This window comes from Pseudochaenichthys georgianus, chromosome 19 (assembly GCF_902827115.2).
Source record: "Pseudochaenichthys georgianus chromosome 19, fPseGeo1.2, whole genome shotgun sequence".
Taxonomy (NCBI): Eukaryota; Metazoa; Chordata; class Actinopteri; order Perciformes; family Channichthyidae; genus Pseudochaenichthys; species Pseudochaenichthys georgianus.
In genome coordinates, this window is record NC_047521.1 from 17,584,221 (window position 1) to 17,645,168 (window position 60,948).

The 60,948-nt window shown below is 43.8% G+C and overlaps 2 protein-coding genes across 2 annotated transcripts in view; both read left to right on the forward strand.

The window, feature by feature from the left end:
* LOC117465006 (transcription factor 7-like 2) overlaps positions 1-24,270 on the forward strand; it is an 84,464-nt gene extending 60,194 nt beyond the window's left edge. The window contains 15 exon segments of the mRNA XM_071206776.1: positions 9,882-10,014; positions 12,347-12,449; positions 13,366-13,452; positions 17,273-17,395; positions 17,477-17,516; positions 17,519-17,543; positions 17,546-17,613; positions 17,616-17,639; positions 17,879-17,899; positions 17,901-17,960; positions 17,962-17,988; positions 18,581-18,629; positions 19,408-19,458; positions 20,497-20,569; positions 23,663-24,270. Coding sequence (XP_071062877.1) covers positions 9,882-10,014; positions 12,347-12,449; positions 13,366-13,452; positions 17,273-17,395; positions 17,477-17,516; positions 17,519-17,543; positions 17,546-17,613; positions 17,616-17,639; positions 17,879-17,899; positions 17,901-17,960; positions 17,962-17,988; positions 18,581-18,629; positions 19,408-19,458; positions 20,497-20,569; positions 23,663-24,119 — 1,341 coding nt within the window. The 3' untranslated portion in view covers positions 24,120-24,270.
* Positions 24,271-26,991: 2,721 nt separating this feature from the next.
* Positions 26,992-43,156, forward strand: LOC117465007 (transcription factor 7-like 2). The gene is made up of 11 exons (XM_071206734.1): positions 26,992-27,033; positions 27,142-27,274; positions 29,606-29,708; positions 30,625-30,711; positions 34,531-34,650; positions 34,737-34,899; positions 35,139-35,246; positions 35,838-35,886; positions 36,627-36,677; positions 37,718-37,790; positions 40,884-43,156. The coding sequence occupies exons 1-11, from the start codon at positions 26,992-26,994 to the stop codon at positions 41,338-41,340; spliced, it is 1,386 nt and encodes a 461-aa protein (XP_071062835.1). The 3' UTR covers positions 41,341-43,156.
* Positions 43,157-60,948: the final 17,792 nt, after the last annotated feature.

Sequence of the window (60,948 nt, forward strand, 5' to 3'; positions counted from 1 at the left end):
AGTTAAAGATGTAAAAGCTGCACGACGATGACAGGCTCTTTCGGTGAGAAATGTTAGTTTTTTTATGCCTTTCGTGTGGCGGATTTTTTCCCGGGGCTTCTTACATCAAAAATTGGGGCTAGCGACGGCATGACTGAGGGGTAACGTGGACGCTACACCACAGACCCTTTTGCCCCGGATCGGAATGCTTTTTCTAGCCCTTTTTCTCCTGACACTTTTTTCTGCCTAGCGTTTTTGATTTTGTATTTAATTTAGTGTGACTTGCGGTGAATGGAGCGTGGCTAGTTTTGGGGATTAATGACATGACGAGAGACACCCCGCTGCTTGAGTTTAGCCAAGTTAGGGCAACTCCTATAGACGGCACTCCACTACCTTTATGTCTGCCAAGCCGCTGAATGAAAGCCTCTCTCTTTCTCTCCCTCTTTTTGTTGTTCTTTCAACTTATCAAAGAAAGAGAGATGGACACAAAAGAGCTTATTAGGGGGGATATGAAGATGGGCGAGGGGGAAAGAGGGAGTCTCGGTAAGACGCGGGGAAGAGCAGCGGAGCCTGAGTGTGCGTTTGAATGCATGAGGGGGCTGAGAGTGAACATCCAGCTCTGGCCACCACGCTTTTTTCTCCGCTCTGGGACCTAAGAGCTGCCGTCCTAAGTTGCTCCAGCGTACCTTGGCTTTAGCCCGGTTCTCCGGACGCTGTCTTATCGGCTTAACCCATCAGGCTTTAGCGAGGGGCTGCCGTAGATGAGGTGCTGCCCCCCAGTGGATTAGTGGCTGACATGGTTGTGGGAGTCTGCTTGGAGTCTGTGCACTACCACGAGTGCCAGCATGCTTGTTTTAACCAGGAACCGAGCAGCATCCCAAATACAGCTCTTTTAAATGGTAAGACTTTTCAACATTTTAATTACAGCTCTGCTTTATTTTATACTGCTTGTTTGGCTTTATATATAATGTTTTGATTGGATTTATTCATGGTTATTTTTCTGGGTTCCGTTTGGCCATTTATAACACTTATGTTGCTAAGTGACAGATTGACAATTTGGATAATGAAAGGCACTGTTTGATTGCTTTGTCTTGACAACCTGACAGCGGTGTATTATTCTAAGACATCAAGATAAATATGATTATTGTTTATTTTATTGTACACCACAATTATACTGAATGTAATTCTTACCTTTATTTATATTGGAGCAATTTATATTTTGTATTGACATTGAGATATGAGGAATTGTTATCATATCTTTTACTTCTGTGCTTTTGCTAACATTAATAATAGGGGTTGATCAGTCTTTAATGGTAAATGTCTAAAATCTGTCATTTCAAATAAAATCAGATTTTTGCACATTACAATAATTAAAACACTTAATGCTTAGAGAAGAGAACGAGGGGCCACTTTTATATTCGACATGTTTGTTAAACATATGATCTCTTTGCGGTTTTATCTGCATTGTTTAAATGTATCTAAGGAGAAATGCATTTGTAAAGGTCAGAGGCCGTTCCGTTTCCCTGTTTTCCAAAAGTTTTTGTTCTTTTTTTCCCTCTTGTATTGCACACTTTATGGTCTCGTGCGAACATCTCAGACAGTGGAGTGGAATAGAGTATTTTTGTGTCCCCCCTGTGCTCTCTTGTGTTGTGGTCGTTGATGCCATTGTGGCTGGGTGATTGGGAGCTGTCCATCACTTGCTGGTGAACTGGCAGTTTACTTAAGAAAGTGCACGTGGGACAAAAGGAGATGGCAGGAGTGTGGCAGGGCGGCTGAATAGAGGGAGGGCAGGCAATTAGCCACCGCCTTGTCGGGGCTCTTTTACTTGTCAAGCTGGAGCCCCGGCGCTATTGTCCAAGCTGTGTAAAGGACATTCCCAGGGCTTTGTTTTGGCTTTAAGGGCCTCAGGACTGCCTGCTGCAGGCCAGGGAAGAGCCCGGTCCCAACAGCGCCAGAGAGGCTGAGCGAGTGCAGGGGGGGAAAAGAAAAGAAACAGCGCATTAAGATTAAAGTCTTTGTTGGTTTGTAGTTGTTTCTGTAGCTAACTTTTTCAAATGCCCTAATACAGCTTAAAAAAACATGATTATTTCATTTTATTTGCCTTGTGTATAAAGTATATCTAAATAACCTGTTCATATTTTCTTCATTATTTTCTTCTATAACAACATTAATCAGGTCGTATTATACATGTATTAAGTGTTACTGAGCCCAGATGGAAAACATTTTTTCTATAAATATTTAATTTGTCATGGTCATTAGTCAGATTCAGGTTGTTAGATGTTATAAAAGGTAATAAACGGATGACACGGCTTGTTAATTATAGAATGTAAAAACGCAAATTATCTTTACATTAAGAAACTGATTATTCTGTTGACAGAATTTTGATTTGTAATCATTTAAATGTACTATAAAAGAAAATGCATTTATCTGATTCTAAAATAGAGTTGGATAATATGTCCCTAATTGTAAATGTTTAATGTGGGAACCAACCTTTTCTCTTAGCCTTCTTGCAATATAAATAAATGATAATATTTTTGAGGCACTCACATTACTTAGTTATTACTCATATTATAACATTATTATTTTAGCCAAATAACAAATCCAAAGTCATGTTGTTGATGTAATTCCCTTTGATGCACCGTGTCTGCGTGCTCTGATGGCCAACACATCTCTTGAATTTCTTTGCGCTTGTTGAAAGAAGGTCTCGACCATGCAAAGCTCATCATTTGACTTAAGTAGTGAGACTAATAATGGATTTGAAGGTGAAATAGTTGCTTAGGAAAGAGGATGTGAAGAAGAGGGCACTGAAGAGGGGCTCAAGGCCCTGTGCACAAGAACCTTGAATGGAGCCACAGTTGAGGGAGGGAGTTAAGAGAAGAACTGTCCTCCACTCTTAGCTATTGTTTAGAAAGGGGGGAGAGGGGGTTGGAATAAAAAGGATTGTGAGGAAAGGTGCCACGTCCGTGTCAGAGTGAAGACCCCTGGATAGTGGGTATGAAGAAAGGACTGTCAGCATCACACAGATAAAGTGACTGTTGACCACACTTTCCTGAGCCTGCCCTCCCTTTGTGGATGTTGTTGTGTCTTGTTTCTTTTCTCCCTTTCTATTCCCCCCCCCCTTTGTCTCCATCTCTCGCCTTGCCCATTTTTACCTTCTGCTGCCAGTTGTCTCTGGTTCCTCAGATGTTCTGCATGTGTTGAAAGAAAGCCTCCATCGTGGGGAGCTCATCATTTCACCTAAGTATGATGTGGAATATTGGATTTGAAGGTGAAATAGTTGCAAAGAAATTAAAAGAAGAGGGCACTGAGGAGGGACTCAAGGCCTTGTACACATGAAACCTTGAATGGGGCCATAGTAAAGGGTGGGAGTTAAGTGAAGAACTCTAAGGTATTATTGAGAAAAGGGCAAAAAGGGATTGTGACGAAAGGTGCCACGTTCATGTCAGAGTGAAGACTTCCCCTTCCTGTTTCCCCCCTGGATAGTGTGTGTGAAAAGGGACTGTCAGCATCACACGGATAAAGTGACTGTTGGCCACACTTTGCTGAGCCTGCCCTCCCTTTGTGGATGTTGTTGTGTCTTGTTCCTTTTCTCCCTTTCTATCTCTCTCCCTCTGCTGCTCTCTCCTCTTTGTCTCCATCTCTCGCCTTGCTCGCTTTACCTTGTAGCCAAAGCTTTTCAAGCTGCCAGTTGGTCTCTGGGCATCCTGGAGGCACAGCAGAGCCCACACACACACACACACACACACACACACACACACACACACACACACACACACACACACACACACACACACACACACAGACACACACACACACACACACACACACCTACTCCTAAGAAACACACACACAGACCCAACGTACTGCAGGGATTTGGGTAATAACTGCATTTTTTTTTCTCCGTTTGAGTATTTTTCTTTCTGGAGTATTGCTGGTGGGGAGACTGCTGCGTTGCTGAGAAGCTGCTCACAGTATCCTTTCCTTCTCTCTGTCCACATTCTGGTTCTCACGTCTTGTACTTCTGTCACCGGCGTCAAAACTTTCACTGGGAGATTGCGGGCCGCTAAGAGCGAGAGCTTCTCTGGGTAGAAAGAGGGGTGGGGGGTTCTTGGTGACTGTGTGTTTATGGGGAAGCAAGGCCTAAGAACCTGAACCTGCTCTCAAGAGATACTCACACACTCTACTTTCAAAACCTGAGGGAACATTGGTCAGCCAGCAAAGAGAGGGGGGACGATAAACACACATGCACACATGCCCGGCAACACACTCGCAAACAGTGAAGGAAGGAGCCAAGGCAGAAACAGACAAAGAAGGAGAAGTGGAGGAGAGAAGCGGCCAAGAGAAGCAAAAGGGCTTCTCCCCGGCGTAGAGAGGGAAGGAGGAGCTGGGGGGGCCAGGTGGAAGGAGGAGGAGACGAGGGCGGGGGTGGGACCGAGGGGGTCATGTACCCGCGGGATGGAGCTTCAGCCGGGTCGGAGGAGACGGGAGCCAAGGCAGGAGTCCTGGGCCCCGGGCTCTCTCTCCTCCAGCAGGTGGGCTGCTGGCACCTCAATCTGAACAGCTGGGTGAGTAACGCAGTCCTGCTCCCCTGCTTTTCACTCTTTTACCCGCTGTTATTCTGATAGGTTGTTGCTGTTGTTGTTGTTGTTGTGGTGCAGTTAGCAAGTGGTATTGAGGCGAGAAGTTGTTGTCCCCCTGATCTTTGATGTGCTTCTTCCTGGAAAACTTTGGTGTGTGCTCACATCGTGATTTAATGAAATGAAATGCTCAAACCATGGCTTCCTGCTCCGTAGACTTACTCACCACCTTGATGTTACTGATGCTTTTAAATTGAGGCCTAAATGCAACAAATAATTGTCAAGAGTGTTACGTTGATTAAAAAAAGTGCATTTTCAGAAACACGGTTCTCTCAAGAGGAATATTATTTACTTGACAAAACATTTGATCGAGCTCATGTCTTAACCATGAAATGTAAAATAAGATTTCAATAACCTCACAGATTAACATATTCCTTTGTCAATGTTGCCATCCCATTGAAATTCTTAATTGCCTGGCTTTCAACTGAAATTCTGAGGGGCTGATTGCATTTCAAAAGGCAGGATTCAGTGTGGCTCTCACCTCTTAGCAAGCCCTTTAACTCAGGTATGGGAGCTCAAGAGGCTGTTTACATTGAAAAGAACGCACATGTGTCTAAGAGGTGATTTGTCTTCACAGAATACAACTGTTCTAGCAAATACCACTTCATATTTAAGCTATTTGTGCGCAGTTTTATTTGTCTGTGACATATCAGAACATGTCCTTTCTGCGATTCTATTTGAAGTGCCGACTATCAAAGATGGGAAGCAAAAATAAATGGTGACGAACGACTTGAGTGCTAGCGAAGAGAGCAGGAGGAAGGGGAGCAAAGGCTCTGGCCCACATAATATTTTTGTTCAGCGCTCTGATCAAGCAGTCGGCATGTCACTGCAGCAAAGTGAATAGATTAACTTTTAAATATACTGTGGTCTCCGGAGCCCCTTGCCCTCAGAGACGCATCTTCTCTGCACGAGGAAACTGATCAACACCTCCACATCTGCTTTTTAAATCCCTTTGCTCCCCTTCTACAATTCCCAGGTTCTTAATATTGTGAAAAAAAATGTCTCTCAAGTGATTAACCAAGAAATCTAATTTCTGAAATGTAGCAGGGTTTTTTAATCAGCATGGCGTGCTGGGGGATCGGGGCTCTGATAAGCATTTCAGATTCCATTGCCGTTCGTCTCCAAGTATTCCTTTTAGATTGTCTGCTCGAATCTGAGGACTGAGTGCTAGCAGGGATAGTGTGTGAACGTTGCTCGGTATGATATGTGGTTAGCAAGGAGATGAAGATCTGTTGCCTGGAGGGGGCACTCTATACCTCCCAACGGAAACCACAGCAATCATGTGTGTAAACAGATTTCAACAGGACGACATCGAATGATACCAGATGATACAATAGATATGTGGCAGCACAGTTTGTACTTTTTGTTTTTTGCTCAAATCAAATAGTGCGCACACACTTCCAAATGACTTCTCTGACACTCCCCCCCAGCACCCCTGTGTTGTGTGTTTGCTTCTGTGTGGTGTCACTCAAAGTGCCTTGGACATAGGCCATGTGCACGCTCAGGCAGAGGCTCAGGCAGCTTTTTCTGCTTGCTTTGGAATTTGGAGGCCTGAGAGGACCCCAATCCATCACAGCTCTGTCATCCCCTGTCTGTCCTCTCCTCCCGTCCCGGCCTCCCTCTCCTGCACCGGCCTCACTACAGCTCATTAGCGCCCCGCAAGCTGTTGTGACAACTCATCATATCATGACAAAAAGCAGAGAGGCAGAGTCTGTAGCGCCCCCCCCCCCACCCCCCGGGCCCACAAGGTCGCCACCTTCACATTTAGGGCTCAAATTGGCCCTGCGAGGTGCCACCAGGCGGAAATGCAAGGCCAACAGCTTTTTCCTGTCCGGCCTCCACCTCGCTGTCTCCCTCCCTTTGTCTCACTCTGTCCCGCTGTCATATTCTCACCCCCTCTGCCTTCTCCTGTACTCTCCCCAGAGGTCCGACTTGAAGCCGCTCATTCATTTGTCAACTTCCAAAAGGCTCAGCATTAGTCACCATTTAGCATAGGACACATTAGACACTTGATATGGTATTCAGGTCCTATCTGCAATGCAGCTTTGGAAATGAGTTTAACACTTGCAGAATTAAAGTTTAAAAATCCTGGTGTTTGTTAGTATTGTAGATAATCACCACTGTAAAACGAGGCTGTTGGAATGACACAGAAACCCAAATATATTCAGGCATATAAGCATCTTCCCCTTTGAGCATTTGAGCCTTGCAGCTGGAAAAGAAGAATAGAATAAATAGAGCCAAGGCGATATCAATAACATAACCAGAGGCGGCAACTACTGCTTCTGTTTGTGTCTGCTGTACTTAAGTGTGCTGCCTGCACTTCACAGCACTGGCCTTCCTCAGCAGCAGGCGCTGTATGAGTCCTGGACGGGGAAAGAGTCAATGTGCTCATTGATGTTCGTGCTCTTAAATTTGACTGCAGGGTCTTTTCGAATGCCAACTCTCTTTTTGATGCTCGAGAACCTGGTCTTTATGACTACAGAGCAGTGCGTTTTTTAGTTTTGTCTTCTGCTATATTTGTTTATTGTAATGACGGAGGTGGTGCGAAAGGATGCAAGTCAGCGGGGGTGTAGGAGCAGGAAGCGTTCTTTCTTTTCCCCTGGCTTTTGTTGAGCAGGGAGAGTAAAGCCTCCCACGTTGCCTGCTTTTGTTTCACTGCGCCCTTTGAGCTCTGCGCGGCTGAAGCACCCAACAGCCTGCCAGACGAGTCCCTGGGCTTGTTTTGTCCCACAGTGGCCACAGGGCAGGTGCTGGGCCTCCGTTCCTCGGGGACCACCGGGTGCTGCCTTGGCGTCAGCGGGAGACAAAGTGGATGCTACTGCGTGTGTGATGTCCACATGGCATGTAGAGAGTGAGTAGTTTGAAGACATCGGACCACAGGAAGTCAGCTGACTGCCCATATGTGTGTTTGGGGATCAATCAACGATGTGGGGGCGAGTTTGACTGATGGCACTAGCAGCTTTCACCCAAGATCTCTAAAGGAATGTTATACGATGGAAAAAGAGATTTAATGCAACGTACTCACTAACAAAACTTTATGTTGCCATGTTCTCGCCTTCACGCCAAGCTCTGGAAGCAGTCGGTCCAGCTCGTTGCTATTTGCCTTGCTCTGGGCTTTTCAGGAAAGAAAATAAAAGCACACTCTCCGACCGCAAGTGACTGATGTAAATCGGCTGGCTTCTAGTTCTCTCCGTCTCTCACACACCCTCTTTAACACCCTCTGTCTAAATGTGGACTCAGTGGATGGGCATTTTGAACTGTCTTCTCAATGGCCGGGGCCCCTGGACAAAAGAGCTCATTTAAATGGCCACTAAAGCTTTTCAGCACCAAGAGATGAAGAATTGACAACATTCTTTCACATCATTACCCGAGGGAGGAGCAGGGAGTCGCGAAGGAGGAGGTTAGGAGGTGAGAGATATGGAAGGGGGGGCGAGAGGAAAAAAGAGGGGGCAAGAGAGAGGGAGACACAGGCCATCTTCGAGCAGCTGTCATAACCCCCATCCTGGGTGTTTCTCTACCAGTTTATTCTTTTTCATCCCACTATTCCAGATGATCAGATCAGCAGCCTGTACGCAGCCCTCGGTTTGTGTTCTTTTTAACGAATCCCATTCCGCCTACCGCCCCCCCCCCCCAACGACACACAAACACACACAGCCCCCCCTCTCTGCTTCTCTCTTCCATAGCCTTTTCAGCTCAGGGCTGTGAATGAGTCCCAGGAGTCTCTCTGCCTCCCTGGAGTTCTGCTGGGGTTCATTAATCTTTCATTGGGACCATGGCAATAGGGAATGCCCCCCCCCTCCTCTCTCCCATTCTCCACTCCCCCACCACTGCCACTACAGAATAGAGGTCTATATGGCCCGGCTTGTACGGACAGCTTTTTACTACCCAGAGAAAATGTAGTACGGGCCTCTGAATGGACTGTTGCTGTATTAAGCTCTCGCACGGGCCCAATATGAACTTCCGCCTCACACAGATGATTACTTTGCAGCATTAAGTTCTGCCCACATTGGTCTCGCCCTGAGCCCACCGCTTTGCATTTGTATTGTCAATGAGCATGGGGCAACTGAGCATCATTTGAATGTATGCCCCCCTGCCAATATCTAGTCCCATTAATGTTTTTCAAAGTCTTCTGGAAATGTGCCACAGTGGAGCGCTTCTTTCTTTTCCTCTTCTTTCTTGCATGGGTTAAAGTCGCTAATGAGGGTGTGTGGCCTGTGAGAGAGCAGATTCACACACACACACACACACACACACACACACACACACACACACACACACACACACACACACACACACACACACACACACACACACACACACACACACACACACACACACACACACACACACACACACACACACAAGCGGCTTGGTGTCTTACTCCTCTCCCCCCCTGAACATATCATCCATGTTATGATAAGCCTGATTAGTGCTGCTTCTTTGACTGCTGAGGGCAGGATAAGGATGTGTGGGTAAAGAGGCGAGAGCAGCCTCTTACACCAGCCTAATCTACAGCAGAGCTCTAATCTGGTTATCTAGTGGTTTGGGGGGACTGTGTGTATTAGTGAATGTCTCGGCCTGGCCTGATGAGAGGGGCTGAGCTCCGGTTAGCGCAGGGGCCCACGGCAGCACACCCCTAAAGCTCCACTGTAATCTTTGGGTAATTGAAAAAAGGGGGCCTGCGCCACTTAGGAGCACAAAGAGAAGATTACATAGCTAAAACTAATTTGGCAAAAATGCAGAAATGGATTTTCAGCCCCACCTCCTCTCTCCTAACCCTTTTATTACAATACACCCCTACCCTCCGTGAACCGAGCCCTGGGGGGATATATGTGGGAAGGGGAGAGCAGGGAGGAGGAGAGCGCTGACTGGAGCTGCTAATGACTGGATGTACACGTGCTGCCTTGATTTCGTGGTTTACAGATGATCGATTACTTGACTGCAACCGTGGTTAAAAGTGCCTCATCACACAGCAGACCCAAATGTGAACTGGCAGCCCCCCAAGCCTCTAAGATTGTGTTACTGAATTCCAGGGTGACACCACAGAAGTGTGTTTAATTACAAACCACACTATTTTCACTGTGGCTTGGTGGTTTGGCGCCTCGAGAGCGCCATGAATTGGATCGCTCTTCTTTCAGGGCCTTCAGACCACGTTGTAATTCTGTGGCAGGAGCACTGCAATCTCTGACCCCTTACCTACATATTAACGTTCTGCTTGTTTTTCTCTTTCTCCCCTCCTGTCTCTCTCTCTGGTCTTTCTCTCAGTCTAATAAGGTTCCAGTGGTACAGCACCCTCACCATGTGCACCCTCTCACACCTCTGATCACCTACAGCAATGAGCACTTCACACCGGGGAACCCCCCACCTCACCTACAGACAGACGTGGATCCCAAAACAGGTACAGTATTTTCCCCCTGCATGCATGTATGATTGACCAGAATATCTGTTAGCGACACGCTACTTGAATCCTGCTAAAACAGCAGAACAGTGTGTTTTAAAGTTGTCAGGATAACGTTAAAAAAAAAATTCAAATAAGTTTCACTTAGTTGTTAAAACCCCAGAAACAGGCACGTCAGCTCTGAGAGAGTGTTTGCACTGACGAGTGTGTTAATGTTTTACTATGCCCTGCCACCATGGTTCACATATACAGACTTTAGTTCATGGCGTCTGTCTGTAGACAAGTTCTTGAGAATGAATCACTTACAATATGTATTCTAATAGTAGACTGTGTAGTTTAAACGTATCTCCTTCTTGATATTGACACGGCAATTATTTAACAACCTCAATAACATTTCTAGGACTATTTATGAGACTGAAGTACTCCTTGTTGACAACAGCTGCTCTCATCTGTTACCGATTGATTTAGCTATCAAGTGGCCTTACATTGGAGATCAAGAACCTGAACAGTGGTTCATAAACTCCCTCGTAAAACACGGAATGTAGCAAACAACCACGATTTAGGACCGCAACTCCTTTTGCCAAGACTCCAAGACAGCCAGTGTAGTTGGAGGTCCTCACATATAAATACCAGAAACCTCAACAGTGTCTGCTCGGAATGATGTCATAAGCTAATCCTTAAAATGCTAGATGTGACCTGAGCTCCTGGATTTAAACCGGTTGTCATAGATTGGCTCAGTGCCCAAAAGGAGTGTCGTTATGTCTTTACCGCCTGTTGATCCTGCAGATGGAGAGTCTATGTTAAGCAGTCAGATGCTGCCCACTCACAGGCCCCTCCCACAAGCATTTAGCATACCCTTTTAGAAAATGCCATTCGTTTCCGTGAGCATCTTGACTCAGCACTTCATTTCGTTAACTGTCATACTGCCCGTCCTTTCAGGTTAATGCATTTCCAGTGCGAGGAATAATTTCATGCTATTCAGCGGTCTCTGGTGGACTCAGTCAGCGGTTTAGGTAATAATGTTCCATTATTATGATGGTCCTTACAAAGGGGAAATAATGCGCCAGCTGCTGTTTAATGTAGTGCTTAATAGGGCTGCTTAATTGGGCTCAGTGTTTAATTAATTAATGAGCTGTATTAGGTCTTCGGCGCTGGGTGGCGATTGGATAATGTTCCAGGGCTTTTCTGTTTAATATAATTTGCCTTTGCTATAGCAGTAGGATGTTTTTTTCCCGCTTAGGCTTAAAATGCTGCACAGCACCATCAGTAACAAAATCCCCCCCTTAGTTCCTGGATCAGCTGCAGTTAGGGTGTGACCACCAACAAGAGCCAAGTTCTGCTCTGCGAAGATCGATCTGGCCCTTCTTCGGTTGTGTTGGCACAGGTATCTGCAGAAACAGCTGCACAGGTAAGCCAGCTGTGTGGAAGAAACGCAGATCAGCCAAACTGAAAGTCCCCTAGTTCCTGGTCTACCGAGTGCACACACCTCCCTGCTGTGCTTTTACACTCGTCTAGTGTTCCCTGTTTCAAGTTTGCCATGAGACGGAAAGTTATTTTTACACGCGACTGTGTACGAGACCTTTTCAAGGCATTCATTCAGGGCAGCTTGTCGGCGCAGTTTCTTCGCCTGTCAGCTGCCACAGAAAGCAAAGGCAACACGGCGTGGACGCTGTGATTGCTCGGCGAATCCCTCAACGGGAACTGTCCTTAAATTAGACATCTTTGTCACTGCTCCTAACAATCAGTTAATACATTCATTAACATTAACTGGAGTAGTCAACCGTTAATCCAAAGTACTGTCGAACTGAAAATTCACTTTTTAGCTGCCAATTCATAATAATATTAGTTTATTCATGTATTTATCAGTTGGAATCCATATCCATCCAGCCAGTGTACATCCTCCTGACTCAACCTGGAGCCCTGTATAAGCAGCTCTCTGATCACAGAGAAGGCTTTAATTATATTGTGTTTTGTACACTTCTAAACCCGAGTCATTTAATATAATTCATCTCCTGAATCAGTAGACAAATGTGACAAGAATCGTGTTGGTGTTCTCTCCTCACCTCTCTCCCCTCTGCCTCTTCCAACACATCGTGCCGCCTCAAAGGCCTTTGATCAGGAAGTGTGATTTAGCACTGTGTACATGAGAGCAACAAGCCCTCTTCCTCCGCCTCATCCTCCCATCTGCACTCCTGTGATGTCTGCCCCGTTCAGATGTGAAACTCCCAACAAAGAACGAATTCGGGGCTGACAAAGATTTGGTTCTCTCTCTGTCATCATCTCGTTTGTCCACCTCCTCACTGCTCCTGTCATCCTCTTTTTTTTCTCACAGGGATTCCAAGGCCTCCACATCCTCCAGACATATCTCCTTATTACCCACTGTCACCTGGCGCTGTCGGCCAGATCCCACACCCGTTAGGATGGCTAGTACCACAGTAAGCAAACCCTTTTTTTATTATGACTTTTTACTGTATTCTCTTGTGTGAAAAGGCTTGCAACACCCACGCATTGTCATGAGTAATGCACGTTATATCAAGCTAAATCATTAAAGAGAAAAACAGCTAACAATAGTCGGCACGCAAAGTCAATTATGTAAGCCGTCTCTGTCTCCAAAATGACTTCGCTCTTGTGTTTGAAATCAAAACAAACCTTAAACACACTCACCATTGGCTCTTCCTCACACCCTCACAAACCTCAACTTGCTACTTTGTGGCAAATACTATTTTGCATGTCGCTGTATTGTCCAATTAGAGTAATGAACCGCGATTGCCCGTACTTTACCCACAATTCCACACGGGGGCTCTCCCCTGGTAACCCTTGTCAACACTTGTTAATATGACAAAAGGCTACAAATTAAGCTCTGTTAATTTAATGTTTTCTCACCGCGATCTAAATACCGAGAGAGGCCCCGAGCGCAGCCATGGCGCCCTTTGATTTGCTGCACTTTATTTTGGTATAAATTTACATTCATTATTGTTTGTCTTTGGATGTGTAGACCTCAATTAGCGTGATGGCTCCATTAAAGAGACCCGCGCTTCGTCTTTAATTATCACAACAAAACACCTAGTTCCAGCTTGGGGAGGAACAGGGCCCCACTCTGTCGACACCGAGCGAAGGGTTATGAAATTTAATTAGCCATTGCTATCAAGATTTGTGGCATTCAAATTGTTCAGAGTTTTCCTCCCTTTGATCTGCGCTCTGCAATCCCCTAGATTTTTGTCCTGATCAAATGAGAATAAAGAGGCCCGCGGTGGGGAGACGAGAGAGACAGAGGGCTTTAGCTTCTCCTCTTCCATCAACCCTGTTCCTTTACCTTTGCTTCTCCTTTCTTCTTTTCTTCCCCCTTCCCAGGCAAGGTCAACCTGTTTATCCAATCACAACAGGGGGTTTCAGACACCCCTACCCAACTGCGCTCCAAGTCAACGCATCCATGTCAAGGTGAGCTGAGACCTAGAAGCGTGCACACACACACATACTCATAGTTGTGCGTGTGTTTGACTGAGGGCAATGCCCAAGCAACACACACACTCACACGACGGTGAGCAGCAACTTCTCCCTGAGCTCACACTCCGCATATCTGTGTTCAAAAGGCCAATCCTCCAGTGTGGGGCTCCAGCTAGCATGCTCAAATATTAATTATATTTATAATTTTCTAATGAGGCCCCCTGAAGAACATTTACCCCCACTGCATGTCAGGCAGATCTGAGATGAGCTGGGGCATGTCCATGCTGTGAGTTTGAGCAGCCAGACAGATAGACCAACACAGCAACACTTTGAAGGGGACTACATGATATAAGCCGGGGCTCTGACACTTGGCTAGTGCTTTGGTCCAGCTCAAGTGCTGCTGTGGACATTAGTGCACCCAGGGGGGGTATGTGTATGTGTTGCCATCTTGTGTACATGTGTATGTGTTTGTCAGTTGGTGTGTGACTTACTGTTCCCTGGAGGAACGCGTGTCCTCTATATTGTGTGGAAAGCCAAATGAATTACATTTAGACGACTAAATGCCCTAAAAAGCAACAACACAGAAAAACAAACAGCTTGCTACTCCACCTCCTCCCTCCTCCCCGCTCCGCCCCTGCAGCATGGGACTATGGAAGGGGCTGGTTTGGAGTCTAGGGATGAGGCCAAGCTTCAGTTTAATTACAGCCTGATTGGAAAAGCAGCTCCTCAGGGCAGCGTGTTTAGACCTCTGTGACATTGATGGATCATGTAGATGCAAGGAGGGAGGAGTTGCACGGGGGGGTGACTTTTTTTAAAGCAAAGCCCTGAGAATAAGGGAAAGTTTAGTTTGTTAGCTCAGCCTGACGTCGCAGTTTTTCAGATTTGTTGCCGTTAAACTGTCATTTTGATTGATTCCAATAGAAATACATCCTGGCATCAAACCTGAACTTTAAACCCAGTCTGGATCAGAGTCGGGTTTTATAGTGCCAGTCTCAGGTGCAAAGGGTCAGACGGCGGCTCTGTCCAGACATTGGCATCTGGCAGCGGTACCCAGCCAACCTGGGCTTTAAGTGACTGCTAATTTGGTCCCTTAATGACAGCCTCTACATTGTGATCATCTTATTTCCAGGGCAGCTAATTGAATATACTTGCTGGGGTTTGGGGGGGACTGGCCATGGGGAAGAGCTAATGCCCTGTGATGAGGCCCCTAATTGAATTAGTATAACTGAATAGATGGAGGGCTCTGGGAGCTCTCTGGAGAATGGGAGGGTTTAACACATGTCAACAAAAAAACAACTAAACTCTGGCTTTGACAGGGCAGGGGAAAAAATCAATTTGTTGAGCAAATCTAGTCGAAAAATCAGTCTAATTGTGAATCTTTTCTTACATAGCCTTCAGCCAGTTGGTTCTGTTCAAACAATTGACCAGACTGTGTACTCTTGTCCGGAGTCAGTTGTTTGCAGGAGTGCGCTGCTTCAGTATCAGTCCCCTGTGCCGTAACATGGGCTGAATTAGGATGCAAGGAAGGAGTCTGGTACCTCATGGTCCTCCAATGAGCACCTTACACCTAGGTCCTGTTAAAAAATGCATTCTTTTTTGGATGGAATGAAAAAAGAGCCAGTAGTGACAGTAAAGGGAGCAAATGAAAGACATTATTTTGATAATAGGGTTGGAGCCAGTGCAGGTCCCTGATATAGTGTGTCTGAATGTACGCGTGACAGGTAGGAGGATGTGATGGCCCCTGTGCCCCTCATGCTTAAGCCTGCCCTTTGATATGTTCCCCCATCATCCCGCTCCCTCTCTTCTCCTTGGGAACGGGAGAAGCACACCGGCCAGATCATTAGACATTAAACAGGCACGGGGGCTACTGCTTCGCGTCGGCAATTAAATGGCACTGGCTTACACTGGGCTTGCTGCCGCCGGTGACCCCTCCCCCTCAACCCCCACCCCAACCCCGCCAGCAATTCTTACCTTTTTTAGATTGAGACGTAGGAGCCCCAGGGTTGCCGTGGTTTGGGGGTTTGTGCCTCGTCTCCTTCTCTTGTTGGTTAAATTGGTCCAAGGCGCTGCTTGCTACTGATGAGCCCGAATGATGATGATGATGATGATGATGATGATGGTGGTGATGATGCCCCCACGCTTCAAAGGGATGGTCGTCATGTTAAAACCATAACCTGGGCCGTGACGTGGCAGCGGGAGGAGGGGGAGGGAGGAGGAGAGGAAGTGTGGAGGTGGTGATGGGACAGGGAGGAGTAGAGAAGAAGAAGAGGAGCAGAAAAAAATTGATCTTGCAACAGAGGACATTTAACAAGTGCACAGAGAGAGAGAAGTAAGGAGGGTGAACAGGGAGACGGGGAAAATGCAGCAGCCCTAATGATGGGCGATATGCAGCCGCTGCTGCAGAGCTCCCCATCAACGGATGACATGGCACAAACACCAATGTGTCAGTGATGAAGGGAGAAGAGGGAAAGGAGAAAAAGAGGGAAAGAGTTTGAGGGGGGAGCGCACTGGCCTCCCCTGAGATGGCCTCCAACAGAAAGTAGTTGTTCCTGGCGAGTTTATCCTCATCATTATATTCTGGCTCCGAGCCATGCAGCCAGACACAGCCGGATAATGAGCTGCTTAAAAAAAAAGAGAGAGGGAGAATTATTCCTCCTTTCTTTCCTGTTCCTTCATCTCCTCTCCTCTTTTAAATGCGTGTGTTGGTCACGTGGAGCCGTGCTGTAAACGTACACATGCCGATAAGACGTGTTCAATAATGTGACACAAATAATTAGTGTCATACATACAGTACACTGGCACATACTGTACAGCAGAGGCTTATGGCTGCCTGGCCACAGAAGCGATTTCATAAAATAAGGGTTTCCGGCCTCGATATGGGCAGCGTGGAGCGATGAAGATAAAAAAGACTGACGGTGCTGAACCGGCAGAAAGGGGGATGGGAGGAAGGCAAATAGAGACTCAATACCTGAAGTGACTACTAGACTTTGATGGAACATCTTAGTTTGAAATAGTCCTTTGATAAGACATAATGGTCCAAGCCTTTACCCCTCCAAAACCTGGCATTTCCATATCCGTGCAAATTGCTAAAATGCAATTTCCCTGAAAAATAACAATGACTTACTTTCAATGGGCATTTATCATCTACAGATGGAATTTAAATCTTATCTGGAAACCATTTCCTCGTCTATCAAAGGTGACAATTGTTAAAGGAGTGCTTGATTAGTCTGTGCAAGAATAAAAGCTATGGATGGCACTGCTGTCAGTCTCTGTGAATACATAGATTTTAAGGAGCAAAAACCCTCAAGCTTAACTATTTCATTGGATCTATTACATTAATTGTTGCTTGGTTAAGATGAGGTTGTGATTAAATGAAGGTGAAGAGAAGCACTTGGCTCAAGTATTCAGTGTGTCGGGTTTTTGGGCTGTTCAAAAAAGCCATTCAAGACATTACCCTTGTGCAATTGCATTTAATTATTTCCACACAATATAGCGTTCATGCTTTGAATTGTATTTAACTGAAGTTTGTATTTGTAATATCCTGCTTTTATACCTTTTGAGTTAAGTGTATAACTGCCTAGGCTGAATTCTGTGACATGTTTAAATAGAAAATCTAAGCATACTGACTGTATAATAATAATAATAAAAATAATAAAGAACTCAGCCTTGGACATTTTCATGTGGATGTTTCTATGTACATTTATTTTATTGAAATAAAAGACGGAATTGGAATTCAGCTATTTAGTGTTGTGTATACATGTATTCCCATTTCCTCATTTCACCTGTGTCCATTACACAGTCTTTTGTCCTCTAGATTCCCCCCACACATGTTGCCCCCCCACCACAGTTTGCACGCCACGGGCATCCCACACCCAGCCATCGTCTCTTCCAACGTCAAGCAGGATCGTCCCACAGCGACATCTCTCTCAACTCGTGAGTAGAATTGAGTTGTCCCTATCTTTTTCATTCACTCTTTTACGAGACGTAGGTAACCTTTCTTAACTCTGGTCCTCAACAGGAAACAGTCAGAAGCTAAAAAGGAGGAGGAGAAAAAGAAACAAGTCCACATAAGAAGCCTCTGAATGCCTCATGCTTTACATGAAGGAGATGAGAGCCAAGGTTGTGGCTGAGTGCACACTGAAGGAAAGTGCTGCACATTCAACCAGATCCTGGGGAGAAGGGTAAGTCAACAGACACTAAAATGGTCACAATGAAGGGTTTTAGCACAGTGGTTCCCAGTCCCGGGGCTCAGGACCCTCTGCCATGCTAATTTTATTCCAAACATGGATTCATATAGACCTGGGATTCAAGGTGAATGCAGTTAACAGCCAGTAGTGTACATTTAGGTCATCCTCATTACCTGTATTTTCCTATTTATGGTTCAAATATTAATTTTTCATGAATTATTTTCCATTTACAGTGGCATGCCCTAACGAGGGAGGGAGCAGGCCAAGTACTACGAGCTGGCCAGGAAAGAGCGACAGCTCCACATGCAGCTGTACCCCAGGCTGGTCAGCTCGAGACAACTATGTAAGTTACTAAGTTTACAAGTCGTAACAGGATGCTCTTTTCCCTTTCACTAGGTGGCATGACGGGGATGAGTTCCCTCTTTGGCTCATTTCTAGCCTGAATTCCAACTTCTCTTGTAATTCTCTTTGACCATGTGTCCCTGAGACTCAACTAATTGGCTTGACCCAAGCCTGCTTTGTTATGATGTGAAGACATATTTATACAAAGTGTTCAGACTTCGTTACAAAGTCTTATCAATTTCATCTAGTTTTGGGATCAAGCTGACCAGATTCCTCCACAAGCAGGCTTTGAGAAATGCTCCTGCCAAAACAAAAGCTTGTCAAGATGTCTAGATGTTCACAGAGCTGAGGAAAATAAGACAAAAGATTACAGAACAAATACTGAGAGGATGGATAATTCTTGTCTGGCCTGCAGTGGCTGTTACAAACCGGAGGGCAGAGACAGAAAAAAGCAGAGAATGAATGAATGAATAAGTAAACACAGAAAACAGTCCTATACTCTGTTTCATGTTTTGGGCATTCTGCAATATAATAACTAAGGTTCCTGTCTGTGTCTATTTTTTCTTTCTATTTTTTTGGCGGCTAACCAACAGGGGAAAAGGAAGAAGAGAAAAAGGGAAAAGCAGCAAGCAGAGAGCAATGGTAAGTGAGCTGCAATTATCTCTGATATTAGAATAGCCCCATCATGTGTCAGGCAGATGGGACATCTTGCAAGATAAAAGTCAAGCTAGTTTTTTTTGTTTTATGTTTTTTGTGTGTGTGTGTTTTGTGCCTGGCTTTTTTTCTTTGTATATGTTATGCTACCAATGCAATATTTAAATGCTAGAGTTGCTTGTAATACCCCCCTTTCCCATTTTTTGCCCTAGCCCTCCACAGCTAATACAACTGAATATGCATGACCCCCCCCCCCCCACACACACACTCGCTTCTTACCTCCCCTTTTGACAGACACCCCCCCCACACTTTGCCCCTTAGCGTTCTTGGTCAGTGTGATATGTATGTTTTGCACGAATGTGAAGTTCGAAGCACTTGTGGAGAGAGCTCATTAACTTTGCTCAGCCTGTGTTGTGCGTGGGCCCCCGTTTATATATTGCCTGTGCCCTGCAGATGTGTGTGTGTTTTGCGGCGTGTTGTGCTGTGTGTGTGTGTGGTGTGTAGGTGTGTGTGTGTGTGCACCTTTCGTTCGGCTGTCTTACCCTTTGCTTCTGCTTCTAATTGCATGCTTTTATACCGCAACTAAGAAACATCACTTACATCTTAAAATTAAGGAGGTTTGCTTATTTCATGATTTATCTATTTTTTTTTTTTTATTCTTATGATTCATATTCTTCTCATCTCGGAGGCTTGTTATCATGTATTTGGCGCTCGTTTGGTGACGGATTTCTTCTTGAAGGCCTCTCTATCTGTTCTTTTTTTTCAGAACACAGAGAATATTTTCCAAATCCTTGCCTTTCACTCCCTCCGATTACAGGTGCTAATGTCATTTTGAGTATTAAATCACTAACTTGTTTAATTTCTTCTTCTTCTTTTTTAAAAATAATGTTTATCTATGAATAATGTGTAATATTAGGCAGGATTAAGGTTAAATTCTATCTTAAATATGCTTTTTTTGCATTCTTTGCTGCTTTCTTTTCTTAAAGTGATGCTATTGTTTATTTGACTTCAAGCTAGATTATATTGCATTTAGTTTAAAGCATTTGCAGTATTAATCACTATGCTTAAAGATCTATATATATTATATAAAGTTAGCTTTATGGAGTATGACCTGAAGGATGTGATCTCAGGGTAAACCTCCTTAATCTATACGCTTCAGTAGCTGCGCTTTTCTATAGGCTAGCATGAGTTTGGCATACTCCCTCCTTTTAAATCTACTCCGCAAAGACTTGGTCTCAAATATTGAACCACAATATTCTTTGGTCGGTGACGGGCAGCCAGTGTTGATAGGAAACAGCCAACTGTTTGATGCCAGGTCTAATGAGTAGCCCCCCTCTCCATCTTTTTTAATCCTCCCCCTGGCTAGGGCTAACACGCGACCGTGCTGATTCAGCAGTCTGCTACTAGTTCTTCCCCCTTTGCCTTTTCTTTTTAAAACCGTAGTTCAATGATAACCTCTAGCGAGTAAATTAATCCAACCTGCATTTCCTCCGTTTATACCCTCTCGACTAAATCTTATCTTCAGCTTCAACTCCAGTCAGAATGTAGATAACTTAAAGCATTTGTTTCCTTATTAATGTTATATTTTGCATGCCGTTTGATTTGACTAATGTCTGAAACACACTAATGGTGTTCAGTCCTGTCTTTAAAGGCACTCTTGAGAATGGCTTTACGGGTGTTGTTTGGGGATGAGGGGATTTCTTGCACAATGAGCCACTGCAAAGCTTCATAGATTCACTGTTACCTGTTTTTTCTCCTCATTTCTCTCCTCCTTTTTGATTTCTGTTCCTTATTTTTTTGGTTTTGGTTATTCTTCCTCCTCTCTGCTGGCTTCCCCTCCCTGTTGCGGCATCAGACCTGAGCGCTCCTAAGAAGTGTCGAGCGCGCTTTGGGCTCGATCAACAGAATAACTGGTGTGGCCCGTGCAGGTGTGTATGGTGTGTGCTTGCACCGGCCGGGGCCAGGTGAAAGCTGGGTAACTGTGCACTGGGACTTCCTCCTTCGCTTTTTCTGTCGCTGCCTTTACTTCCTCTCCTCCTCCTCCTCCCCTCTGTCGCCCGCCAGGCTATCATGAGCTCTCAGCTTCCTCCAGCCACGCCCTGCCGGTCTATCTCTAGGCTCCCACTATTTTTTTTTTTTACCTCCTATTTGGGAAGAAGGGTATTAACAGCATATGCTCGAGTGTTTGAATGAATGGTGTCTGTGAGTGAGAAACATTACAGGGGTTTCATTGCAGGATGTACAGTACAATGAGTCTGAGATTGATACACTATCCTAAACTGGCAGGTCGGGGCTTGGAGGATCTGGAGCCTGATGGCTTGTTCAATATGGAGGACATCCCAGTGTTACTAGCCTGAACCTAAGCCCTGGCTATATTGTTTGTCTGTGCAATGACGTGTCCATTTTGTTTTTTCTTTCTTTTCCTTTTGTTATTTGTCTCTGTGTGTATGTTTGTGTCTACCTGTTTGGCTAACAGATGCAAATACCCCAAAGAAGTGTCGTGCCTTGTTCGGGCTTGACCAGCTGAGTTTATGGTGCAAACCATGCAGGTATTACTGCTGTAGTGCCAATGGGAGGAAGACATCCACAATGAGCCGTTTCTTCTTTTTGATTACTTGCTCAGATTTCCCTCTTAAATGTGTTTCCATCAGTGTGGTAACAGATGGCAAACTCCTCTGCTCTTTTCCCTAACTGAGGAACTACTTCCTGCTCTAAATTCCCTCACAGCTACTTTTCCTCACTGAACTCAGTTCAAGCCCAGTGGCAGAAAATGGATTTCTTGATAAGATTACTGAATATTTTATCTCAACAAAATAATAGGGATCATTATTTCTTAATGTCAATTTTGGGAAAGAAATGACATACAATTTGAGTTATTAATGTTTGAAATCCATTTTCTCTCCATGCAGGGGATGATTCCCCCACCCCATCTTAACTGTCATGTTTGTTCTAATTGGCGTCCTTTTTGAATAACAATGTTATGCTTACAAATGTAGCCCTGCTTTCTCTGAGGGCCTGCTCAGTGACACTCTTTTCTGTGCCCTCTTCCTCCTCCTTCTCTCCTTCCTCCAAACTCCTCTTCAATAACCCTTACTTAGTCCCTACCTGTTGTCTTTCTGTTCTGACACAAGCAGTCTTTGAATTGGGAATATTTTCATGGTAGGTATTTGTTTCTGCTCAGTAATACCCTTCTCTGTGTCTGGCTCTCACCACCACCCGCCCCGCCTCTTTCTTCACACCACTCATCGCCACACATTGTTTCCTGCCACACGTTTTCATTTGTGTTGTTTTCAACTTTCGGCTCCAAATGTATTCAAAGGATTTTTCTATTTAGCTCTAATTTGTTACTTCATTTAGAGGTCAGTTTTTAAATGTTTGTCAAAGGATTTTGTATCTTTCAAAAGTACTATGTCCAACTAGAGTTGAACACATTACCTAGACTTTCGTATAATTAAATATTATTTGAATCAGGCAGGACGATTACTCACCTCCCAGCTGGGACACATTATCAAACATACTGTATTTGTCTTAAAAAAGAATAGCAGATTATAAGATACAGTAAGATGCGTAAAAAGGGCAGCGATTCAGCCCTGTAACAGCTGAGAGGTTAAAAGTTCTCTCTGGGCTCCATTTCCTAAAAGATGCATCTGGTGTAATTTCCCCCGAGACGGAGAAATCAATAACATACACGGGCACATACTATGAATCGATATGTCTGTTAAAAGATGGATATTAGCTCATTTGTTGCAGCTTGACAGACAGTTATTGAGAGCAAGATGTCTATGTAGTGGCAAATGATACCTTTTTACGGCGGGTCGATACCCCGCACCACCCAGCACTACAGTATCAGTGCCGACTGCACTAAGAGCCTCATTCCCACTCTTTTCTAGTCCTCTATTCTCGGTGTTGTGTGCCTGTACTACTGAGCTCATCTGTAATGCATGCCTGTCTTTCACCCTAGCATGAGATCAAGGTTTCGTGAGCCTTTTTTATGTGATTTGATGTTCCTTTTCATTATCAGTACTCTGCTCTCTTTTATTGTTTGTATAGACTTCCCCTTCAGAACTACTGTATCTGAGAACCTCAATTAAACACAATGAGCTTAATATCTTTCTAAAGACTCAATCTTCTTTTTTATAAACACCTTTAGTCTTTTTTGTACCTACTCCCTGTGAGTTTTAAAAGCGAACACTCCATGGCCTTCAGGCATCCTTGTGATCGCATGGAGAGCTGAGAGAGGGGTCACTGCCAGGGTCAGGGTACAGATGAGAGGTGGGCAGAGAATTCCCCCTTAACCAAATCTGCACACAGCCTTTCGCAGCAGAGTCACCGCAGACAAATGCAACAATCCCCTACTCTCTTAAATCCCCCCCCCCCCCCACTCCCTCCCCTCCCCGTTCATCGGGTTCCACCGAGCGCAACGGGCCTGGCCTCAGGACTCTGCAAGCGGGGGGGAGGGTCCTGACCCCGGGCAGGAATGCAAACATGATGCCTTGACCCCTCACTCACACACACTTGTGTCTGTGGGGCAGATTCGGAGTAGTGTGGATCTTGTTGACTTTTTTCGCCTCGTATCCAAACTCTGTCCCCTCAGGAGAAGAGAGTAGGGCCAGATAGAGTCAGAGACGGGTCCAGTAACCTCGCAGAGAGCAGGCTGATCCCCAGCTGAAGCTCTGCCTGTCAGAAAAGGCTCAGTTAACATCCAGAGAGCAACCATTACTCCATCTAATCGTCTCTATATGTGCTTTTCATTTCCCTGCTGCTTCACACGTGACCTTTCCTCCATGTCTGTCCTGTCTTACGGTTTAGAATTGGTATATTGACTGTCATTTCTGCCACTTTATCGTCTTGGCACGAGCCATTTAAATGCACCTGTAAAATCTGTGATGCAAAACAAGTTTCAAGTTTTTAGAAATTTGAAAAAAGAAGGTGCGTTTCAATGAGCTCCGGTGCTAAGAGGCGATGCAGTTTGAAGATGCGTTGTCTAAAACATGCTCTCTTTCTCCCTCCTTGTCCCTCAGGAGAAAAAAAAAGTGCATTCGCTACATCCAAGGTGAAGGCAGCTGTGCCAGTCCTCCCTCTACGGACGGAAGCTTACTAGACTCCCCCCCATCCTCCCCTTCCTCAGTGGTCCCCTCCCCCTCCCCAAAAGAGTCCAATCCTCAGACTGAACAAATGCAACCTCTCTCACTGACTATGAAACCGGCCCACCAGCCACTCCACCATCCGCACCGCCTGGTTGGGCCTCCACCACCATCTTTGGTTCTGCTGGGAAACTCTGCTGCAGCTAGGAAAACGCCCGGCGCCCCCTCCCACAACGGAGCCCTGGAGCGCGGCGACGTCTCGTCCTCGCGGCAGCCGGGCTCCTCCATGGCGTCCTCCATGGCCCGGTCCTCGGCATCGCTGTGTCATTCCCTCTCGCTCCTCCCCTCCTCGAACCCCCAGCCTCTGTCGCTAGTGACCAAGTCTATAGAATAGTCTGCCCTATTTTCTCCTCTTTTTTCTAGCTCTGCACACACACACACACACACAAACACACACCTTTCTAGGCCCTCTCTCTGCTCTATTTCACTCTGTCGGTTCATTTCTCTATTCGTTTCTGTGCCACAAGGCGTTTTGAACATTTGAGTTTTTCTTTATTAAAGTTCATTGGTCAATATTTGACCCGTCATTATCAAAAAAAAATCTAATTATTATAAAGAAATGATACAATGAGCTGTAGTATAGCTTTGTGAATCTGCCAACATTTTTATGGATTTTGTTTTTGTTTTTTTTTGTAGTGTTTAACAGTGCAAACAGAAAAACTATCTAGATCAACTTCAAAATGTTTAAAAGACGGATATAAAAAGGTAGGCTAGATTATTCAGTGAGCCCTTTTCTTGAAAGAGTTGGTTCTCCTTCTTTATTTGTATTAAATACGAGCTTGCGAACCAATCATTTTGACATCTGTTCAAACTCTCGGAGGGCGTGAGGCTAGCAGTGACACCTCTCGGAGGAACAACTTTTAATTGTGATGTTACTTGTTCTTGTTTAAATGTACAGAATAGGGGATGGGGGGATACTGTGTTAAATATGCATTCTTCCACTGCGTTGTCTTTTTTCTTTGTTGTTTACCTTTGGGGTGGAGTCAGGCAAGTTGGGTGGGCTTGAGGGGAGGTCGGGGTGGGGGGGTTAAGGGTTATTAAATTCAAAATGTCACAACGCTAGGACCAGTAGTATTTATTGCTTTAGAGATTGCTTGTTGTATCTTGTATGTGTCTCTTTTGACTTTTTTTTCTTAATACATTGTACAAATATTTTTTCTTAAGGTAAGCGACTTATATATGAATGATCCATTTTTACAAGGAGGTTTTAAACGGCAAATCTTTTGTTATTGATTTCTTTCCTCGCTGAAAAACCTGGATTCCACTCAGTGTACTGTGTAGATCTCATGAACAGAAGTATGCACAACTTCATTTCAAGAAATGCGTCTATAAGCCATTTTACAAAAAGAAGAAAAGAAAACTTGAACAAGACAGTGGGTACCGTGTCTTCAGTAGATGGAAAAGTGTCTGAAGCCCTTTTTTTTATTGCACAGTCACATCTCTCAGACTGTAGATTCGTGTACAGATTTTCCGTGCCAAATTTTGTGATAATTTTCTCTGCCCCTCTAACCATGCTGTAGGGATCCATTTTTTGTTTCTCGTCGTTTTTTTGTTTTGTTTTAATTTCGATACCATTCTTTGCTGTGACGTTACATAGATTGCTATGTATGTAGTATAAATGTTGCTATAACAAATGTGTTTGGTAGCAAAATTGTCAAATATTAAAATTTAAACTTAATAAAAAAGCGGACATCATACTGTATAAACCCACAAGGGCCAAATTATGTATATTAGGAGGTTCATAAAAAAACTATTAAATACAAAAAAATACACAAACTGCCACTTTTAAGTACACTACTACATATAGGTAGATAGAAAAAATAGGCATGTTGATGTTGCAAGAGGCTGTAAAAAAGCTACAAGAGAATCATCCACTCGGTGCCATTGTAGTTGACATGACGCGACTGCACTCCCCCACCACTGCCACTACAGAATAGAGGTCTATATGGCCCGGCTTGTACGGACAGCTTTTTACTACCCAGAGAAAATGTAGTACGGGCCTCTGAATGGACTGTTGCTGTATTAAGCTCTCGCACGGGCCCAATATGAACTTCCGCCTCACAGATGATTACTTTGCAGCATTAAGTTCTGCCCACATTGGTCTCGCCCTGAGCCCACCGCTTTGCATTTGTATTGTCAATGAGCATGGGGCAACTGAGCATCATTTGAATGTATGCCCCCCTGCCAATATCTAGTCCCATTAATGTTTTTCAAAGTCTTCTGGAAATGTGCCACAGTGGAGCGCTTCTTTCTTTTCCTCTTCTTTCTTGCATGGGTTAAAGTCGCTAATGAGGGTGTGTGGCCTGTGAGAGAGCAGATTCACACACACACACACACACACACACACACCACACACACACACACACACACACACACACACACACACACACACACACACACACACACACACACACACACACACACACACACACACACACACACACACACACACAAGCGGCTTGGTGTCTTACTCCTCTCCCCCCCTGAACATATCATCCATGTTATGATAAGCCTGATTAGTGCTGCTTCTTTGACTGCTGAGGGCAGGATAAGGATGTGTGGGTAAAGAGGCGAGAGCAGCCTCTTACACCAGCCTAATCTACAGCAGAGCTCTAATCTGGTTATCTAGTGGTTTGGGGGACTGTGTGTATTAGTGAATGTCTCGGCCTGGCCTGATGAGAGGGGCTGAGCTCCGGTTAGCGCAGGGGCCCACGGCAGCACACCCCTAAAGCTCCACTGTAATCTTTGGGTAATTGAAAAAAGGGGGCCTGCGCCACTTAGGAGCACAAAGAGAAGATTACATAGCTAAAACTAATTTGGCAAAAATGCAGAAATGGATTTTCAGCCCCACCTCCTCTCTCCTAACCCTTTTATTACAATACACCCCTACCCTCCGTGAACCGAGCCCTGGGGGGATATATGTGGGAAGGGGAGAGCAGGGAGGAGGAGAGCGCTGACTGGAGCTGCTAATGACTGGATGGATGTACACGTGCTGCCTTGATTTCGTGGTTTACAGATGATCGATTACTTGACTGCAACCGTGGTTAAAAGTGCCTCATCACACAGCAGACCCAAATGTGAACTGGCAGCCCCCCAAGCCTCTAAGATTGTGTTACTGAATTCCAGGGTGACACCACAGAAGTGTGTTTAATTACAAACCACACTATTTTCACTGTGGCTTGGTGGTTTGGCGCCTCGAGAGCGCCATGAATTGGATCGCTCTTCTTTCAGGGCCTTCAGACCACGTTGTAATTCTGTGGCAGGAGCACTGCAATCTCTGACCCTTACCTACATATTAACGTTCTGCTTGTTTTTCTCTTTCTCCCTCCTGTCTCTCTCTCTGGTCTTTCTCTCAGTCTAATAAGGTTCCAGTGGTACAGCACCCTCACCATGTGCACCCTCTCACACCTCTGATCACCTACAGCAATGAGCACTTCACACCGGGGAACCCCCCACCTCACCTACAGACAGACGTGGATCCCAAAACAGGTACAGTATTTTCCCCCTGCATGCATGTATGATTGACCAGAATATCTGTTAGCGACACGCTACTTGAATCCTGCTAAAACAGCAGAACAGTGTGTTTTAAAGTTGTCAGGATAACGTTAAAAAAAAAATTCAAATAAGTTTCACTTAGTTGTTAAAACCCCAGAAACAGGCACGTCAGCTCTGAGAGAGTGTTTGCACTGACGAGTGTGTTAATGTTTTACTATGCCCTGCCACCATGGTTCACATATACAGACTTTAGTTCATGGCGTCTGTCTGTAGACAAGTTCTTGAGAATGAATCACTTACAATATGTATTCTAATAGTAGACTGTGTAGTTTAAACGTATCTCCTTCTTGATATTGACACGGCAATTATTTAACAACCTCAATAACATTTCTAGGACTATTTATGAGACTGAAGTACTCCTTGTTGACAACAGCTGCTCTCATCTGTTACCGATTGATTTAGCTATCAAGTGGCCTTACATTGGAGATCAAGAACCTGAACAGTGGTTCATAAACTCCCTCGTAAAACACGGAATGTAGCAAACAACCACGATTTAGGACCGCAACTCCTTTTGCCAAGACTCCAAGACAGCCAGTGTAGTTGGAGGTCCTCACATATAAATACCAGAAACCTCAACAGTGTCTGCTCGGAATGATGTCATAAGCTAATCCTTAAAATGCTAGATGTGACCTGAGCTCCTGGATTTAAACCGGTTGTCATAGATTGGCTCAGTGCCCAAAAGGAGTGTCGTTATGTTCTTTACCGCCTGTTGATCCTGCAGATGGAGAGTCTATGTTAAGCAGTCAGATGCTGCCCACTCACAGGCCCCTCCCACAAGCATTTAGCATACCCTTTTAGAAAATGCCATTCGTTTCCGTGAGCATCTTGACTCAGCACTTCATTTCGTTAACTGTCATACTGCCCGTCCTTTCAGGTTAATGCATTTCCAGTGCGAGGAATAATTTCATGCTATTCAGCGGTCTCTGGTGGACTCAGTCAGCGGTTTAGGTAATAATGTTCCATTATTATGATGTCCTTACAAAGGGGAAATAATGCGCCAGCTGCTGTTTAATGTAGTGCTTAATAGGGCTGCTTAATTGGGCTCAGTGTTTAATTAATTAATGAGCTGTATTAGGTCTTCGGCGCTGGGTGGCGATTGGATAATGTTCCAGGGCTTTTCTGTTTAATATAATTTGCCTTTGCTATAGCAGTAGGATGTTTTTTTCCCGCTTAGGCTTAAATGCTGCACAGCACCATCAGTAACAAAATCCCCCCCTTAGTTCCTGGATCAGCTGCAGTTAGGGTGTGACCACCAACAAGAGCCAAGTTCTGCTCTGCGAAGATCGATCTGGCCCTTCTTCGGTTGTGTTGGCACAGGTATCTGCAGAAACAGCTGCACAGGTAAGCCAGCTGTGTGGAAGAAACGCAGATCAGCCAAACTGAAAGTCCCCTAGTTCCTGGTCTACCGAGTGCACACACCTCCCTGCTGTGCTTTTACACTCGTCTAGTGTTCCCTGTTTCAAGTTTGCCATGAGACGGAAAGTTATTTTTACACGCGACTGTGTACGAGACCTTTTCAAGGCATTCATTCAGGGCAGCTTGTCGGCGCAGTTTCTTCGCCTGTCAGCTGCCACAGAAAGCAAAGGCAACACGGCGTGGACGCTGTGATTGCTCGGCGAATCCCTCAACGGGAACTGTCCTTAAATTAGACATCTTTGTCACTGCTCCTAACAATCAGTTAATACATTCATTAACATTAACTGGAGTAGTCAACCGTTAATCCAAAGTACTGTCGAACTGAAAATTCACTTTTTAGCTGCCAATTCATAATAATATTAGTTTATTCATGTATTTATCAGTTGGAATCCATATCCATCCAGCCAGTGTACATCCTCCTGACTCAACCTGGAGCCCTGTATAAGCAGCTCTCTGATCACAGAGAAGGCTTTAATTATATTGTGTTTTGTACACTTCTAAACCCGAGTCATTTAATATAATTCATCTCCTGAATCAGTAGACAAATGTGACAAGAATCGTGTTGGTGTTCTCTCCTCACCTCTCTCCCCTCTGCCTCTTCCAACACATCGTGCCGCCTCAAAGGCCTTTGATCAGGAAGTGTGATTTAGCACTGTGTACATGAGAGCAACAGCCCTCTTCCTCCGCCTCATCCTCCCATCTGCACTCCTGTGATGTCTGCCCCGTTCAGATGTGAAACTCCCAACAGAAGAACGAATTCGGGGCTGACAAAGATTTGGTTCTCTCTCTGTCATCATCTCGTTTGTCCACCTCCTCACTGCTCCTGTCATCCTCTTTTTTTTCTCACAGGGATTCCAAGGCCTCCACATCCTCCAGACATATCTCCTTATTACCCACTGTCACCTGGCGCTGTCGGCCAGATCCCACACCCGTTAGGATGGCTAGTACCACAGTAAGCAAACCCTTTTTTTATTATGACTTTTTACTGTATTCTCTTGTGTGAAAAGGCTTGCAACACCCACGCATTGTCATGAGTAATGCACGTTATATCAAGCTAAATCATTAAAGAGAAAAACAGCTAACAATAGTCGGCACGCAAAGTCAATTATGTAAGCCGTCTCTGTCTCCAAAATGACTTCGCTCTTGTGTTTGAAATCAAAACAAACCTTAAACACACTCACCATTGGCTCTTCCTCACACCCTCACAAACCTCAACTTGCTACTTTGTGGCAAATACTATTTTGCATGTCGCTGTATTGTCCAATTAGAGTAATGAACCGCGATTGCCCGTACTTTACCCACAATTCCACACGGGGGCTCTCCCCTGGTAACCCTTGTCAACACTTGTTAATATGACAAAAGGCTACAAATTAAGCTCTGTTAATTTAATGTTTTCTCACCGCGATCTAAATACCGAGAGAGGCCCCGAGCGCAGCCATGGCGCCCTTTGATTTGCTGCACTTTATTTTGGTATAAATTTACATTCATTATTGTTTGTCTTTGGATGTGTAGACCTCAATTAGCGTGATGGCTCCATTAAAGAGACCCGCGCTTCGTCTTTAATTATCACAACAAAACACCTAGTTCCAGCTTGGGGAGGAACAGGGCCCCACTCTGTCGACACCGAGCGAAGGGTTATGAAATTTAATTAGCCATTGCTATCAAGATTTGTGGCATTCAAATTGTTCAGAGTTTTCCTCCCTTTGATCTGCGCTCTGCAATCCCCTAGATTTTTGTCCTGATCAAATGAGAATAAAGAGGCCCGCGGTGGGGAGACGAGAGAGACAGAGGGCTTTAGCTTCTCCTCTTCCATCAACCCTGTTCCTTTACCTTTGCTTCTCCTTTCTTCTTTTCTTCCCCCTTCCCAGGCAAGGTCAACCTGTTTATCCAATCACAACAGGGGGTTTCAGACACCCCTACCCAACTGCGCTCCAAGTCAACGCATCCATGTCAAGGTGAGCTGAGACCTAGAAGCGTGCACACACACACACATACTCATAGTTGTGCGTGTGTTTGACTGAGGGCAATGCCCAAGCAACACACACACTCACACGACGGTGAGCAGCAACTTCTCCCTGAGCTCACACTCCGCATATCTGTGTTCAAAAGGCCAATCCTCCAGTGTGGGGCTCCAGCTAGCATGCTCAAATATTAATTATATTTATAATTTTCTAATGAGGCCCCTGAAGAACATTTACCCCCACTGCATGTCAGGCAGATCTGAGATGAGCTGGGGCATGTCCATGCTGTGAGTTTGAGCAGCCAGACAGATAGACCAACACAGCAACACTTTGAAGGGGACTACATGATATAAGCCGGGGCTCTGACACTTGGCTAGTGCTTTGGTCCAGCTCAAGTGCTGCTGTGGACATTAGTGCACCCAGGGGGGGTATGTGTATGTGTTGCCATCTTGTGTACATGTGTATGTGTTTGTCAGTTGGTGTGTGACTTACTGTTCCCTGGAGGAACGCGTGTCCTCTATATTGTGTGGAAAGCCAAATGAATTACATTTAGACGACTAAATGCCCTAAAAAGCAACAACACAGAAAAACAAACAGCTTGCTACTCCACCTCCTCCCTCCTCCCCGCTCCGCCCCTGCAGCATGGGACTATGGAAGGGGCTGGTTTGGAGTCTAGGGATGAGGCCAAGCTTCAGTTTAATTACAGCCTGATTGGAAAAGCAGCTCCTCAGGGCAGCGTGTTTAGACCTCTGTGACATTGATGGATCATGTAGATGCAAGGAGGGAGGAGTTGCACGGGGGGGTGACTTTTTTTAAAGCAAAGCCCTGAGAATAAGGGAAAGTTTAGTTTGTTAGCTCAGCCTGACGTCGCAGTTTTTCAGATTTGTTGCCGTTAAACTGTCATTTTGATTGATTCCAATAGAAATACATCCTGGCATCAAACCTGAACTTTAAACCCAGTCTGGATCAGAGTCGGGTTTTATAGTGCCAGTCTCAGGTGCAAAGGGTCAGACGGCGGCTCTGTCCAGACATTGGCATCTGGCAGCGGTACCCAGCCAACCTGGGCTTTAAGTGACTGCTAATTTGGTCCCTTAATGACAGCCTCTACATTGTGATCATCTTATTTCCAGGGCAGCTAATTGAATATACTTGCTGGGGTTTGGGGGGGACTGGCCATGGGGAAGAGCTAATGCCCTGTGATGAGGCCCCTAATTGAATTAGTATAACTGAATAGATGGAGGGCTCTGGGAGCTCTCTGGAGAATGGGAGGGTTTAACACATGTCAACAAAAAAACAACTAAACTCTGGCTTTGACAGGGCAGGGGAAAAAATCAATTTGTTGAGCAAATCTAGTCGAAAAATCAGTCTAATTGTGAATCTTTTCTTACATAGCCTTCAGCCAGTTGGTTCTGTTCAAACAATTGACCAGACTGTGTACTCTTGTCCGGAGTCAGTTGTTTGCAGGAGTGCGCTGCTTCAGTATCAGTCCCCTGTGCCGTAACATGGGCTGAATTAGGATGCAAGGAAGGAGTCTGGTACCTCATGGTCCTCCAATGAGCACCTTACACCTAGGTCCTGTTAAAAAATGCATTCTTTTTTGGATGGAATGAAAAAAGAGCCAGTAGTGACAGTAAAGGGAGCAAATGAAAGACATTATTTTGATAATAGGGTTGGAGCCAGTGCAGGTCCCTGATATAGTGTGTCTGAATGTACGCGTGACAGGTAGGAGGATGTGATGGCCCCTGTGCCCCTCATGCTTAAGCCTGCCCTTTGATATGTTCCCCCATCATCCCGCTCCCTCTCTTCTCCTTGGGAACGGGAGAAGCACACCGGCCAGATCATTAGACATTAAACAGGCACGGGGGCTACTGCTTCGCGTCGGCAATTAAATGGCACTGGCTTACACTGGGCTTGCTGCGCCGGTGACCCCTCCCCCTCAACCCCCACCCCAACCCCGCCAGCAATTCTTACCTTTTTTAGATTGAGACGTAGGAGCCCCAGGGTTGCCGTGGTTTGGGGGTTTGTGCCTCGTCTCCTTCTCTGTGTTGGTTAAATTGGTCCAAGGCGCTGCTTGCTACTGATGAGCCCGAATGATGATGATGATGATGATGATGATGATGGTGGTGATGATGCCCCCACGCTTCAAAGGGATGGTCGTCATGTTTAAACCATAACCTGGGCCGTGCGGTGGCAGCGGGAGGAGGGGGAGGGAGGAGGAGAGGAAGTGTGGAGGTGGTGAGGGGACAGGGAGGAGTAGAGAAGAAGAAGAGGAGCAGAAAAAAATTGATCTTGCAACAGAGGACATTTTAACAAGTGCACAGAGAGAGAAGTAAGGAGGGTGAACAGGGAGACGGGGAAAATGCAGCAGCCCTAATGATGGGCGATATGCAGCCGCTGCTGCAGAGCTCCCCATCAACGGATGACATGGCACAAACACCAATGTGTCAGTGATGAAGGGAGAAGAGGGGAAAGGAGAAAAAGAGGGAAAGAGTTTGAGGGGGGAGCGCACTGGCACTCCCCTGAGATGGCCTCCAACAGAAAGTAGTTGTTCCTGGCGAGTTTATCCTCATCATTATATTCTGGCTCCGAGCCATGCAGCCAGACACAGCCGGATAATGAGCTGCTTTAAAAAAAAAAGAGAGAGGGAGAATTATTCCTCCTTTCTTTCCTGTTCCTTCATCCTCCTCTCCTCTTTTAAATGCGTGTGTGGTCACGTGGAGCCGTGCTGTAAACGTACACATGCCGATAAGACGTGTTCAAATAATGTGACACAAATAATTAGTGTCATACATACAGTACACTGGCACATACTGTACAGCAGAGGCTTATGGCTGCCTGGCCACAGAAGCGATTTCATAAATAAGGGTTTCCGGCCTCGATATGGGCAGCGTGGAGCGATGAAGATAAAAAAGACTGACGGTGCTGAACCGGCAGAAAGGATGGGAGGAAGGCAAATAGAGACTCAATACCTGAAGTGATACTAGACTTTGATGGAACATCTAGTTTGAAATAGTCCTTGATAAGACATAATGGTCCAAGCTTTACCCCTCCAAAACCTGGCATTTCCATATCCGTGCAAATGCTAAAAATGCAATTTCCTGAAAAATAACAATGACTTACTTTCAATGGGCATTTATCATCTACAGATGGAATTTAAATCTTATCTGGAAACCATTTCCTCGTCTATCAAAGGTGACAATTGTTAAAGGAGTGCTTGATTAGTCTGTGCAAGAATAAAAGCTATGGATGGCACTGCTGTCAGTCTCTGTGAATACATAGATTTTAAGGAGCAAAAACCCTCAAGCTTAACTATTTCATTGGATCTATTACATTAATTGTTGCTTGGTTAAGATGAGGTTGTGATTAAATGAAGGTGAAGAGAAGCACTTGGCTCAAGTATTCAGTGTGTCGGGTTTTTTGGGCTGTTCAAAAAAGCCATTCAAGACATTTACCCTTGTGCAATTGCATTTAATTATTTCCACACAATATAGCGTTCATGCTTTGAATTGTATTTAACTGAAGTTTGTATTTGTAATATCCTGCTTTTATACCTTTTGAGTTAAGTGTATAACTGCCTAGGCTGAATTCTGTGACATGTTTAAATAGAAAATCTAAGCATACTGACTGTATAATAATAATAATAAAAATAATAAAGAACTCAGCCTTGGGACATTTTCATGTGGATGTTTCTATGTACATTTATTTTATTGAAATAAAAGACGGAATTGGAATTCAGCTATTTAGTGTTGTGTATACATGTATTCCATTTCCTCATTTCACCTGTGTCCATTTACACAGTCTTTTGTCCTCTAGATTCCCCCCACACATGTTGCCCCCCCACCACAGTTTGCACGCCACGGGCATCCCACACCCAGCCATCGTCTCTTCCAACGTCAAGCAGGAATCGTCCCACAGCGACATCTCTCTCAACTCGTGAGTAGAATTGAGTTGTCCCTATCTTTTTCATTCACTCTTTTACGAGACGTAGGTTAACCTTTCTTAACTCTGGTCCTCAACAGGAAACAGTCAGAAGCTAAAAAGGAGGAGGAGAAAAAGAAACAAGTCCACATAAAGAAGCCTCTGAATGCCTTCATGCTTTACATGAAGGAGATGAGAGCCAAGGTTGTGGCTGAGTGCACACTGAAGGAAAGTGCTGCCATCAACCAGATCCTGGGGAGAAGGGTAAGTCAACAGACACTAAAATGGTCACAATGAAGGGTTTAGCACAGTGGTTCCCAGTCCCGGGGCTCAGGACCCTCTGCCATGCTAATTTTATTCCAAACATGGATTCATATAGACCTGGGATTCAAGGTGAATGCAGTTAACAGCCAGTAGTGTACATTTAGGTCATCCTCATTACCTGTATTTTCCTATTTATGGTTCAAATATTAATTTTTTCATGAATTATTTTCCATTTACAGTGGCATGCCCTAACGAGGGAGGAGCAGGCCAAGTACTACGAGCTGGCCAGGAAAGAGCGACAGCTCCACATGCAGCTGTACCCAGGCTGGTCAGCTCGAGACAACTATGTAAGTTACTAAGTTTACAAGTCGTAACAGGATGCTCTTTTCCCTTTCACTAGGTGGCATGACGGGGATGAGTTCCCTCTTTGGCTCATTTCTAGCCTGAATTCCAACTTTCTTGTAATTCTCTTTGACATGTGTCCCTGAGACTCAACTAATTGGCTTGACCCAAGCCTGCTTTGTTATGATGTGAAGACATATTTATAACAAAGTGTTCAGACTTCGTTACAAAGTCTTATCAATTTCATCTAGTTTTGGGATCAAGCTGACCAGATTCCTCCACAAGCAGGCTTTGAGAAATGCTCCTGCCAAAACAAAAGCTTGTCAAGATGTCTAGATGTTCACAGAGCTGAGGAAAATAAGACAAAAGATTACAGAACAAATACTGAGAGGATGGATAATTCTTGTCTGGCCTGCAGTGGCTGTTACAAACCGGAGGGCAGAGACAGAAAAAAGCAGAGAATGAATGAATGAATAAGTAAACACAGAAAACAGTCCTATACTCTGTTTCATGTTTTGGGCATTCTGCAATATAATAACTAAGGTTCCTGTCTGTGTCTATTTTTTCTTTCTATTTTTTTGGCGGCTAACCAACAGGGGAAAAGGAAGAAGAGAAAAAGGGAAAAGCAGCAAGCAGAGAGCAATGGTAAGTGAGCTGCAATTATCTCTGATATTAGAATAGCCCCATCATGTGTCAGGCAGATGGGACATCTTGCAAGATAAAAGTCAAGCTAGTTTTTTTTGTTTTATGTTTTTTGTGTGTGTGTTTTTGTGCCTGGCTTTTTTTCTTTGTATATAGTTATGCTACCCAATGCAATATTTAAATGCTAGAGTTGCTTGTAATACCCCCCCTTTTCCCATTTTGCCCTAGCCCTCCCCAGCTAATAACAACTGAATATGCATGACCCCCCCCCCCCCACACACACACTGCTTCTTACCTCCCCTTTTGACACCCCCCCCCACTTTGCCCCTTAGCGTTCTGGTATTGTGATATGTATGTTTTGAGAATGTGAAGTTGAAGCATTGTGAGAGCCATTAACTTTGCTAGTGTTGTGTGCGTGGCCCCGTTTTATAATGCCTGTGCCCTGCAGATGTGTGTGTGTTTGCGCGTGTGTGTGTGTGTGTGTGTGTGTGTGTGTGTGTGTGTGTGTGCACTCGTTCGGCTGCCCCTTGCTTGCTTTCATGCATGCTTTTATACCAACATAAGAACAATCACTTACATCTTAAAATTAAGGAGGTTTGCTTATTTCATGATTTATCTATTTTTTTTTTTTTATTCTTATGATTCATATTCTTCTCATCTCGGAGGCTTGTTATCATGTATTTGGCGCTCGTTTGGTGACGGATTTCTTCTTGAAGGCCTCTCTATCTGTTCTTTTTTTTCAGAACACAGAGAATATTTTCCAAATCCTTGCCTTTCACTCCCTCCGATTACAGGTGCTAATGTCATTTTGAGTATTAAATCACTAACTTGTTTAATTTCTTCTTCTTCTTTTTTAAAAATAATGTTTATCTATGAATAATGTGTAATATTAGGCAGGATTAAGGTTAAATTCTATCTTAAATATGCTTTTTTTTGCATTCTTTGCTGCTTTCTTTTCTTAAAGTGATGCTATTGTTTATTTGACTTCAAGCTAGATTATATTGCATTTAGTTTAAAGCATTTGCAGTATTAATCACTATGCTTAAAGATCTATATATATTATATAAAGTTAGCTTTATGGAGTATGACCTGAAGGATGTGATCTCAGGGTAAACCTCCTTAATCTATACGCTTCAGTAGCTGCGCTTTTCTATAGGCTAGCATGAGTTTGGCATACTCCCTCCTTTTAAATCTACTCCGCAAAGACTTGGTCTCAAATATTGAACCACAATATTCTTTGGTCGGTGACGGGCAGCCAGTGTTGATAGGAAACAGCCAACTGTTTGATGCCAGGTCTAATGAGTAGCCCCCCTCTCCATCTTTTTTAATCCTCCCCCTGGCTAGGGCTAACACGCGACCGTGCTGATTCAGCAGTCTGCTACTAGTTCTTCCCCCTTTGCCTTTTCTTTTTAAAACCGTAGTTCAATGATAACCTCTAGCGAGTAAATTAATCCAACCTGCATTTCCTCCGTTTATACCCTCTCGACTAAATCTTATCTTCAGCTTCAACTCCAGTCAGAATGTAGATAACTTAAAGCATTTGTTTCCTTATTAATGTTATATTTTGCATGCCGTTTGATTTGACTAATGTCTGAAACACACTAATGGTGTTCAGTCCTGTCTTTAAAGGCACTCTTGAGAATGGCTTTACGGGTGTTGTTTGGGGATGAGGGGATTTCTTGCACAATGAGCCACTGCAAAGCTTCATAGATTCACTGTTACCTGTTTTTTCTCCTCATTTCTCTCCTCCTTTTTGATTTCTGTTCCTTATTTTTTTTGGTTTTGGTTATTCTTCCTCCTCTCTGCTGGCTTCCCCTCCCTGTTGCGGCATCAGACCTGAGCGCTCCTAAGAAGTGTCGAGCGCGCTTTGGGCTCGATCAACAGAATAACTGGTGTGGCCCGTGCAGGTGTGTATGGTGTGTGCTTGCACCGGCCGGGGCCAGGTGAAAGCTGGGTAACTGTGCACTGGGACTTCCTCCTTCGCTTTTTCTGTCGCTGCCTTTACTTCCTCTCCTCCTCCTCCTCCCCTCTGTCGCCCGCCAGGCTATCATGAGCTCTCAGCTTCCTCCAGCCACGCCCTGCCGGTCTATCTCTAGGCTCCCACTATTTTTTTTTTTTACCTCCTATTTGGGAAGAAGGGTATTAACAGCATATGCTCGAGTGTTTGAATGAATGGTGTCTGTGAGTGAGAAACATTACAGGGGTTTCATTGCAGGATGTACAGTACAATGAGTCTGAGATTGATACACTATCCTAAACTGGCAGGTCGGGGCTTGGAGGATCTGGAGCCTGATGGCTTGTTCAATATGGAGGACATCCCAGTGTTACTAGCCTGAACCTAAGCCCTGGCTATATTGTTTGTCTGTGCAATGACGTGTCCATTTTGTTTTTTCTTTCTTTTCCTTTTGTTATTTGTCTCTGTGTGTATGTTTGTGTCTACCTGTTTGGCTAACAGATGCAAATACCCCAAAGAAGTGTCGTGCCTTGTTCGGGCTTGACCAGCTGAGTTTATGGTGCAAACCATGCAGGTATTACTGCTGTAGTGCCAATGGGAGGAAGACATCCACAATGAGCCGTTTCTTCTTTTTGATTACTTGCTCAGATTTCCCTCTTAAATGTGTTTCCATCAGTGTGGTAACAGATGGCAAACTCCTCTGCTCTTTTCCCTAACTGAGGAACTACTTCCTGCTCTAAATTCCCTCACAGCTACTTTTCCTCACTGAACTCAGTTCAAGCCCAGTGGCAGAAAATGGATTTCTTGATAAGATTACTGAATATTTTATCTCAACAAAATAATAGGGATCATTATTTCTTAATGTCAATTTTGGGAAAGAAATGACATACAATTTGAGTTATTAATGTTTGAAATCCATTTTCTCTCCATGCAGGGGATGATTCCCCCACCCCATCTTAACTGTCATGTTTGTTCTAATTGGCGTCCTTTTTGAATAACAATGTTATGCTTACAAATGTAGCCCTGCTTTCTCTGAGGGCCTGCTCAGTGACACTCTTTTCTGTGCCCTCTTCCTCCTCCTTCTCTCCTTCCTCCAAACTCCTCTTCAATAACCCTTACTTAGTCCCTACCTGTTGTCTTTCTGTTCTGACACAAGCAGTCTTTGAATTGGGAATATTTTCATGGTAGGTATTTGTTTCTGCTCAGTAATACCCTTCTCTGTGTCTGGCTCTCACCACCACCCGCCCCGCCTCTTTCTTCACACCACTCATCGCCACACATTGTTTCCTGCCACACGTTTTCATTTGTGTTGTTTTCAACTTTCGGCTCCAAATGTATTCAAAGGATTTTTCTATTTAGCTCTAATTTGTTACTTCATTTAGAGGTCAGTTTTTAAATGTTTGTCAAAGGATTTTGTATCTTTCAAAAGTACTATGTCCAACTAGAGTTGAACACATTACCTAGACTTTCGTATAATTAAATATTATTTGAATCAGGCAGGACGATTACTCACCTCCCAGCTGGGACACATTATCAAACATACTGTATTTGTCTTAAAAAAGAATAGCAGATTATAAGATACAGTAAGATGCGTAAAAAGGGCAGCGATTCAGCCCTGTAACAGCTGAGAGGTTAAAAGTTCTCTCTGGGCTCCATTTCCTAAAAGATGCATCTGGTGTAATTTCCCCCGAGACGGAGAAATCAATAACATACACGGGCACATACTATGAATCGATATGTCTGTTAAAAGATGGATATTAGCTCATTTGTTGCAGCTTGACAGACAGTTATTGAGAGCAAGATGTCTATGTAGTGGCAAATGATACCTTTTTACGGCGGGTCGATACCCCGCACCACCCAGCACTACAGTATCAGTGCCGACTGCACTAAGAGCCTCATTCCCACTCTTTTCTAGTCCTCTATTCTCGGTGTTGTGTGCCTGTACTACTGAGCTCATCTGTAATGCATGCCTGTCTTTCACCCTAGCATGAGATCAAGGTTTCGTGAGCCTTTTTTATGTGATTTGATGTTCCTTTTCATTATCAGTACTCTGCTCTCTTTTATTGTTTGTATAGACTTCCCCTTCAGAACTACTGTATCTGAGAACCTCAATTAAACACAATGAGCTTAATATCTTTCTAAAGACTCAATCTTCTTTTTTATAAACACCTTTAGTCTTTTTTGTACCTACTCCCTGTGAGTTTTAAAAGCGAACACTCCATGGCCTTCAGGCATCCTTGTGATCGCATGGAGAGCTGAGAGAGGGGTCACTGCCAGGGTCAGGGTACAGATGAGAGGTGGGCAGAGAATTCCCCCTTAACCAAATCTGCACACAGCCTTTCGCAGCAGAGTCACCGCAGACAAATGCAACAATCCCCTACTCTCTTAAATCCCCCCCCCCCCCCACTCCCTCCCCTCCCCGTTCATCGGGTTCCACCGAGCGCAACGGGCCTGGCCTCAGGACTCTGCAAGCGGGGGGGAGGGTCCTGACCCCGGGCAGGAATGCAAACATGATGCCTTGACCCCTCACTCACACACACTTGTGTCTGTGGGGCAGATTCGGAGTAGTGTGGATCTTGTTGACTTTTTTCGCCTCGTATCCAAACTCTGTCCCCTCAGGAGAAGAGAGTAGGGCCAGATAGAGTCAGAGACGGGTCCAGTAACCTCGCAGAGAGCAGGCTGATCCCCAGCTGAAGCTCTGCCTGTCAGAAAAGGCTCAGTTAACATCCAGAGAGCAACCATTACTCCATCTAATCGTCTCTATATGTGCTTTTCATTTCCCTGCTGCTTCACACGTGACCTTTCCTCCATGTCTGTCCTGTCTTACGGTTTAGAATTGGTATATTGACTGTCATTTCTGCCACTTTATCGTCTTGGCACGAGCCATTTAAATGCACCTGTAAAATCTGTGATGCAAAACAAGTTTCAAGTTTTTAGAAATTTGAAAAAAGAAGGTGCGTTTCAATGAGCTCCGGTGCTAAGAGGCGATGCAGTTTGAAGATGCGTTGTCTAAAACATGCTCTCTTTCTCCCTCCTTGTCCCTCAGGAGAAAAAAAAAGTGCATTCGCTACATCCAAGGTGAAGGCAGCTGTGCCAGTCCTCCCTCTACGGACGGAAGCTTACTAGACTCCCCCCCATCCTCCCCTTCCTCAGTGGTCCCCTCCCCCTCCCCAAAAGAGTCCAATCCTCAGACTGAACAAATGCAACCTCTCTCACTGACTATGAAACCGGCCCACCAGCCACTCCACCATCCGCACCGCCTGGTTGGGCCTCCACCACCATCTTTGGTTCTGCTGGGAAACTCTGCTGCAGCTAGGAAAACGCCCGGCGCCCCCTCCCACAACGGAGCCCTGGAGCGCGGCGACGTCTCGTCCTCGCGGCAGCCGGGCTCCTCCATGGCGTCCTCCATGGCCCGGTCCTCGGCATCGCTGTGTCATTCCCTCTCGCTCCTCCCCTCCTCGAACCCCCAGCCTCTGTCGCTAGTGACCAAGTCTATAGAATAGTCTGCCCTATTCTTCTCCTCTTTTTTCTAGCTCTGCACACACACACACACACAAACACACACCTTTCTAGGCCCTCTCTCTGCTCTATTTCACTCTGTCGGTTCATTTCTCTATTCGTTTCTGTGCCACAAGGCGTTTTGAACATTTGAGTTTTTCTTTTATTAAAGTTCATTGGTCAATATTTGACCCGTCATTATCAAAAAAAAATCTAATTATTATAAAGAAATGATACAATGAGCTGTAGTATAGCTTTGTGAATCTGCCAACATTTTTATGGATTTTGTTTTTGTCTTTTTTTTTGTAGTGTTTAACAGTGCAAACAGAAAAACTATCTAGATCAACTTCAAAATGTTTAAAAGACGGATATAAAAAGGTAGGCTAGATTATTCAGTGAGCCCTTTTCTTGAAAGAGTTGGTTCTCCTTCTTTATTTGTATTAAATACGAGCTTGCGAACCAATCATTTTGACATCTGTTCAAACTCTCGGAGGGCGTGAGGCTAGCAGTGACACCTCTCGGAGGAACAACTTTTAATTGTGATGTTACTTGTTCTTGTTTAAATGTACAGAATAATGGGGAGGGGGGGATTACTGTGTTAAATATGCATTCTTCCACTGCGTTGTCTTTTTTCTTTGTTGTTTACCTTTGGGGTGGAGTCAGGCAAGTTGGGTGGGCTTGAGGGGAGGTCGGGGTGGGGGGGTTAAGGGTTATTAAATTCAAAATGTCACAACGCTAGGACCAGTAGTATTTATTGCTTTAGAGATTGCTTGTTGTATCTTGTATGTGTCTCTTTTGACTTTTTTTTCTTAATACATTGTACAAATATTTTTTCTTAAGGTAAGCGACTTATATATGAATGATCCATTTTTACAAGGAGGTTTTAAACGGCAAATCTTTTGTTATTGATTTCTTTCCTCGCTGAAAAACCTGGATTCCACTCAGTGTACTGTGTAGATCTCATGAACAGAAGTATGCACAACTTCATTTCAAGAAATGCGTCTATAAGCCATTTTACAAAAAGAAGAAAAGAAAACTTGAACAAGACAGTGGGTACCGTGTCTTCAGTAGATGGAAAAGTGTCTGAAGCCCTTCTTTTTTATTGCACAGTCACATCTCTCAGACTGTAGATTCGTGTACAGATTTTCCGTGCCAAATTTTGTGATAATTTTCTCTGCCCCTCTAACCATGCTGTAGGGATCCATTTTTTGTTTCTCGTCGTTTTTTTGTTTTGTTTTAATTTCGATACCATTCTTTGCTGTGACGTTACATAGATTGCTATGTATGTAGTATAAATGTTGCTATAACAAATGTGTTTGGTAGCAAAATTGTCAAATATTAAAATTTAAACTTAATAAAAAAGCGGACATCATACTGTATAAACCCACAAGGGCCAAATTATGTATATTAGGAGGTTCATAAAAAAACTATTAAATACAAAAAAATACACAAACTGCCACTTTTAAGTACACTACTACATATAGGTAGATAGAAAAAATAGGCATGTTGATGTTGCAAGAGGCTGTAAAAAAAGCTACAAGAGAATCATCCACTCGGTGCCATTGTAGTTGACATGACGCGACTGTAACCTGTCGATTTCTTCTCTGGTTTATTAAGATGCTAATGATAAATAGTTTGAATGTTTCCTTAACGGCTGTGATGTTCCTGTTCTATTTTATGCTCTTATCTTTTTGTTTGTTTGTTTTTCCTGTTATTTTAAATGGTTCCAAAACCATGTTTTTTTGTAATGAATAAATGTTTATGCTGTACAGTCTCTGTAGCATGCAGTTCTGTATTAATAAAAGCAACTTAGTATGTGCACATCTGTGTCTTTCCTTTTATTCGTAAACTCCCTGGCAGAACTAACCTTTTACAGAAAGAAAGGGTTATACAGCGTTCTCTGCCAATACAGTAGATCTTTCTGAGCTTTTCAACAGATCGCCACAATGGAATACAACAGTGATTTAGATTCCTTTAAGTAAAAGTATAATAGAATCATGTCATTGTAATTAAAAATGGAAAATACTGTATCATGTTTAAGGAAATACAATGATTAAATGGCAAACTTACTTCTGTATGCATACACATTTGATTACAAGGGCATCGTAGTCCCAACTCCAATTGACACATTTGTAATACACAAGAGGAGAGAGAAACTTTCAATAAAGTTCAGATCGAAACACCCTCTACAATATCCAGTTTTTTTTAACAAGATGCTTATCAGTAATATTCTGCCGCTTTAAGCCAATCAAACAACTTAAAATGTAACTTCAAATCACTAACTTTTTAATAAGCCACAGACAACAAAGTTCTGTGTCTTCTCGACTCGTGCTGAAAGAAGAGATCAGGTCATCATCCATTTCCAATTTACTGGTGATTATCAAGATAACAATCCTTCACCTTAGTGTGGATGTTTCATTCAAATGATCATAGAGAACTCTGAACTGCATTTACGCACTGATATTTTATCGCAAATGATGTGGATTTTTAAATGCCACATTAGACACGACGATGTATAGTATGACAAAGATATTAGTAGAAACATCCTGAAGTCTGTCTAAATTGTCTGAAAAAACATGTCAAGTATGTGGATAAATATCTGAAAAATAATATAGAATGTCAAAAAATAAGGCATAGTATAGTATGGCAAAAAATTGTGGAATAACATAGTATGTCGGAAAAAAGTAATTGTTTAGTTTGTCGTAGTATGGGAAATACCAGAAGAAATATCATTGTAGGCCTATGTCTAATATTTCTGAAGAAATGTCTTAGAATATTATATGTTGAAAAAAAGATATAGGCCTAGTATTTTGAAAAATATCAGGAAAGATGTCATAGTATAGTTGTCAACAAAATTCATAGTATAGTATGACAAAGATATCAGTTAAAACATTTTTAAAGTATGTAGGAAAAGAAAGTCAGAATATGTTTTACAAGTACAGTTTGTCAAAGACGATACATTTATCAATGTAGCTTGTAGCTATACCTTTTCAGATAAATACCTTCTTTTGTGTTTCATGGGCAAGGGTAGCACAACTTATTCTCCCCTCAGTTTGTACTTCAGAGGAATTGGCAACTTCTGCAAAACAGGAAAAACCCCACGAAGGCCAGCGAGACAGAGAGGAGGATCATGGTCAGTATTTGGTATTGGACTAAATCTATTGGAAGGTATGAAGCATGGGCTGTGTTGTGCTATATGCGCTCTACTAGTGTTCTGGAATTGATTTTAGTTCACACTGAGACACATGCACTCAATTCAATTCAAATAGCTTTATTAGCATGACCATAATGACATACAGTACAGTATTGCCTCAGTTCTGTACAATTAAAACATATATACATACAAATACATTTGGAATGTAGGCCTACTGTTCAGTTTGGAAACATAACATGTGTTCACTCAGAGTTTAGTATCAAAAAGAGGACAAAGAAAACTTAAGAACATTTAGGAAACTGGAGGGAAATACAAGAACTACGGCACAAAACAACTTCTGTTCTAAAGCTCTGATCCCTTACATAAGACATGTCTCTTTTAATCTGCACTGTCTGGCTACATTTGGACGTACGGTGGACGTATGTGTCATGCAAATGGACTCCGAGCACTAAATTAATAATAAAGTGATACTTGTCGAATCCCTGTAGGGAAATTCTCTATTCCCCAGCTGCCGTCTACGCTGAGGCCAGAGTTCAGGATGAGCTCAGAGCAGCGCCTCTGGAGCTGGTCAATTCTGCGACTTGCTGATGAAAACTTAAACAAGGCTGCACACAAAGGGGGCTTGTACATCGCTAAGGCATTCAGCACTTTGAAAGCGCTTTTAATACATAGGTTGTTGGATTGTATAAAGTAATGATTTAATTTAGCGTCAGGTTAATTAGTTTGCTTTTTTATTGCATCAATTCAATTTTCTCCAGTGGAGTTGTATCAGTATTTATGTCGGGGAATTTTGTCTACAAATATTTTGTATTTGAAGGAGCACAGGCGTTGCATTCCAGTCAAAGCAGGCTGTGTTGTTTTGTTGGTCTCCTCTTACGTGACGTTCTCAATGGATCAACTATACAGCTCTGTGTAGATGCTGGTAAGCAAGAGCAACATTTTATAGATTCACTCTCTACGCTGAGGAGAGAATCATTGATTTCTTATTTATTTGAAGTTTTTTTAAATCTACAAAGTATCGGAGAAAACAACGAAGAAGTATTAAAGTGAAGCTGAAATACAGTGTGCAAGTTGTTGTTGAACATGGCCATATAGACGGTTCTCCGGTGAATAACAAGCAAATAAATACTGAAAACAGGGGGATGGGTTCAGTTGCGATCAAGCAAACGCGGGTCTCTTCTTTGTTCCCTTTGAGTGTACAGTATACAATATGCACACTTAATGCATTTGTGTGGGCTATACCCTTGAACTATAAACCGTTAGACAAGCAGCGTATAACGGGGGAGCGTCCGTGACGATTATATTACATTCATTTCAAGAAGCAGGAAAGGCATTGAATACCTGGGTAAAGAAATTACGTGTTTTGATGTCAGTGTTGCATGGAGGAACAATGTTGAAGGCCATTGCTTCAGGCGAGCATACAAATCAGAAAACATTGCAAAACATATGTCCCCTAGGTTACAACAAACAAAACACAAAAATATATTGTTTTCGGATGTTTTTTTACAAGCAATGCATACCCCTGACCCTGATCCCGATGGAAGAACAAATTGAAAGGTTGAAGAAATGGACGGTGTAGCATAAACATCGACAATATTCTTTGCTGAACATTCCGTCAAACAGCTTCATATTCACAGATGTATGTTGTCCTCCATAATGACATTCCTCTTTTCACCCCAATAAGGCATTGCATGAAGTTAAAAGGAAAGAGAGGTGAAGGGTCACTGTTCGCTTTCTGTGTGTAGCAGACTGTATATATAATACATATATGTGTGTGTAGGCGTGTTTTCGAAGGTGCTCTTTAGTTTGGATGCTTTTTGCGTAACGAGTTTTGATTACGCTCTCGAAGCATAACATTAAAAATGATGAGTGAACGAACAGTTCAAAAGAACATATTGAAACCAACTCCAATGCATTGAAGACCTGCCGTGACCTTCATCAGGGAAGAGCAAACCTTCATTCACTCTTCATGCAGTTGTATATGTTGTATATGTTTGGTCCACAAAGGAGACCACTGCTCGGCCAACAACATCCAGTGTTCATAAAAACACTTGTGAAAAATACAGTTTTTGTTTGTGCATTGCTTGACCGTATCTCATGATCTCATTTCATTTCAAACCTTTATTTATACAGATGAATCCCATTGAGATCATTGATCTCTTTTTCAAGGGAGACCTGCTCAAGTAGTTCCACATGAAACATACAAACATAAATAGAACAACAAAAGGACATCATAGTACAGCATCATTTACATAATTATCCACATAAGCAGGTACCAATAGCTTCCGATTGATTAGCATCCAACCGAGCTTTAAAAACATTTAGTGGCACCGGATTGTTCAGTTTCCATTGAATTTGCAGACTATTCCAAGACAGAGGAGCTGCGCATCTAAAAGCTGTCTTCCCTAAGACAGTCCTAGCAGTTGGCACATTTAATAAAACTACAGCATTCGATCTCAGGCAGTAGCCACTTACAATTTTCCGTGAGATCAGGGAGCAGATATAAGATGGAAGTTTCCCTAGCATGGCTTTGTATATAAAAATGTACCAGTGACTGAGCCTCCGTACAGTTAGTGAAAGCAAACCAGCCCTTGCATACAGGGTACAGTGATGGGTTAATGCTTTACAGTTTGTTACAAATCTCAGTGCACTGTGATACGCAGCATCTAACTTGACCAGGCAATTGGCAGGTGCATTCATATAGACCAGGTCACCATAGTCCAGCACAGGTAAAAAGGTCACAGTGACTAGCCTTTTCCTGGCCTCAAGCGAGAAACAGGACTTGTTCCTGTAGAAGAAACCTAGCCTCACCCTCAGCTTTTTAAGCAGGTTATTCACATGAAGTTTAAAAGAGAGACAATCATCAAGCCAGATACCAAGGTATTTGTAACAGGTAACCACTTCAAGTTTTGTTCCTTGCGTAGTTACAATATCTAAAACAGGCTCTGGTGTCTTTTTAGCTTTAGAAAAGAGCATTACCTTGGTTTTCTCAACATTTAAAAGAAGCTTTAGTTCAGAGAGCTGAGTCTGAATAATGTTAAAAACAGCCTGTAATTTAACACCAGCCTCCTTAATGGAGGGACCTGCACAGTACATCACGGTATCGTCCGCATAAAAATGTAAAGTAGCTTCATCCACATTTTCACCTAAACTGTTGATGTAGATGGAGAAAAAAAAGAAAGAGCAGTTATAAAAACACTTGTGAAAAATACAGTTTTTGTTTGTGCATTGCTTGACCGTATCTCATGATCTGAAGACTTCAGTAACGTAAAGTAATTTTTACACTATTCCACAAAACAAAAAACATCGAGTTAAAGGATTCTGAGGTCATGTCAATACTTATTACAAGTTTGCATTATGTAGGATAAGTGGATAAAACCACAGCAAGGTCAGAGTGGTTAGAGTGATGTTTGCTCAGTGGTGTGAATAAAGCCTTTTGAAAATCTTCTAGAAAGGGCTTTTAAATTCAAATATGGCCTATATTATAAAAACCAACTGACAGAAAGTGCAGGATCTGCCCAAATTCTACATTTGAGTCTTTTAGACTCTGGTGTTTTATTATTTCAATCAAAGGCCAAAGCGTTCATGTGCATGCCCTCACTTTTGTCTTTTCTGTCTTGCAAAATTGTCCTAAAATCAACAAAGATGGTTCCAAAGATGTGTCAAGTAAAAGTAATGAGATTGTCAGTTAAATTAATTTAGCAAATGTAATCTATTTTTGCTATTGGACGCATCACTTTCCTACATTTTTTAAAGGAAAACTAAATTAAACGTAGAATCTTATGTTACATGTTGCCATATGTTGCTATAGGAGCTGCACACATTATTACATTCAAAATCCAAGTTCTCGATAAACAGAGTAAACCCATAAATGAACTACTCAATAGTAAGAGCCTGGAAGGTAATATTATTTTGCTTTTAGAAATGTGCATCCTGAGCTTAGGATGCTCTAAACCCAATCTCTAATATTTAAATCTATCTATTTAATACAGTAAACACCAACAACTAACTTGTAGCCTACTGTCCTCTTCTTTTCCAAGACACATTTTTGAAAGAATCCTCCCACTCTTTATTTGGTAACAGTTGTCCCCTAACCTTGAAGAAGAATGTGATGCACATGAAAGGTGAATATTTTTGATAGATTTTCTCTTTCCTACAATATGAAAGAGTCTCTTTTATCCAAGAAATAAATAAGGGCTACCACACAAGGGAACTTTTGGTACAATTTGGTGCACAATGCTTTCCCTAAAGGACTGTCCTGTGGCGTGCTAGTAACAAGGCCGTCTTTAATCAGAAGGATTTTGGATCCATTAAGGCCATATTGTGTGTATTGCGCTTCAATAGGTCCTTAGAAGAGGGACAATGAAAGCAACGATCAAGTACACAGAGGAGAGGCAACAGGGGATGCTCCATCAGAGGAACTTCAGCAATTCAGACATGGAGAGCATCTTTCCTGTCCTACTTTAAAATCAGATGCCACAATGTCTGATGTTTAAACCAAAGGTCACGCTGTGGCAACAGTTTGGCAACAACACAGAGAGAAGAAACAGATCTGAATATCTATCGTGTTTTTAAAAGGACAGGACAATCAATTGCTTTAGTAGCGCCATTACATGTGTGAGAGGTGAAGCAATGACTGACTAGACAACATTGTTAGAATTAGAAACCACAACTTCAGTCCTCAGTCATTGTATCAGTAAACGTCAGGAGTGTGAAGTTAAAGGTATATAGGCTGTTGAGATCAGTTTTGAAATGACTTGTGGGTTAACGTCAGTAGATACAGTTGCAAGAAAAAGTATGTGAACCCTTTGGAATTACCTGGATTTCTGCATAAGTTGGTCATAAAATGTGTTCTGATCTTCATCTAAGTCACAACAATAGACAAACACAGTCTGCTTAAACTAATACCACACAAACAACTATATGTTTTCATGTTTGTATTGAACACACCATGTAAACGTTCACAGTGCAGGGTGGAAAAAGTATGTGAACCCCTCGGCTAAAGACTTCTTCAAGAGCTAATTGGAGTCAGGAGTCAGCTAACCTGGAGTCCAATCAATGAGACGAGATTGGAGGTGTTGGTTAAAGCTGCCCTGCCCTATAAAAAATACACACCAGTTTTGAATTTGCTATTCTTAAGAAGCATTGCCAGATGTGAGCCATGCCTCGCACAAAAGAGCTCTCAGAAGACCTACGATTAAGAATTGTTGACTTGCATAAAGCTGGAAAGGGTTACAAAAGTATCTCTAAAAGCCTTGATGTTCATCAGTCCACGGTAAGACAAGTTGTCTATGAATGGAGAAAGTTCAGCACTGTTGCTACTCTCCCTAGGAGTGGCCGTCCTGTAAAGATGACTGCAAGAGCACAGCGCAGAATGCTCAATGAGGTGAAGAAGAATCCTAGAGTGTCAGCTAGAGACTTAAAGAAATCTCTGGCACATGCTAACATCTCTGTTGACGAATCTACGATATGTAAAACACTGAACAAGAATGGAGTTCATGGGAGGACACCACGGAGGAAGCCACTGCTGTCCAGAAAAAGCATTGCTGCACGTTTGAAGTTTGCAAAAGAGCACCTGGATGTTCGCAAAATATTCTGTGGACAGATGAAACCAAAGTTGAGTTGTTTGGAAGGAACACACAACGCTATGTGTGGAGAATCCAAAGGGTTCACATACTTTTTCTTGCAACTGTATATATATCCACCCCCGCTTATCCGTGGTCAGGTCGCGGGTGTAGCAGTTCCAACAGAAAGCCCCAAACTGGGGGGTTCCAAGGCGCTCCCAGGCCAGCGAAGAGATATAATCCCTCCACCTGGTCCTAGGTCTACCCCTTGGTCTTTTCCCAGCTAGACGTGCCTGGAACACCTGTCGCCAGTAGGGATGGGATTTTTGTATGTCAAATGATGATGCATTATATTTACTGTGTGTATATGTATTTTAAGCAGAAGTGGGGACAAATGTGTGTTCCATTCATAAAAGGGTTAGCCTGTCAGGTGGGCGGAGTATGTGTGTTGTCGCAGCTGGTGTGAATCAACTGGATGAGGGCAGCGTGATTGGCTGCTGCCTGCCCAGCCTTCCATGGAGCTACGTGGATTGGCCGGGGGTTGGTTAAAGCGAGGAGCCGGGACATTTACCGGGAGAGCCGGGAGAACGGAAAAGGTGAAGCTACGAGGTGAAGAGGGAACGGGAAGCAAGGCTCTGGACGGATCGACGAGGAAGCGACCGAAGGTCCACTGTGGAAGTTCTGCTGCACTGCGATTTGCTGTACGGCTGCCAGCCGCTGATCGACGGGTCGGTTGAAGGCAGAATTGCAACGCTCCCAAGTTCCTGTCTATTGCAACGCTCCCAAGTTCCTGTCTATTGCAACGCACTCGAGTTCCTGTCTATTGCAACGCACTCAAGTTCCTGTTATTGCAACGCACTCAAGTTCCTGATCATTGCAACGTCCTCAAGTGCCTGTATTTTGCACCGTGCGCTTGTTCCTATCAGGGCCAGTGCGCATCTGAGTCGGACGCGCTCCGAACTATTGGGAGACGCACGCCAAGTCTCCAACTGCTGTCTTCCGACCAGATTCCGGGGTCGCTCAGCAGGGCCGTATCCAGGATTTCCTATATACCGAGGTCCAAACATGTTAGGGGGGTTCGGTGGTACCCCCCGAGATTTTTGGGATTTTCATGATCTAGTTAGGTTCTTTTTAAGTCCTGTGGGGGGTCACACATTGGATAATATATTGATTTCAAACCAAGTCAGTGGGCTGCAGTATTAGGGCTGCAACAAACGACTAATTTGATAGTCGATTAATCTATCGATTAATGAAACGATTAATCGACTATTCGGACTATTATGCCTTGCACAATTTCTCAAACGCTCTTATTTAGCCATCAACTTTTAGATTTAGCTTGAGGTTGTTTTAGGCATGTGGAAACTAACAATGAAGACAATAAAGATGAATACTTGATTAAAAAATACATATTATTAAATTAAATTAAAACATTTAAAATTTCACATCGAAAGAAACAACAGTGTTTTAGCAAATAATAAATAATGTGATAACAGAACTGTAAACAGAATAGCTGAAACTTTAACAAACTAACTAATTCAGTTACCTCAAATCATTACCCCATGTTTATATAATGGAGTTAACTCCGTGTGTTGCTGCTAGCATACATAACAGCTGACGTGAAAACGTTACTCGTGGACGGGGCTACAGAGCTGCTAGAAAGACAGTCGAACCCGGTGCATTTCTCCGTCTGAATGTGGAGCACTTTTGCTAAATGTTTAGACAAATTGCTCGTGTTGCCGCCCTTACATGCTAAACTCTTATTGCACTTTTGGCAACGAGCATCGAAAAGGGATCGTAAAGTTGAACCACACCTCGGAGCGGCGTTCTCTCCGCCGTCTCCGCAGTGTGTGGCTGCATGTAGCAGCCGCGTGTGTGTAAACTGCCCCGCCCCCTCCCACAAAGACCAGGGAGAGAGATCTCGTCTGATCGAAAATACATCATAGACGCATTTGTTTGTCTTTTTACATATTATAAACGAGCTGGCCACACTAAGACTGCGATATGTTTTTTTATCAATAATACATGACATATATTTTTTAAATGTCTCCAGTACCAATAACGTTGTAGCTCAACGGCGCGTAAAACGCACGTGATAACGTCACCAACGAATCGACGACTGAATTAGTAGGCAACTCATTTGGTAATCGATTAAGTCGATTAGTTGTTGCACCCCTATCATTATTTTTGAAAGTGTAATACATAAGAATCAGTTGATTGTTACTATTAATGATCTGGACATGCAGAAGAGGCTAAAATGATCACAAAACATTGTCAACATTCATTTTCCATGTCTCTCTCCTTTCCATAACCAGCAGCCTCTCTTCCATCTTCTTGAGTCTCTCTGTCTTCTTCCTGTTCATTACTCTCTCTCTCTCTCCTCTTTCTCTTTGTTCAATCTCTCCCTCGTTGTTCACTTTTTGCTCCTCCTCACTTGTCGCTCCTGCCAGTGAATTAAAAGCAATTCAGCAATTTAGTTAATTTCACTCGTTTGTTTGCATTCTTTTTTTTATTTACATCTGTTTTGTTTGATTCTCAAAAGAGAACAAGATGTAAGCAAATGGTGTTTTATACAATTGTATGTTATTATGACATCATAACTGCAATAGATGTATGTTGTTTAAAAATTATGCTTATTGTAAATGAAGACTATTGTTATATATAGATACATAGATAGATAGATGGGGTTATTAAGCCTACATTCTTTTGTGTGACTGTACCTGCAGTTCCTCCCTGACTTCCATCACTTTCTGTTAAGAATGTCACGAGGCTCAGGACCCAAATGCACAACACCAGAAACAGATCAGAATTAACAAGGTCTTTTAATTAAGGTCAAAACACAAAACGCTCACTTGGAGGATCAAAAACTCTAAACCAAAAAAACATCTACATGACTATCAAAAATATACTTCACACGATCAAGGGATGACTGGCAGGCTTGACGAGACAAGACGAACTGACACAAGACAAAGGGAGACGCAGACTATATATACACACTAGGTAAGGGGACACAGGTGGCAACAATTAAGGGAGGGGCTGACAATCACACTGGTGGGAAAAACACACCAGGGCAGGAATGCTCTGAAACGAGAGGGAAAGGTTATTACAAAATAAAACAGGAAATCACAAGACAAGGCAAAAGACAAAAGGACTGAACTAAATAAATTAACTTAACACAACTGTCTAGACACCACACTTTCTCTCTCTCTCTCTCTGCCTGTCCTGTCTCTTCCTTACCAAAGCTGAGCTTCGACTGACGTAGTCTTTTCATTATATCTGAGTCAGTGTAAAAAGAAAACAATACAATGTTATATCTTCAATGTTTTATTCAAATTGAAATGAAAGAAAAGCATTACAACGTTTGTTAAAAAGGTAATCCTTCTGACATTGGATGAATGTAATTAACTATAGCTCTCTAGCTAGTTTATTCATGCAATTTAACCCAAAGTATAGCCTATACTATAGCTGCTGCAATATAAGTTAGTGTGCATGTTGTCGGACGTCCACAGACTAACGTAGAGCGTTCACACAGGATCTGCTGGTCATATGATGTCCTGATGAACAGAAACACAAGCAGCCCGCTGGACTCAGATCTCTAGATACCTCATCACTCCTTCGCTGCTCCGGTTCAAGTCCGGGCTGCGGAGGTTTGTTGAGTTGATACATGTCGTCTTCTTCTGTTTGCTTTAATCGAGGCTACGTAGTTATGCAGCGCCCCCATCGTCAGTAAATGGAAGTACTACAAACAACCCGGTTTAGTGCAATTATTTAACAAGTTTTGTTATATACACAACTCGAAAAAATATTACCGAGGTCCGGACCTCGGTGACCTCAATGGTAGATACGGCCATGTCGCTCAGTATTGAAACACGCTGCGCTTAAGGAAGAGTGAGAGAAATAACTTTTAACTCCTCTCGGTCTGAGGTGTTCCTGACCGAGAGAGGACCCATAACTATTTTAATTCGGGCCATGTCTTGGCAGGCTGTCACTGGTTAAATGAACAAGGAGAGTATGGGGTGCAAATAGTGCCACTCGTTGTCATTTGCCCACCAGTGCTAGTGACTGTTCCATTTTACTCCTTAGCGGCCAGTGAGTGGGAGAGCATGTACATTGTGTGATGTGTGTAGTGCTTTCTTTAAATAGACGTGTCATGTGTGTAGTGACTCCCTGATAGAAGTGTCATGTGTGTAGTGATTCCCTAATAGAAGTGCCACGTGTTTGCGTTATTTGCATGCTTTGTGATATTGTACTGTTAGTTGTACCAGCAGGGGGTGGGGTAGAGCAGTAACAGCCTGAATGACGGGGTGGTCTATAGGCACTGCATTACTTGGCCTTGTGATACATTTCCATGTGAGAAGCTTGGCTGATATGGTCCCTTACTATTAACTTAATTTATAATAAAGATTATTGTGTTGACCTGATATCTGCCTGCTCCTCGTGTGTGTGGGTTAATTGGGGGATTAAAAGAACTGGGTGCCAGCAAGTGGGCCATTACATAGTGGGCTCACTCGCGACACCTTAAATGTTGGCGTTGTCGGCAGGATCTTCAACCACCACCACACCCTTCCCCATTACCTTCACCCCATTGATCTCAAAGTCCAAAAGCGCATATCCAATGTAGGGATGTGAAGCCCATTTGCAGCCTTCAGAGTGAGCCAGGGGATGTCTCCTCAGACCAATCTTTTCCCAAACTTCTCCTGAAACAGAGAATAACTGAATAAAGTGACTTGCGAACCAGTGTCCAATATACAAGGAATATTTTCACCACTTATAATTACATCCACCTCTGGGCAGGTACCAATCAATGCAGGCTTTGTTGGGGGTGTGGTCTGGGTCCCCTCCTCGCCCGCTTGCCCGGCAGCGACCGAGGAGACTAAAAATCCGAAGGTCCAGAGCGTCGTCTGGAATAGAACCGGCGGGTGTGACCCGCCTGCCCACACTCTAAACAGATTGGCCGACCTTGGGGGTCCCACTGGAACTGAGTCCTGGCTGTGCCCGGGAGTGGTTGACGAGGCTGAAATGCGGGCCCTGCTTGTGGGTTTTGCCTCTGTACAGTTGAGTCAACAGGCCCCAGAGAGAGGTTAGCAATTTGACAACGCATCTCTTCCATGAGAGACTTGCCCAGTGTTAACATCTGGTCTTTAAGGCCCTGTTGGAGCTCTGCCCGCAGGGAGTCCCATAATGCCTGGCTGTCCTGGGTAGGTGGGGGTACTAAGGAACATGAAGGCGTGGCAGGTGGTTGGGTTTGTGGAGGCCTGGGGGCATAAGTGCGACAGGCCCATGTCTCAGTTCCATCTTTAGCCTGCTCCCTTTCAAGCGCTTTGGCCTCGGTGCAGATAGTAGGAAAAGTCATTCCCGGCGTGCGACGAAGAAGTCGTTTCAATTCTTGTTTCACCAGGCTTTCTTGTAGTTCCCTGATGAACTGTGTCCTTAGAAGCTCATCTTCAATGTCCTCAGCTGGTGGTTCCCTCGCTTGCCACTTGTGATAGGGCTCACGAAAACGTAGAATGAAAGTTCCTATTCCCTCCTCTGCGACCTGCCTGCATTCATATAACTGAGCCCTCAGTGTTGCCAGTGACTGACTTCCCGCATACAATGAAGTCAGACAATCTAATATTTTTTTCCAGTGTCCCGCTCACTAAGGGGTAATAGTAAAATTTCCCGTTTAGCTTCACCACCCAGAGCACTTAAGATAAAGTCAACTATTTGTTCGTTCAAAAGACCCTGAGCCCGTACAAACATTTCAATTTTTGCCCGCCATTCCCCCACCTTCTCTCAGGTTTTCCCTTCAAACATAGGAAGCCATGGCCCCCCCATGTACCAAGGTAACATAATGTGATTTACAACATTGGGAGCTGGATTAACAGCGCCAGCGACTCCCTCGCTACCCTCTACCGACATGCTGACCGTGTGTGTAAGGGAGATCCTGCCGACAACGCCAACATTTAAGGTGTCGCGAGTGAGCCCTCTATGTAATGGCCCACTTGCTGGCACCCAGTTCTTTTAATCCCCCAATTAACCCACACACACGAGGAGCAGGCAGATATCAGGTAACACAATAATCTTTATTATAAATTAAGTTAATAGTAAGGGACCATATCACATGGAAATGTATCACAAGGCCAAGTAATGCAGTGCCTATAGACCACCCCGTCATTCAGGCTGTTACTGCTCTACCCCACCCCCTGCTGGCCAGAGGGACTATCAATGGTACAACTAACAGTAAAATATCAAAAGCATGCAAATAACGCAAACACATGGCACTTATATTAGGGAATCACTACACACATGACACTTCTATCAGGGAGTCACTACACACATGACATGTCTATTTAAAGAAAGCACTACACACATCACACAATGAACATGCTCTCCCACTCACTGGCCGCTAAGGAGTAAAATGGAACAGTCACTGGCACTGGTGGGTAAATGACAACGAGTGGCACTATTTGCACCCCATACTCTCCTTGTTCATTTAACCAGTGACAGCCTGCCAACACATGGCCCGAATTAAAATAGTTATGGGTCCGCTCTCGGTCAGGAACACCTCAGACCGAGAGGAGTTAAAGGTCCCATGTCATGGCCATTTCCACTGATCATAACTCCATTGTTGAGGTCTATTAGAATAAATGTATGCTGTGCAATTTTCCAAACTCACATTGGTTTCGCATACAGCAAAGTATGTGTATTCACTCTCTCCACTAAACGGCTCGTTGCAGCTCTTGCCCCCTCCCTGTGAGCACAGTGTGCTCCGATTGGTCGGGACCAGTCGGGACGTTGTGATTCGCGCTGAGCTCCGTGGAGGTGTGATTTCCTTGTTTAGCGATACACAGCGAAACACAGCCATACTCACCCTGAGCACACACAAAGTCACAGCCAAAGTAAAAACAATAAGTGTGGCTTGATATTGAGTAAGAAAAAGGTTGATAAACACTGTGAGAATGGGTCTGCAGAGAGAATTTCGCCGCGATCCCAACTGTCTGTTATCAGCCTGCAGCCAGGGAGGAGAAATCAGCAGAGCTGCATGCACTGAGTGTGTGAGGAAGTCCGTGGATTGGTCAATTTGGACCAATCAGCGGGGGCTTAACGTAACGGCTCCGCGGACGTAACGGCTCCGCGGACGTAACGTAACGGCTCCACGGATTGGTCCATTTCGTTCCGGGTACGACATGACATGACATGACATGTCCCCGGAAGAATCAAATGGATGATAACGTTTCACCAACGAGGCGTTTTGTTAGAGTTTTATTCGCTACAGGGTGTACTTTGAGGGTTTTGACTCTGCACACCATTTACATGCATAAAAACCTTCATAACACACAAGGGGATGGGAAAAAGCATGACATGTGACCTTTAAAAGTTATTTCTCTCACCCTTCCTTAAGCGCAGCATGTTTCAATACTGAGCGACCCCGGAATCTGGTCGGAAGACAGCAGGTGGAGACTTGGCGTGCGTCTCCCAATAGTTCGGAGCGCGTCCGACTCAGATGCGCACTGGCCCTGATAGGAACAAGCGCACGATGCGAAAGACAGGCACTTGAGGACGTTGCAATGATCAGGAACTTGAGTGCGTTGCAATAACTCTGGGAACTCGGTCATACGCCTTCTCCAAGTCCACAAAACACATGTAGACCGGATAAGCGTAATCCCAGGCCCCTTCCAGGATCCTTGCGAGAGTAAAAAGCTGATCCATCGTTCCACGACCAGGACGGAATCCGCATTGATATATATATATTTAAATAATTGTCATTCATTTAACAAAATTGCCCAATATTTGCTGAACATCACTTCTGAAATTAGACAACTTACTGCTTGTCTCTTGTGTTATAAACCATTGTGAATCTATTAATTGAACAAAACAATTAATACATCGACTTGTGGGAAATTATGTTAATGATAATAAAATACATAAATAGAATAAATAATCCAGTAAACTGTCAACTGGTGTAGAGCATACATAGTATAAAGAGTAGAGTATAAACTAGATTGACTATTTTACAACATTCATCAGGTGGCCCAACTCCAAATGAATGCAAATGTTGCTCTATCTCCATTCAATGTGTAATTGAGAACTGTTTAAAGGTCATACTATGTCAAGATTGTGTTGAAGGCTTGTTTCCACTGCCCCCAAGCGGTAACAATATCAGGAACTGCAGATGTAATCGACTTCTTTAAGCGGCCGATATTGCCAGCTCAGCACAGCTAAGACTAGACATGCAGACGGGCCTGCAAATATATTTGCAAAAACCAGAAACGTCCTTAAGTCACCATTAGGTCACCGGTGCTGATTAACAACCCTATTCACTGCATCTCTAAATAATGATTAATGTGGCAACTGTCTCACTGAGAGCAGGTGTGAGGCCAGAACTAAAGGAGAGGAGAGGTGCAGCATATATACAGGTGTTCTGTGTATGTGCTGCTGTCTGCATGTAGGCTTGTGTGTCACCTTCCCAGCACAAGTGCCCGAGTCCCTAATGATGGCGGTGTGCAGCGAGCTAACTACCCTCACAGTGGAGCGAGCCCCCAGGCTAGTGCCACATCTCTCCATCAAGGCCTGCCTTCATCCCGCTTTACACCGGGCCCTTTCCAAAGACACACGCACACACACACTCACAGAGAGCCAATGACAAATAATTCATAATATGGCCTGCCTGAAAGTTTGCCACACTACCTCATTAAGCAGCCTATTGTAACTGGCTGACATTCTCTCAGCATAATAACGCTTCTTGGTCAGGTTGTTTTTGAAGTGACATCTCACTAGAGGGAAACAGAAATAAATAAATAAATTAAAAAAATACCCAGTTGTGCTATGTTGTTTTTCACCTTCGGAACTCTCAAGGTGATGCAACTTCAGCTGGCAGATATCAATAATGGATCCCTGTTGTTGCATTGGTATGAATGATAGATATTAATGAAGACACTAGGGCTCAATACAAACCTACATATTGAGTTTGATCTCCCACTTAGGGCTGTATTGATTTTCCCTCTTAGCCACACAGTCCAGTGCACCGCTTCTGACACACCAATGAACATTAGTCTGTTTGATTTCATCTGCAAATTGTACAATGGGCAAAGAGAGAGGCAGGCTGGTATAGGGAGGAGAAGCGCGTGGGGGGGCATTCGGGAAATGGGGTGTATGGCTTGATGAGGTTGGGGGGTAAAGTGAGTTAATCCTTTGATGTGCGCCATGTTTGCACGCACGGCAGCAAATGGCACAACGGCAACCAGTGTGGGAGTTTTTCTTTCTGAGTGGCAATCAGTCAGTTCAGAGGCGCTGAGCTCCTGGCGAGCCTACGAGGCATGTGGCTAGGCGCTCTCTGTCCTGGGGGCGAGACGGGGAGAGCTCTGACTTCGCTCTGACTTTTCCGGGGCATCAGCGAGGCATGGGAGAGGAAGAGGAAACTTTCTTAGCAAAGTGAAAAAGGGGGGGAAAAGGAGGGGGAGATCATCCAAGTAAGGCAGACTTGAAGTTAAAGCACTGACGAGCACTTCAATCTTCGCTTCAGTCTCGACAAGTATGCCAAACGTGGATTTTGCATAAACACACAGCACTTCAGAGGCAGACGAAGAGATAAAGACAAAGTTAGTGGAATAACAAAAGAGGAAAACAAGAGGGAGATAGAAGGCGAACCCCCCAAAACACGAGGAAAGATGGAAGACAACCCCTCCTAAGTTGGATTCTGCGGCTGTCTTCCATCTCCCTCAGCAGATAGCATGAATGATAGCGATGCATGTTCCAGTCTCCTATAATGAAGTCCAGATGCATCAAGTCAGCTCTGCTCCTCATCATCACGGGCTGTGACCTTGGGAAAACTACCTCAGCTGTGGGCCTTCTCTCATATTTACAGAACACTGCAGACACAGCAAACCACGCTCGCTGCTACGGGAAGAGGAGTAGAACATTCCACAGTAACACACGTCTTTCACAAATGCCAAACGGCTGCATCTCCGGACCTTTGTTAACAGAGAATTAATGGAGTGGCTTGCGTTGTCTACTCCCTTTACAGCCTTATTCGTCAACGAGAGGCGATGCTATTGAGCTGACCCTGACCCCTCCATGTGATAACACAGAGCACACAGTCAATGTGGGAGATCTTTTCCACTTTGTCTACGTGGCCAACTTAATCAAATGCTATGTGTAAGAGGCTGACACTGAGAGGCCAAGGGGACATAGAGAAAAACATTGAAAAGACAAAATGTCATATTAACACATTTGATTTCACCCGTAAACGTAATCAGAATCTGATTATAATACAAAATCTAAACATACTGTAGTTCGTCCTCCACCTTATAAATATTAAGCATAGGTTTAAGAATAGCATGTTCACTTGCCATTTAATTTAGGTAACATTGACATGAGTGAAGTACTTGTGCAGACCTGAATGTAAAACTTAACTTTAATCAAATTAAAGTAAAAAAGTGAAATTCGACAGTCGCAATCACTTTACCTGTGTACACCTAACAAGTTGGCTTTATTCCAAGGCTGAGAGTGGGAGCAGATTGTGTTTTTGTACTGCATATTACTTCTTATTACTTGTTTTTGTGATGGGAGGTTAGAAAGCACAAGACGTGACTGAGAATAGCAGGTAAAAAGAAAAAACATTTCACTGATTTCCAACTCCTCAGTCAAGTGCAATGTATCATAACTTCAGTGGCGCGCTGTATGAAACAAAAGTGGTGCAAAAGTGGGACGGCAAGTCGCATCGAGTTGACACAATTACAGTGTTGAGGATATGCTGTGAGCATCGGATGTAAGACAAGAGAGCCATTTTAAAGGAGATTAGTGCTGACACTTCCCTGTGTCTCAGCGTGCAGTGATCACACTGCACCAGCTACTGTGTGTGGGAGGCCTTTTGTCACTTGTACCATTCAAAGTGGGAGAGGGAAAACAAGCGATGG

Excerpts from the sequence above, each read along its gene's own strand:
- LOC117465007 (XM_071206734.1), top strand. The coding sequence starts at position 26,992 with ATGAATTGGATCGCTCTTCTTTCAGGGCCTTCAGACCACGTT. Across the intron at positions 35,887-36,626 it reads GCAGCAAGCAGAGAGCAATG|AACACAGAGAATATTTTCCA; the intron begins GTAAGTGAGCTG and ends CTTTTTTTTCAG. Across the intron at positions 37,791-40,883 it reads AACTGGTGTGGCCCGTGCAG|GAGAAAAAAAAAGTGCATTC; the intron begins GTGTGTATGGTG and ends CTTGTCCCTCAG.